General features: G+C 37.6%; 5 protein-coding genes across 13 annotated transcripts; 2 read left to right on the top strand and 3 right to left on the bottom strand.

Moving 5' to 3' along the window:
• Positions 1-14,612: 14,612 nt before the first annotated feature.
• On the bottom strand, positions 14,613-15,830 carry LOC126603112 (uncharacterized). Its single transcript, XM_050269858.1, has one exon. It carries the CDS (start codon positions 15,828-15,830, stop codon positions 14,613-14,615), a length of 1,218 nt encoding a protein of 405 aa, XP_050125815.1.
• Positions 15,831-24,095: 8,265 nt separating this feature from the next.
• LOC126604090 (glutathione S-transferase zeta class-like) lies at positions 24,096-28,126 on the top strand. Of its 5 annotated transcripts, none has more exons than XM_050271183.1 (11): positions 24,097-24,262; positions 24,359-24,491; positions 24,597-24,653; positions 24,787-24,872; positions 25,001-25,072; positions 25,904-25,957; positions 26,052-26,127; positions 26,278-26,339; positions 26,982-27,038; positions 27,549-27,671; positions 27,811-28,126. In XM_050271183.1, the coding sequence occupies exons 1-10, from the start codon at positions 24,260-24,262 to the stop codon at positions 27,648-27,650; spliced, it is 702 nt and encodes a 233-aa protein (XP_050127140.1). In that variant the 5' UTR covers positions 24,097-24,259; the 3' UTR covers positions 27,651-27,671; positions 27,811-28,126. The 5 variants fall into 5 exon arrangements, with proteins under 5 accessions (XP_050127143.1, XP_050127140.1, XP_050127138.1 ...); XM_050271181.1 differs by having other exon boundaries at positions 24,359-24,527; XM_050271182.1 differs by having other exon boundaries at positions 24,102-24,262; positions 24,371-24,527.
• Positions 27,854-40,378, bottom strand: LOC126604091 (uncharacterized). 4 transcript variants are annotated; one of them, XM_050271188.1, is made up of 5 exons: positions 39,992-40,378; positions 39,787-39,891; positions 39,446-39,512; positions 29,220-29,653; positions 27,854-29,071 (listed from the first exon to the last, which is right to left on the bottom strand). In XM_050271188.1, the coding sequence occupies exons 2-5, from the start codon at positions 39,830-39,832 to the stop codon at positions 29,025-29,027; spliced, it is 594 nt and encodes a 197-aa protein (XP_050127145.1). In that variant the 5' UTR covers positions 39,833-39,891; positions 39,992-40,378; the 3' UTR covers positions 27,854-29,024. The 4 variants fall into 4 exon arrangements, 2 of the variants coding, with proteins under 2 accessions (XP_050127145.1, XP_050127144.1); XR_007616477.1 differs by lacking the exon at positions 27,854-29,071 and adding an exon at positions 32,996-33,090 and having other exon boundaries at positions 29,101-29,653; XM_050271187.1 differs by lacking the exon at positions 27,854-29,071 and having other exon boundaries at positions 29,101-29,653.
• A 1,940-nt stretch (positions 40,379-42,318) lies between these two features.
• On the top strand, positions 42,319-49,835 carry LOC126603488 (uncharacterized). Of its 2 annotated transcripts, XM_050270342.1 has the most exons (10): positions 42,324-42,727; positions 42,863-42,937; positions 43,015-43,139; positions 43,253-43,413; positions 44,093-44,162; positions 45,229-45,283; positions 47,770-47,853; positions 48,362-48,400; positions 49,168-49,214; positions 49,416-49,835. In XM_050270342.1, exons 1-10 carry the CDS (start codon positions 42,584-42,586, stop codon positions 49,519-49,521), a joined length of 906 nt encoding a protein of 301 aa, XP_050126299.1. In that variant the 5' UTR covers positions 42,324-42,583; the 3' UTR covers positions 49,522-49,835. The 2 variants fall into 2 exon arrangements, with proteins under 2 accessions (XP_050126300.1, XP_050126299.1); XM_050270343.1 differs by lacking the exon at positions 48,362-48,400 and having other exon boundaries at positions 42,319-42,727.
• A 158-nt stretch (positions 49,836-49,993) lies between these two features.
• On the bottom strand, positions 49,994-55,931 carry LOC126603487 (small GTPase LIP1-like). The gene is made up of 7 exons (XM_050270341.1): positions 55,390-55,931; positions 54,487-54,578; positions 54,252-54,393; positions 53,548-53,852; positions 51,002-51,055; positions 50,792-50,922; positions 49,994-50,414 (listed from the first exon to the last, which is right to left on the bottom strand). Exons 1-7 carry the CDS (start codon positions 55,484-55,486, stop codon positions 50,219-50,221), a joined length of 1,017 nt encoding a protein of 338 aa, XP_050126298.1. The 5' UTR covers positions 55,487-55,931; the 3' UTR covers positions 49,994-50,218.
• Between the last annotated feature and the right edge of the window lie 15,601 nt (positions 55,932-71,532).

Raw genomic sequence — 71,532 nt, 5'->3', positions numbered from 1 at the left:
CTCAAATGACTCAAAACAAGCTAAAAACGCTCAAATCTGCTTAAAAACACAAACTGGGCAGATTTGGACTCTAACACACTTTTGGGACACCTAAAAACACAAATCAAAACAGATTTTGACTAATAAAACACTTTAAAGTAAAGGGGGTTTTGGTTTTGAAGAATTTGAAAACAAAACAAGTAAATTAAATAACTAATGAAAGCTGCACGAATTTGAGTAAATTGAATGGATGGAAGGCTAGCTAGGAGGTTCTTCTCCACACATGACATACTTGCACATAAACCAATTTTCAGTTGTTCTTTCGATCAATCATGAAACTCAATACCCCAGGTTAATTAAGTCCGCTTAAATTAACCTTTAAGTTCTCCTTAAGTTATTGAATTGGATGGGAAAACGCATACAACAATTCAAGCATTCTTCAAAAGTTCTTTACGTGAACAACACAATAAAGATACAATCAAAGATCATTAAGCATTATGAAAACTATAAGTATTGATAAGGCATTCGTTACTATGATGAGCATGAAACTCCTGCCAAGAATTTATTTAACGTGATCGTTTATAAGCGACCTCCACTACTTGTGAATATAAGTTTGTAACTATTAGGTGAAACTCCCTTATACTCTAGCATCATATTCATGCATGCAAACTAAGTGTGCACTCTTAATAAACATACATGAATAAGTTATCAATCAAGCAGTTAAACAAATTGAATTCACAACTTATGAAATCATAACTGAAGGTAATCAAATCATATTGCAAGCATGAATATGGTTTCGAATTCGCCCTAGCTAAGGGGGGTTTAGTTCCTCATACTCACAAAGCAAATATAAACAAATTTAGACATTGAAAACAAAAGAATGAAAACACCTAAAAACGCTCCAACAATCCAACTTGAATGGCAAGCACGTCCAAGGGTCCTCCTTCTTCTCTTTGTTGCGGCACAAAGTGTGGTTTGATGGATGAGTGGTAAATTATGGTGGTGGATAGATATAGGTGAGTTATGGTGAAGGGTGGATGGGTGAAATGTGTTCTCCCCGAAGGAATGAAAGTGTAAGTGTATGGAGTTGTGAGATGTGAATGTAGTGTCTTTGGATGGATTTTTTCTCCCTCTTCTCTGTTATGGTGAATGATGGATGTATTTATAGGCTAGGGAGAGGACCACCATCTAATTAAGGTGGTAGTGGTGTATGTTGTGGTAATGAGTGGATGTAATGGGTGTAGTGGGTGAGTGTTTGGTAATGAGTGGATGTAATGGTTGTAGTGGATGAGTGTTTGGTAATGAGTGGATGTAATGGGTGTAGTGGGTGAGTGTTTGGTAATGAGTGGATGTAATGGGTGTAGTGGGTGAATGTTTGGTAACGAGTGGATGTAATGGGTGTAGTGGATGGATGTTTGGAGTTGTAGGTCAACACACTTGTACACACACATGCTGATTTCTAGCATTCAAATCTTAAAAAACGTCAATCCTCAAGTCTCCATGCTTGCACTATCCAATCTTGGCCCAAAAATGCTCCAAATAGCACTTTGTTGCTAACTTTGATATTTGAACCTACAAACACATGAAAATAGCTTAAAATACATAATTGACTAAGAAATAACAACATAAATGCACAAGAACAAGCTAACTAAGTCGCATAAATATGCCCCTATCATAAACTCACATTGTACAAATGTTAAGTTTCAGCCGTTCGGTATCCTATGTAATGAAGACTATTTGGCATGAATTCAATAAAGAGGTGATTTAGACAACTTGGTCCTAATCCTCTTACATTCCTAGCAATGAAACACTCAGGTTCAAAGCTTCAACATGAATGTTTCCAACATGAAACAAAGTCTAAGTATATGTCAACAAGACTATACAAATAAACGAACAGCTTTACAATATATTTTTTCAATCATACATTCCAACACATTCATACATAAGTCAACTGTGCTTCGAAAGGGTTCAACATACTTTGTGTTATTCAACACTTGCTACAATGTGCCTCAACACCTTGCCCTTATTCTCACCAACTAGGTGATGAAATGTGAAGAAGAAACTCATCTTCATGCCACCAACCAGGTGATGAAATGTACAACCTGTACTCTAATATCATTTGGCAACTTGCCACTCTGCCACCAACCAGGTGATGAAATGTACAACCCGTACTCTCCTTCATGCCATCAACCAGGTGATGAAATGTACAACCCGTACTCTAATATCATTTGGCAACTTGCCATTCATGCCACTAACCATGTGAAGAAGGAACTCATCTTCGTGCCACCAACCAGGTGATGAAATGTGATGAAAGGTGATGAAGGAACTCACTGTTGTACCACCAACCAAGTGATGAAAGCAACTCACCATTCATTCCACCTACCAGAAGACAAGTGGTACAACTTGTACATGTGAACTCCTAGCATTCACAAATAATCAAAAACCCTCAAGCTTGACAACTCAACTAGGGGAGCACTTATGCCCAACAAGAGTTATAGTCACCAACAAAGTCTTATTGCAAGCCAACAACAACTTCAGTGCATGGCATACGAAGATCAAGCTATTCAGCCCTCTTGCATCTGCTTCATACATTTCTCCTCTGTAACAATGTAAACACTATAACTCGTAGAAAGCTTCACACACTCTTGATCAAGACAGTGTGAAACAAAACCAATTTATAGTGCCAATAAGAGCTTCATCAATGGAGGGCAACCACAATTCTCAAAAGCTTCACACACTCTTGATCAAGACAATGTGAAGCAAAACCAATTTATGATGCTAACAAGAACTTCATCAATGGAGGGCAACCACAATTCTCAAAAGCTTCACACACTCTTGATCAAGACAGTGTGAAGTAAAACCAATTTATGATGCTAACAAGAGCTTCATCAAAGGAGTTCAACCACAATTCTCAAAAGCTTCACACACTCTTGATCAAGACAGTGTGAAGCAAAACCAATTTATGTTGCCAACAAGAGCTTCATCAATGGAGGGCAACCACAATTCTCAAAAGCTTCACACACTTTTGATCAACACAGTGTGAAGCAAAACTAATTTATGATGCCAACAAGAGCTTTATCAAAAGAGTTCAATCACAATTCTTAAAAGCTTCACATACTTTTGATCAAGACAGTGTGAAACAAAACCAATTTATGGTGCCAATAAAAACTTCATCAATGAAGGGCAACTACAACTCGTAGAAAGCTTCATACACTCTTGATCAAGACTGTTCAAAGCAAATTCAATTTATATGGTTCATCCAAACCTTCGACTACTACAAGGTATGGCATGCATCACAATCTCTTGCTTAACAGTGTGGAAGCAAAATTTGTATATGTTATATCTCCCACATTTTCAAATTTCTAGTTTCCAAAAAAAAAAAAAAAAAAAGAGGGAAATTCAACAAAGCTTCATCAATGGAGGACAACTACAATTTCTCAAAAGCTTCACACTATCTTGATCAAGATAGTGTGAAACAAAATCAATTCATGGTACCCAACAAAGCTTCACCACAAAAGCTTTACCAATGGAGGACAACTACAAATTCTCAAAAGCTTCACACTATATTGATCAAGATAGTGTGAAGCAAAATCAATTCATGGTACCCAACCAAAGCTTCAACTTTAAAGTTTCACCTACAAAGCTTCAACTCCAAAGCTTCACCTACAAAAGCTTCAACACAAAAGCTTCACCTACAAAGCTTCAACTCCAAAGCTTCACCTACAAAGCTTTAACACAAAAACTTCACCTACAAAAGCTTCACCCACAAAAGCTTCACCCACAAAAGCTTCACCCATAAAAACTTTACCCACAAAAGCTTGACCCACAAAAGCTTCACCTACAAAAGCTTCACCCATAAAAGCTTCACCAACAAAAGCTTCACCCACAAAAGCTTCACCCACGACAAAAGCTTCAAAGCTTCACCCACCACAAAAGCTTCACCTACAAAAGCTTCACACTATCTTGATCAAGATAGTGTGAAGCAAAATCAATTCATGGTACCCAACAAAGCTTCACCACAAAAGCTTCACCAACAAAAACTTCATCAATGGAGGACAACTACAAATTCTCAAAAGCTTGACACTATTTTGATCAAGATAGTGTGAAACAAAATCAATTCATGGTACCCAACAAAAGCTTCAACTCTAAAGTTTCACCTACAAAGCTTCAACTCCAAAGCTTCACCTACAAAAGCTTCAACACAAAAGCTTCACCTACAAAGCTTTAACACAAAAACTTCACTTACAAAAGCTTGACCCACAAAAGCTTGACCTACAAAAGCTTCACCCATAAAAGCTTCACCAACAAAAGTTTCACCCACCACAAAAGCTTCACACTATCTTGATCAAGATAGTGTGAAGGAAAATCAATTCATGGTACCCAACAAAGCTTCAACCTCAAAGCTTCAACACCAAAGCTTCACCCACAAAGCTTAATATATATATATATATTTTTTTTTTTTTTTTTTTTTCAAAAATTCAAAAATTCAAAAATTCGAAAATTCGAAAAAAAAAATTAAAAAAAAAATTTTGAAAAAAAAAAAAATTGCCTAGGCCTCCTATTATTTGGGCCTAACAACTTTCATAACAAATATATATGAAGGAGGAGTTTTGGGCTACCATTTAGAAAGGAAATGCCTCATTCGTCAACTCCCTCAACCTGAGACTTGGGAGACTCCTACCATATGCTACTACACCTTAATATTCGGAAGTCTCACGACCACTCAGTGACTTGGATTTTTCAAGTCTCCAACCGAGAAGTTTTTCTCACTCGGGAAATTAAGGGAGCACTACCTCAACATACATGCTTCACTCACAAAGCTTCAACATACAAGCTTCAACAAAAGAAAAAAAATTCAAAGAACTTAGTGAAGAAGGTCTTGGTGTATTTAACACAATACGTTGAAATGAAGCAAAGCTTGTTTATTGATATCTCCGATAAGTTACAAATATGTACATATACATGAATCAAAATAAACAAACAAGAGGGAGCCTTCACATAGGTTGCTCAGGAGAAGTCTTAGCAGTTGGCAGAGCCCCAGAAAGAGGAGGCATCGGAGGGTGATTATTCGGAGCCTCAGTACTAGGTAGAACCCCAGAAGGATGAGGCACTGAATGTTGATCATTTAGAGCTTCATTACGCGGTACAGCCCCATAAGACGAAGGCAATAAATGCCTTTGGAACAAACCCACAAACCTCTGATGATCAAGTAAAATCTGACCATCAGATTCCTGCAGCTAGTCAAGCTTCTTCTTCATGTTTGTAGCACAGTCATGTGCGAGCCTGTGCAACTGTTTATTTTCATGCTTGAGCCCTCTGATCTCCTGTTTGAGACTTATCACTTCAGGCGCCAATGATTCAACTTGGTGGGTTCGAGCAAATAGGTGTTGGGCCATATTAGACACAGAACCTGCACACTGAACACTGAAAGCCAACTCATCAGACCATTTGGAAAAGTAGTCTGTTATCTTTGGGAATGAGAAGGTTTCTGGCCATTACCGCAGCGGTCATATCATTCTTCATCACAGAGTCCCCAATTGTAAGATGACCAGTAGGGGATAAGAAGGATTGGCGCTATATGTTGTCTTGAGAAGGCATGGCTGCCTCTTCACCAAAGTTCAAGTCAAAACGACGGTTGGATGGGTCAAACATTCTCAAAAATGATGAAGGAGAAATGAGGTGCAATAAATCTCTGAAGTAAGGGGAAAATTCCTACAAGCAATAACTCTCTGAATGTACTTCTTGCACACAATTGGTGCCCTTATAAAAGAAAGGGCAATAGGACCGTTGGTTCAAAAATCGAAGAGGCACCACTCTCCGGATTCCAAAGATGCACCACTTTCCACACGTAACATCAGCTCCTCGGATACTATAGATAACTTTGCTAAAGATCTCTAACAAAGTTTAGACACATAAATTTTGAAGGTCCAGCTACTCTACTATTACCCACAAGGGTAAAGGAACAACACCACTGCTTGATAACCAGAAAGTTCCTATGTGTGTCAACCTTCGTGCTCCGTGGCAAGGCAGACTGGCAAAAATGCCCAACCTTTACTCATATTCGAGAAAAAACTCCCAACAAGATTGTTTGCTAAAAAATCGAAAAAGCACCGCTCTCCGAATCTCGAGAGCCAGACTCCCAACAGGATTACTTGCTCAAAAATCGAATAGGCACCGCCCTCCGAATCTCGAGAGCCAAACTCCCAACAAGATTACTTTCTCAAAAATCGAAGAGGCACCGCTCTCCGAATCTTAAGAGGCAGACTCCCAACATGATTGTTTTCTTAAAAATCGAAGAGACACTGTTCTCCAAATCTCGAGAGCCAGATCCCCGACAAGATTACTTGTTCGAAAACCAAAGAGGCACTGCTCTTCGAACTTCGAGAGCCAGATTTCCTTGGATAAAACTTGTCTGCAATCTTCACACGCAAATCAGCTTTCCAGATACCACAGACCACTTTTTCAAAGTGCTTTGACAAAGTTAAAACACATGAAGCTTGCAGCTCCCACTACATTGCTATGACCAAGAAGGGTAAAGGAATAACATTACTACTTGTTAGGGAGACTCCTATATATGTTGGCCTTCATCCTTCACGGAAAGGCAGACTTGCAAAAATGCTCAACCCTTCCTCATATCTAAAAGGGCACTCCCAACGAAGCCTCTTGAAATACTCAGCTTTCTTCCCCCCCCAATAATACCTATGCAAACCAGCCACACTAGAGCCAAAGTATCTCATATCATCATGGTTAAAAGCAAAAGTATTCCATATCATGCTTTTTCCCTGTCTTTTCCTTTGGCCTTGTTCGTACCTACAAGACAAGGAGAAATAGAGCAATTAGTCAGCACTTGGAATTAAGCTTCCAGTCATAAACTGACTACCTGGAACCCCTTGCTTGATTGCTTACCTGGCATTGCTCTCGAGGACTCCTCTTCAACATCTTATGCTTCCAGATAAGATACCACATCTGCTTGAGGAACAGATAGGGCAAATGAGAAAGATACAATGAAGCATGTGGAGACAAACGTAACAGAAGACGTGCCGATACATCCACTACTTTGTTAACAGCAAAAGTATCCGATATCATTAGGGTCGAACGTACTCTAGATTTGATGGACTTGTTTTGACCCTCAAATTCTTAAGTCGGCCTTATACTCTAGAGGAAACCAGAAAACCCTCCAGCCCAGTTCAAGAATAAGCCTGTGGAAAGTTACTTCTTCAAAAGCAAAAGTATCTCATATTATCTCTTCTCCATTTGCTTCTCCTTATCCTTGTTGGTATTTACGACACAACGAGAAGGAGAACAATCAACCGGAAGTCGAAGTTGAACCTCTGATCTAGGTTATTTGCTTGGAAGTCTGATTGCTTACCTTGTCTGTTACTTCATTCGGCAAATCTCCTAGTTCGGTAACTTAGGGGACTCCTACTATAGGGTTTGTATCGCACTTGACCTAGCTCGAAACTACAAGTATGCTTCAAGTGAAATTGATACATTACCTTGTGCATCTTCATCGGTTAAAGATACCACCCCTGGATGGAGGAAAAGTACTTCCAGAGAAGATGCCACATCTATATATGAGACAGATAAGGCAAATGAAAATGATACCACACTTCGGTACTTAGAAGTTTCGTGATTACTCAATGGCTTGGATCTTGCAAGTCCCCAACCGAGGAGCTTTCCTCACTCTGGAACTTAGGGGAGCACTATTTATACCACACTTGACCAATCCTGAAACTACTGAGCACCGATCAACGTTATACCGTCAAGGACCCAGAAGAGTTTCCCTCCAACCAGGAGGCCAATCACAACACGACACGTGTCAAAGTCAGAAGCCAATCATAGCGCGACAAGTGTCAACATCAGAAGCCAATCACAACACGACACGTCTCAATATCAGAATGAAACTAGAAACTCTCTTCTATAAATAGAGATCATTCTCTCACAATATTTCCTAATGTCATTTGTACTAAATCATTCACTTGTACTCACTAAAGGAGAGCTTGAACCTATGTATTTGTGTAAACCCTTCACAATTAATGAGAGCTCATCTACTCCGTGGATGTAGCCAATCCGGATGAACCACGTACATCTTGTGTTTGCTTCCCTATCTTTATCCATTTACATACTTATCCATATTAGTGACCGGAGCAATCTAGCGAAGTTTACAAACTTAACACTTTCTGTTGTACCAAAGTCCTCACTGATCTTGTGCATCAACAAGTATCACTTTTGTTGCGCACTTGTGATAAGATTAAAAGCACACCACAAAGTTGCACACAAATGTTCTATTGACTTTCCTTATTAACACTAAGATTTGTCAATTGTAGCATGAAAATAAGGGTCTTTCCCACAGAAGATTATTTTATCTAACTACTTAAAATGTCACAAAAAATGGTTACTGTCACTACTGACCAGCCACCGAAAAATAATTATTAGACCGACTTACACTTATCTAAAGTCTACGCAATTTTATATGAACACACTAGACACACAGACACAAATGTTTAGGATTTTTGGAGTTGATTTGCTATTTAAATTAAATCGAACAAAAACAGGACAGAAACAAATTTTAAGCAATTCACAATTTAAGAAAAACGAGTTAGGGAATTGCTATCCACCACCAAATAATCGTGCAAACATGTTATGTTTCATTCAAATTCTTTTTATTTCAGGATGAAGATGCTTAAGTTGGCTCAATGTTAGAACTCAACCTATTACTCTTTCTTATGTAGTATGTTAAGAGAATGACGTTTTCAACTTAACTTAGTCCCTAGCATGCAATATAGAATGGCGTGTTCATAGATTTAACAAGTAGAAATCATTAAGAACGAAAAGAGTTTGAGTTATCACAAGACATCGTAAGTACTGGCGTTGTCTTACTTATCCTAGAAATTGGTTCACATGTTAATCGCAATTAACAAGTACTACTCTAGAGCATATGTAGGTCCTCATTCGACAAGGATAGGCACACACATATTCATAGCGTTAGAATTCTAGATATGCTTACTAAGTATGCATCCGTATAAAACACATAAAGAATTCATCAATGAGACAAGTAGTGAATCAATTTTCATCCATTCATAAAAGTAATTCAAACAAAATGTCATAACAAACTTGCAATCATATTCGGGGCTTCAAAACAGCCCCTAACTTCTAAAAATTAGTTACACAGAATCCTTAAATAAAACCAAAAGAAAGACATGAGTTCGAGAAGATAAAACCGAGAGAAGAGAATGCCAAGATTTCCTCCATCCTTTCCTTCCTTTTCGCAAATTTGCCTTGTCCTTTTTCTTTTCTATTTTTTTTCCTTCTCTTCTTTTTTTTTCAACGCTGCAACCTGTAGCCTTTCCCCTTTTTAACTTGCTGCCCCATTTTCTTCTCCTTAACTCACCCACTAATAGCCATTCAGTGATGGCAATAAGTGAGAGGAAATGGTAAAACAATTGTAACTCTTTTGGTAGCCTTTATGCCAATTACTCCCACTTAATCCTCATCTTTATTTTCATTTCCTCTTATATTTGAATAGGTGTCAGCTGGCTTGTTCTTGGTTGCATCAGTTTTGGCTGCTAGATTTGTTGGGTTTATTGCTTTCATTGCAGTTACAAACTGCTCAGTCTCTTGTGAACCTTTCAATGTTAAAATGGCTATAACTTCTTCTAAAAAAATGATATTAACAATCTGCGAAATGATCCAGAAAATAGACATCCGTAGCTTTCCAAGCATTTTTATTTGTTCACAATTTGCTTCCAAAGTCAGCTGACCTGCACAGGCAGTTTTGACGAATTTGTTACTTAAAATCCCACTTGTGCTATTTTTCTTTTCTTTGCTTGACAAATCCTACAAAACACAAAAACAAAGTAAATAGCTTAAAAATATAAGGAATTAACTAAGAAAAGAGAAGTGAATTTGATGTAAAATATATACAAATGTGAGCTTATCAAATACCCCCACACTTAGCTTTGCTAGTCCTCGAGCAAAACGAAGAAAATATGAAAATGTAGCAACATGAAAAATAATAGCTTCCCCCTATGTGACCCTCATAAAATTTCATGTAAGAAAACAAATCATCAAGAACCTTAGCTAGCACCAAACAAGCTAATCCAAGCTCATTTGCCTTATTCAAATGTTAGCATTAACCTTTTAATCATCCATGAAGTGTAGTGTGTGTAATAACCATGCTAATGCAATTTCAAGTTTTTTTTTTAAAACACCACATGCAACCTAGTGACCTTCTCACGGAACATACACTCAATCACACATATGTTTAGTTTAACGTGTTTCGCTCAAAGAATCAAATGTGAAAGATCTACCATAAGCTTGCATAAAAATTTCATCTCCACAATCATAATTGCAAAACTTAAATCAAGAGGACTTTTATTGGTTGTAATGAGGCTTAGGGAAAGGGTTATAGAAATGAAGGGATAGGTAAACACAAGTTCCAAGCTACATTGCAAGCAATTCTCTTGTTGAGATTTATAAGAACTCAAGTTCTCCAACCACTCTGCTAATACCTCCAACCACACCCCTAAATTGAAACTTAAAACAAAAACTTTATATTTGCTTTGTATACAATATTTCTTTTCTTTTTCTTCTTTTTCTTCTTTTTTTCTTTTTTTTTCTTTTTTTTCTTTTTTTTTCTTTTTGAATCAATTTGCACATAACTAAATACAAACATGAAATACTCCCACACTTATTCTTTTTCCAAACTTCTTCAAAGTACTTCACAAACATTTCTCATAAGACAATCTCACATTGCTCACTAGCTAGCTTGGAAATGGTAAGGAAAAATGTGTAAGGTATAAGGGTAGACATATCTGGTGATAAGAAATAAAAGGCTCAACATATACGGCTCAAATTGGCAATCTAATGATATCATTTTTCTTCGGGAAACATGCTCATTTGGGCCATGGTGATAAACCTAATGCCTCTATCATTTTCAAGTTCATGCAATCAAATGACAAACATTTCGAAAGATCATTACGCAAGTTCTAGAGATGTAAGTCACAGAAGTTCATCACACATGAAAGAACACACTTTCAATAGGCTCAAAAACTCACATAGGTTGTATATGGTCACTATATTCACATGCGAAGCTTTAAGTCATACTTTAGTTTCACATCAACAAGGCTATGTGGATTTGGTTTTTCAAAGATGATTAAACATGTACAAGGCTAACAAGAGAATAAGGAATTTCACATAACACATTCTTACTAAGTTCTTGATCACCGTGGTTCAAATTCAATCCAATTATATCATTGGGTCAGGAAACTAACAAAAATCTAATTCAAAACAATAAAGAAAATAAGACTATTTTTTTTTGGATTTTCACATTTTCAGATTTTTTTTTTTGGTTTTTTTAAAGTAAACAAAACTAATTAAGAAAACAAAAAGAAACAACACGGAAACAAATCAAACCAGTTCTTAGTCGAAGGTACGAAAATTTTCAATTTAGTCATGTTTTTTTTCAATCGTTACCCCCAAACTTAAACTAGACATTGTCCCCAATGTCAAAAAAACACAATAATGCATAAAATTAAAAATAAAATAAAATAGTAAGAAACAAAATAAAGCATTTGGACTGAAAACTTCCCCAATTTTCAGTAAAAGCAAGCGATGACCCCCAAACTCCAATTCTGCAATCAACTTCAAAGGTGGGCACTATAAAATTTTCCTACAAAGAAAAGAAATAATTCAGTTTAAGCATGCAAGAAAATTCAGAAAACAAAAACAAACTGAAAATTGAAAATGACATAAAAAGACAATGAATAGAAATATTGGGTTGCCTCCCAATAAACGCTTGTTTTTACATCTGTAGCCAGATGGTACCAAAAGTAATCATCCAAGGGGAGATGGTTCTTGGAGGGGTACAACCTCCACATCATGCTCCGCAAAAGACTCGTAATATGGCTTGAGTCTATGTCCATTCACTTTGAACATGTTTTCGGTCTTTGCACTTTGGGTTTCCACTGCACCATGATGAAAAATATTAGTTATAACAAATGGACCAACCCATCAAGAACGAAGCTTACCTGGAAATAACTGAAGGCAAGAATTAAATAGAAGAACTTTTTGTCCAATGGCAAAGCTCTTCCTTGATATCATCTTATCATGAAATGCCTTTGATTTCTTCTTGTATATTCAACTAGACTCGTATGCATCATTCAAGATTTCGTCTAACTCATTCAATTGAAGCTTTCTATGTTGTCCGACAACACTCATGTCCATGTTGTAGGCTTTGATCGCCCAATAAGATTTGTGTTCTAACTCTACTAGAAGACTACATGGTTTCTCATAAACTAACCGAAATGGGGACATTCCAATAGGAGTTTTATAAGCAGTCCTATAAGCCCACAATGCATCGTTCAAGCGCATGCTCCAATCCTTCCTACTAGGACTCACAATTTTCTCCAAAATTTGCTTCACCTCACAATTTGATACTTCTGCTTGACCACTAGTTTGTGGATGATAAGGTGTAGACACCTTAAGTGTGACATTGTACTTCTTAAGCAACGCTTCAAATGTTCTATTGCAAAAATGACTCCCTATATCGCTGATGATTGCTTTAGGTATTCCAAATCTTGCAAAGATGTTAGTCTTAATAAAGTCTGAAACAACTCTTGAATCATTTGTTTTGGTGGCTTTTGCTTCCACCCATTTAGAAACATAATCCACAGCCAATAAAATGTAAAGAAAACCATTAGAAGATGGAAAATGTCTCATGAAATCAATGCCCCACACATCAAAAATCACAACAATCAAAATAGGGGTTTGTAGCATTTGATTTCTTGGGCCCAAGTTACCTGTTTGTTGACAACGATCACATGTTGCACAAAACTCGTACGCATCCTTAAACAAACTAGGCCAATAAAAACCATTCTCTAACACCTTAAGAGTTGTCCTCTTTGCTCCAAAATGGCCGCCACATGCATAAGAATGACAAAAAGTTAGAATAGATTTAAACTCAGATTTGGGGACACACCTTCTAATCAATTGATCAAGACAATATTTCCACAAATAAGGATCATCCCACTCGTAGTATTTGGCAATTTTGACAAGCTTATCTTTCTGAGCACGTGTAAAATCATTCGGAATCTTTTTGGTGACCTTGTAATTGATAATATCTGCATACCAAGGGTCAGTAGCCTTTAATGAAAACAATTGCTCATCCGGAAAACTCTCATGTAAAGGGTGAGATCTTCCTCTGTGTTTGAATGCACAAGTCTGCTAAGATGATCTGCTATAACATTCTCACTCCCTTTCTTATTCTTGATCTCCAAGTCAAACTCTTGAAGTAGAAGTATCCATTGAATGAATCGCAGTTTTGCATTTTTTTTTTTGTGAGTGGATACTTCAAAGTTGCATGGTCAGAAAACACAATAACTTTAGTCCCAATCAGATAAGATCTAAATTTTTCTAAAGCAAATATAACAGCTAAAAGCTCATTCTCTGTTGTTGAATAATTCAACTGTGCATCATTGAGTGTTCGAGATGCATAATAGACGACATGTGGCACTTTGTTGACACGCTGCCCTAGAACTGCATCGACGGCATAGTCTGAAGCATCGCACATCAACTCAAAAGGTAAACTCAAATGTGGTGGTATGATCACATGAACCGTGGATAACAACTCCTTAAGCTTGTTGAATGCTACCACACACTCTTCATTCATATCAAATGTGCATCCTTTTTAAGTAAACGGCACAAGGGTCTAGAAATCATTGAGATGTCCTTCATAAACCTACGGTAGAAACTTGCATGTCCAAGAAAATAACGAACCTCCCTAACGGTAGTAAGAAGGGGTAAAGAACTAACAAGTTATACTTTAGATTTATCAACTTCAATTCCATTTTCAGATATGATATGCTCTAGAACTAATCCATGTGAAACCATGAAATGACATTTTTCCCAATTTAAGACCAAATTAGTTTCTTGACAACGTTTTAAAACTAGTGACAAATTATGTAGACATGTATCAAAAGAATCATCATAAACTGAAAAATCATCCATGAACACTTCAATTATTTTCTCAATCATATCAGAAAAGACACTTACCATACACCTTTGAAATGTGGCGGGAGCGTTGCAAAGTCCAAACGGCATCCTCCGGTATGCAAATGTGCCAAAGGGACATGTGAAAGTTGTCTTTTCTTGATCCTCCGGAGCAACTGCAATCTGATTATATCCAGAATAGCCATCAAGAAAGCAATAATAAGAATGACCAGCTAACGTTTCTAACATTTGATCAATGAATGAGACTAGAAAGTGATCCTTGCGTGTGGTACTGTTTATCTTCTGATATTCTGTACATACTCTCCAACTATTTTGCACATGTGTATGCACTAGCTCATTAGCTTCATTCTTAACAATTGTGACTTCGGATCGCTTCAGAACTACTTGAACATGGCTCACCAACTTGCTGTCCTTGATAGGATATATGATGCCAACATCAAGAAGTTTGATAACCTCTTTCTTGATAACCTCCATCATGAGTGGGTTCAAACGGCGTTGAGCTTCCTTTGTTGGTTTTACACCTTCCTCCAATAGAATCCTATGCATACATGTAGCTGGATTTATACCTTTAATATCTGCAATGCTCCAAGCTATGGCAGTTTTGTGATCCTTCAGTACCTAGATTAGTTTCTCCCTCTTTCTACTGTGAGTTGTGATGATATGATGACTGGTAATGTTTCATCCTCTCCCAAAAATGCATACTTCAATTGTTCAGGAATCGGTTTAAGCTCCAATTTGGGTGCCTGAATCATAGAATGAGGAGTTTTTTCGTTAGAAGTAGGAAGAGAAATAAAATAGGAAGAAGACTTACCACGGACTGGTGAAAGAGACTCAAGGGCTGCCACTGTCTGGATTAATTCTTCTTCACTATGCTCGGAATAATTAAGATGTCCATGTGTAATGCTATGCACTAACGCCTTCTCTAAATTATCTTGTCCCACACCTTCATTAAAACAATCCTGCACAAAATTGTCAAACACATCAATAGACAAACAATATTCAAAATCACTAGGGTACCTCATAACATTGAAGATTTTGAACTTGACGTTTTCTCCACCAATTTTCATGGTTAAGGTACCATCGTAGACATCAATCTTCATACGTGCCGTTCTAAGGAATGATCTTCCCAATATAAGAGGAAGTGTAGTAGGCATAGGGTCTTGTTCCATCTCAAGAACAAAAAAGTCAGCAGGAAAAATGAGCTCATTCACTTGCACAAGTACATCCTCCAATAGGTCTGTGGGATATCTATTTGAACGATCTACCAACTGGATTACTACATTTGTTTCCTTCAAGTATCCAATTTTCAATGATTCATACACTGAATATGGCATCAAATTGATGGATGCACCAAAATCACACAATGTTCTCCCAAACTCTTTCCCTTCGATTACACATGGAATGGTAAAGCTATCGGCATCTTTCAACTTCAGTGGCAGCTTCCTCTGTAAAACAGCTGACACTTCCTCGCTTAATGCCATATTTTCTTGATCATTGAATCTCCTCTTGTTCGTACAAAGCTCTTTAAGGAACTTTGCATACTTGGGCACTTGTTTTATGGCATCTAAAAGAGGTAAGTTCACTTGGACTTTTCGGAAAGTATCCAAAATTGCCTTATTAGTTTGCTCTTTCTTAGACTTCATAAACCTACGAGGAAAAGGAACAGGGACACCTGAGTTAAATGAATTTTGAACTTCTTTACTTACCTTATCAGAATCTTTTGTGTTCAATTCTGTAGCTTTGGAAGACTTTTTAGTTTCTGTTGAAGCCTCATCTTGCTCTAGATTCTTGGTTTGTAACTCCCCTTGCTCATTTGTATCTTTTCTAGTCCTCTTTTGCATCCTTCATTGCTCAAAAACTTCTTTTCCAGTCCTTAAAGTCACAACATTCATCTGTTTCGCATTTGGATTCACCACGGTCTAGCTAGGCAACCTTCTTGGTTGGTGTTGTTGCCCCATCAAACTTGCTAACTGACTTATTTGGTGCTCAAGGTTTTCAATTGCTTTGTGTGTTTTCTGTTGATGAGATTGAGTAGAGTTAGCTAAAGAAGCAATTAAATCCTCAAGAGACTTACTTGGAGCTTGTTGTTGTTGAGGCTGAAATGGTGCATACGGTCTTGCTTGAAAGAAGCCAGGTGGACGTTTATAGTTATTAGGAACATATCGTTGTCTGTTGTCTTGATTGTTCCACTTTAAGTGTGGATGATCGCGCCACCCCGCGTTATAGTTGTTGGGGTATGGATCATACTTTTGCCTTTGTTGCCCCTGAAACCTTCCTAATGCATTAGCTTGCTCAAGACCACCTTGATCCATCAATGAAGGGCACATGTCCGTGGCATGTCTCATCATTGAACATACACCGCACACCTATTTTGGAGCCACCATAACATGTTGCACAAGATTAGTCAAGTTAGCTAATTGTAATTCAATACTAGAATTAGCACTTACCTCATTAACTTTCTTAAAAGGTAGCTCATCTCTCCCTCCAAATTGTCGTGTATTGCCAGCAATGTTCTTTAATAATGCCTTAGCATTTGTTGGTGTCTTGTCCATGAATGCTCATCCACTTGCTGCATCAAGCATTACACGATCAGTACCACACAATCCTTCATAAAAATATTGTATTAAAAATGCTCTGAAATTTGATGATTAGGACAAGATGCAACTAAATGTGTGAATCGCTCATAGTAATCTCCATAGGGTTCTCCATGTTGTTGTCGGATTGCACATATGTCTTTCCTTATGCTTGCAGCTTTTGTGGCCAGAAAATATTGCTCCAAGAATGCTTGCTTCACCTAGTTCTATGTGTTCATTGATCCCGAAGGTAAATTGTAAAGCCACTCCTTTGCCTTAGCTTCTAATGTAAATGGGAATGCCCTCAACTTAAATTGCTCCTCATCCGCATTTGATGGTCTCATTCCCGAGTATACCACGTGAAAATCCTTGAGATGCTTGTTGGCATCCTCTGTTGAGAAGCCATGGAACTTAGGCAAGTAGTGAATCATGTCGGACTTGAGCTCAAATCCTCCTTCTGCATTTGGATATGTGAAGCACAATGGTTGTTGATTTGTATATGGTGTTGCCAACTCCCTCAAAGTACGGTTATCAGCCATGCCTTCTTGTGGTTCTTCCTCCTCTTCTGAACTCAAATGTGGTGGAGAAAATGGTGGTAAAGACACTGATGCACGCTTCTACTTGATTTTTCTTTGAAGCTTTCGAAGTGTTCGTTCAAGCTAAGGATCGTAGGAAGCAAGATCAATGCTCTTGGACCTTTGAGTATGCATATACTACGAAGAGTACCTGAAATAAAAACAAAAACAAAAACACTAATTAGGCAAGAAAAGAAAACAATAGAAAAATAAGTAATTAGAAATAACAATCCCCGGCGACATGGCGCCAAAATTTGATAAGATTAAAAGCACACCACAAAGTAGCACACAAATGTCCTATTGATTTTCCTTATTAACACTAAGATTTGTCAATTGTAGCATATGAAAATAAGGGTCTTTCCTGCAGAAGATTGTTTTATCATGTCGAACAAAAATAGGACAGAAACAAATTTTAAGTAGTTCACAATTTAAGAAAAACAAATTAGGGGAATTGTTATCCACCACCAAATATGCAAACATGTTATGTTTCATTCAAATTCCTTTTATTTCAGGATGAAGATGCTCAAGTTGGCTCAACGTTAGAATTCAACCTATTACTCTTTCTTATGTAGTATGTTAAGAGAATGGCGTTTTCAACTTAACTTAGTCCCTAGCATGCAATCTAGAATGGCGTGTTCATAGATTTAACAAGTAGAAATCATTAAGAACGAAAAGAGTTTGAGTCATCACAAGGCATCGTAAGTACTGGCGTTGTCTTACTTATCCTAGAAATTGGTTCACATGTTAATCGCAATTAACAAGTACTACTTTAGAGCATATGTAGGTCCTCATTTGACAAGGGCAGGCACACACATATTCATAGCATTAGAATCCTAGATATGCTTACTTAGTATGCATTCGTAGAAAACACATAAAGAATTCATCAATGAGACAAGTAGTGAATCAATTTTCATCCATTCATAAAAGTAATTCAAACAAAATGTCATAACAAACTTGCAATCATATTCGAAACTTCAAACCAGCCCCTAACTTCTAAAAATTAGTTACACATAATCCTTAAATAAAAAAAATAAAAAAAAAAGACATGAGTTTGAGAAGATAAAACCGAGAGAAGAGAATGCCAAGATTTCCTCATTCCTTTCCTTCCTTTTCACAAAGCTGCCTTGTCCTTTTTCTTTTCTATTTTTTTTCCTTTTTTTCTTTTTTTTTTCAACGCTGCAACCTGCAGCCTTTCCCCTTTTTAACTTGCTGCCCCATTTTCTTCTCCTTAACTCACCCACTAACAGTCATTTAGTCATGGCAATAAGTGAGAGGAAATGGTAAAACAATTGTAACTCTTTGGGTAGCCTTTATGCCAATTACTCCCACTTAATCCTCATCCTTATTTCCATTTCCTCTTATATTTGAATAGGTGTCAGCTGACTTGTTCTTGGCTGCATCAGTTTTGGCTGCTAGATTTATTGGGTTTATTGCTTTCATTGCAGTTACAAACTGCTTAGTCTCTTGTGAACCTTTCAGTGTTAAAACGGCCATAAATGCTTCTACAAAATGATATTAACAATCCCCGAAATGCTCCAGAAAATAGACATCCGTAGCTTTCCAATCATATAAGGCTCATTCTCTAATTCATTTTGAGCCGTTCACAACTTGCTTCCAAAGTCAGCTGACCTGCACAGGCAGTTTTGACGAATTTGTTACTTGAAATCCCACTTGTGCTATTTTTCTTTTCTTTGCTTGACAAATCCTACAAAACACAAAAACAAAGTAAATAGCTCAAAAATATAAGGAACTAACTAAGAAAAGAGAAGTGAATTTGATGTAAAATATATATAAATGTGAGCTTATAAACTTGGCTACGTCACTCTCACGTGACGGCCAACACGTCTCGACTCCAGTCGGGGTGTGTCAATATGATCAAGGGACAAACATTTTCACAAATATTTTTACACTTTTTTTAAAACCTTTAGATTACAAAACATCCAAAGGTTCATATTCATTCATTAAATGACATGGATGCTTAAGTGGATTTTAACTAATATTAAACATAAAAATAAAATTTAAAAAGCATAAAATATGGAAGGTAATTAAAAATAAAATTAAAAAGGAAGAAACCTTTGTTTTAAGTGTGCAAACAAGAAAGGAGGTAGAACTCCATTGATTTGAAGTATTGTAACCTCCATCTCCCTCTTTGCCGATAAGGTCTGCAACTTTCATAGGATTGATATGAAATTTTGATGCCTACTACAACGAATCAAGCTATTACTCTCTTGAATCTTCATTACATAAGAAAAACGTACGAAACCCTAAACCGTATATTATTGTTCATATATGTAGGGTGATTAATTACGTTTTGCAAAATCTTTTTAGTTTTGTCGATTTAGGTCATTGATTCTGCTTTTTTAAGCTTTTCGAATCAAACAAACAACTTGATTTCATTCGTCTATGCTTTCAATTTTATTTTATTTTATTATTATAGCAGTTTCGTTTCCGTTGAGTATTAATCTTATCCCTAGTATCACTTTTTTTTTTAAATCATTCTTTTTTTGTTATTTATTAGGGTTCATTTTTTATAAAATGAAGGAGGAGATTTCATCCAAGGCATGGCAGGGAGGGAGATGGAGGTTACAGTATTTTCATGTTTTTGTTTTTCTTATTTTTTTTTATTTTTACGCTAGGTTCAAAGTTTGATTATTGGTTTTTTCAATTTTATCCTATTAGATATTAATTTTTAATTTAGATTAGTGTTTTCTTTATTAGTTATAATCTGCATCATCATCCAAGTCATTTAATGTTTAAAACTCTCCACATCACTCTTAATTTAGACCGTTGAATGTTATAAAATCTAAAGGCTACAAGGAAGTGTAACAATATTTGTCGAAATATTTGTTCCTTAATTCTATCCCTATATATATATATATATGTTCTTCTTTTAAAAAATATATTACTCAACAATTATATATTAAATATTAAATTTAATTAATCTACAATATGTAATAAATTTATTAAATCCGCCTAGTCTGCCTAGACCTTGCATAGCCGCCTAAGCGCTAGGCCCCAGTTGGCCGCCCGACTAGCGCCTAGCGTCTTTTAGAACTATGTAATTAATATATTAAATAATTTAATATATATCGGCTTGGTTTTTAGACCACCAAAATTGAAACTGAACCAACCAATTTCGGTTTAGTTCGATTTTCTTAGTTCAGTTCATTCCCTTGGTTTAAAGAAAACAATGTGAGGAAGAAGGGTATTTGATTGGTGGAATAGTAGAATTGTTGTGTTTAGTTGGTGGAATTGATGTGAAGAAGAAGGGTGTTTGGTTGGTGGAATGGTAGATTTGTTGTGTTTGGTTGATGGAATTGGTTTGAAGAAAAGCTCCTGGATAATGTGAGTAAGAAGGGTGTTTGGTTGGTGGAATATTGGTTGTGTTTGGTAGAGAGTTATGAGATAGTTAAAGAAAAGCTCCTTGACAATGTGAGGAAGAAGGGTGTTAGGTTGGTGGAATATTAGTTGTGTTTGGTAGAGAGTTATGAAATAGTTAAATAATGATAGACATTATTATATTATTGGACCACTTAACATAGTAAGTACTAGTATATGCCACACACAAAATGCGTGTTAAATATTTTATTTTTTAATTTTTTAAAATTAGAGATGTTAAAATCACTTACCATTTATTGTATTATCCTTTTATTATAGATGAAACACATTTCACGTGGTTATAAATAAATAGAAAAAAAAAGATTAAGTACGTAAAACTCCCAAACCTTTTAGTGTCATTCCAAATTAGTCTCCACATTTTTAAACATTTCAAACAAGTACTAGACCTGACATTCATGTTGTGTTTTCCGTGTTCGTGTCGTTTTCGTGATATACCCGATATCTTAACAGATCGTGTCGTGTAATACTCGTTAAAGTAAATGGGTAATATGACTTGACCCAAAATCGACCCGTTAATATTATCAGGTAATATGACCCGACCCGTTACCTATTAAAGAAAATATATTTTAAATCAATAAATAATGGAAATGAAAAACATAATTTAACCCAAATAAATAGAAAACATAATACTAAATTAGTATATGCATACTACATTGTCAAATAAATATTACTTCAAAACATATAAAAAAAATATTTGTCTTTCAAGTATTACATACCCCAAAATAAGAGCCTAATGAAAAAACATTAGTATATCACTACAAAATACCAAATGCTCAAGGATTTGCAAAATGAAGGGAGTTGCGTGTCAAGGTTGCGGAACCTTACACGTTTTTTACAATAAAACCCTTCAATTTCAATCAATGAGAAATTGTATTGAACTTTGACTTGATATATTGTCTTCAAGAGTTATATTAACGATGTTTTTATTAAGGATTTTCCACCTTAACATTCTCTTCCACATAAACTAAGCATAAAAAACTAAACATTATAAACCATTCAAATATTTTTGGTATTTTTAAATTACTTGATATTTTTATTTTTAATGTGTTTTATAATTTTTTTAATCTCACTCTTTGCCCATAGTATACGATAAAAATAAATAAATAAATAAAACTTAATTTTTTTTAAAATTTATATGTAATAATAATGCAGCAACACATATTTAATATGCAATATATACATATACACTATGTCTACTGTATTTTATAGTAAGTTTTTGAGTAGTTTAAAAAATTAAAATCATCAAAATCATCAAAATAACTTTTTTCTTAACGTGTCGAAATGGGTTACTCGCGTGTCACCCTCGTATAAACCTGTTAAGGACCCGTTATTAGCGGGTTCTTATTGTTTGACCCAACAACGACCCAATTAGTTATTGTGTTGACTCGAATCCTGTTATTTTCGTGTCGTTTCCTTGTCGTGTTAACAGGTCGTGTAAGAAATTGTCAGGTATAACAAACACTAAACCTACTGAAAATTGGCTTTTTAGCCAAAATGGTCCCTGAGATTTGCATAACTCCTCATTTGGTCCCGGAGATTTCAAATCAATAGAAGTGGTCCCTGAGATTGTCCCTCATCCATCATTTTGGTCCTTCTGTTAAAAACTCCGTTAAGTGTCCCGGAGCTCTTTACCGGAAGTTTGGGCAATTTTCAAAGCTTCGTAACTCAATCGTTTCTTAACCAAATTTGACCCATAATATATCAAAATGAAGATAGGAAAGTGTAGAATAAGATTATACCTATTTGGAAGCCCAATGGTTGCCAAAGATGGTCAGAAAATAGCTTCAAAGTTGACTGATCCGAGGGAAAACTGAAAAACTTGCCTGAAATTAGGTAAACTTTAAACGTTCATAACTTCTTTAATACTCAATGAAATTAATTAATTCAAAAACAAAAACTATACTTCTTAATGAGATGAAAAGAATGGTACCTTTTCAGCTACTAACTCGTCGTGGTTTGGCCGAAAAACAGCTCAAAAGTGGTTGTCTTGGTATCGAGTTAGCCACTTTCGAGCCGTTTGTAGGCCAAACCACAAATATTTAGTCGTAAAAAAAGTACCATTCTCTTCGTCTCGTTGAGAAGTATGATTTTTGTTTTTGAATCACTTGATTTCGCTGAGTATTGAAGAAGTTATAAACGTTTAAATTTTACCCTGTTTTTGGTCAATTTTCCAGTTTTCCCTCGGACCAGTCAACTTTGAGTCTATTTTCTGATCATCTCTGGCAGCCATTGGGCTTCAAAATAGGTATAATCTTATTCTACACTTTCCTATCTTCATTTTGATATATTATGGGTCGAATTTGGTTAAGAAACGATTGAATTACGAAGCTTTGAAAATTGCCCAAACTTCGGGCCAATAGCTCCGGGACACTTAACGAAGTTTTTAACGGAATGACCAAAATGATGGGTGGTGGACAATCTTAGGGACCACTTATATTGATTTGAAATCTCAGGAATCAAAGTGAGGAGTTATGCAAATCTCATAGACCATTTTGGCTAAAAAGCCTTGAAAATTTCACACTTGTTAATCCCCCCAGTTAAACATTTATTAAATTAGCTAGGATTACTTGGTCTTCAAAATTAATAGAAGGTCATGGAAGCATAGCCTCCACCAACTAATGGTTACCACCAACCCTATCATGCCATCACCTCCAAACCCAACACAAAACCACCAACTCCACCTTACAACTCAAGCCGCTAACATAAAAAATAAGGTCATGGAGGTTGATAAAATGATGGACTGCCATAATGTGGCCACCACCATTTTCATTACCCATAAAGAACTGGAAGCTTTACACGATGAAAGATAAAATCACATGAACATAAACAAACTTGTTGAAACCTTATCTGAATTCTTAACCCTCTTTTTTGTTAAGAGATTGCCCTCCTAATTTAATTTCAATTTTGGTCTATTTTTTATTCAATTCAATACATGTTCGATCATTAGATTCCATATTATATCATTTATATTCGAAATTTATATTTTGAGGCAACTAATATTAATAATGTCCATGATACACCCTGTTGATGTGTTTTGAATAGGCTTTTTAGCTAAAATGGTCCATGAGATTTGCATAACTTGTCACTTTGTTCCCTGAAATTTGAAATAGATAAGAGTTTGTCCTTGAGTTTGTCCACAATCAATCATTTTGATCATTCCATGAAAAATCTCCATAAAATAAAAATAAAATGATAAAAAATACCCTCAATTTTGGTTAAATCATTTTGGCCTATTGTTTATTAAATTGAGGGTAATTTTTGCATTTTGATCCTTATTTAACATAATTTATTACCCAAGCACCAAAATGATTGATGGTGGACAATTTCAATGACCACTTCTATTGATTTCAAATCTTAGGAATCAAAATGATGAGTTATGCAAATCTCAGGAACCATTTTAACTAAAAAGTTATTTTGAATATAATCTAAGTTTGAAAAATTAACGGATATGACATTTGTAATATATTAGACACTTATTTAGAATATTTAAAAAGATCGAACCAATTTGAATCAACACTAAAAATTTTGAGGTTTTAAGTAATTAATCCATAAAGTAAGTCAAACAACGTAATAGAATAAACTGAGGTTCAACTCAATCCTCGCCTTGGTATCTCTCTGTCAAAATTCAAAACGTAATAGAATAATCTGTCTGTCAAACCTCAAAAGCTGAAAACTCAGGGCGTGCCGAGGCTGATGCTGCTCTGCTGCGTTTAATTTATCAAAATGGTGAGTGAATTTCTTTTCTGCGTTTAATTAATATTCGGTTGATTGATTTGATTTGATACATAACAATAACCCTAACAAATGATAACGAATGATAAGATGGAAGCACAGGAGGTGGAGGTGGAGGTGGAGGCGCAGGCGGCGACTGAAAGTGGCGATCAACAAATCAAGCTTTATTCCTACTGGAGAAGCTCTTGCTCCTACCGTGTCCGAATTGCTCTCAACTTGAAAGGTCAAAATTTTCCCCTTTTTTCTAAAAGAAAAAAAAGTAAGTATTCATTCAATTGTTGGTTCATTCATGCAATAATTTATTATGTACTGAATTAATAATAATTAGGGTTGAAATACGAGTACAAAGCTGTAAACCTGCTGAAGGGAGAGCAATTCAGTCCCGGTTAGTTTAGTTTAGTCCCTCCCTCTCCCTCCTATGACAATTGACGAACACCTAACTCAATTGTTGTAATTCTGTTTAAATTATTTACTATAATTTGGTTGTTTGCAAATTGCAAATTGTTGCAATTAAGCAGAGTTCAGAAAGCTGAATCCGGTCGGGTATGTGCCTGTGCTTGTGGATGGGGACACCCTTGTTGCTGACTCATTTGCCATCCTAATGGTAATTGGTACCTCTTGTTTCTACTTTCTCCTCTATCTTCTTATTACACTTGTTGATTGCTTCTCCTCCATCCAAAATCCAAATACCCAATATTCCATTGCATTGCATTAATCTTCTTCTTTATCTAGCATTTAGAAGAAAAGTACCCGCAACATCCATTGTTACCGCCCGATCTTCAGAAAAGGGCTATCAATTACCAGGTCAGGCCTAACAGCTTCTTTCTCTTCTCTTTTTAATTGTTTATACCTTTTCTCAACTATTAGTATTACCAATACAAAGGAGAAAGAAACCAAACAAAAATAGATGTATGCATATAGTCCTTGAAAACTACCCTTCCGTTATACTATGTTTTGCCATTTAGAACTAATTGGGCGCATCATGCACTTAATGCCTTTAAAATAGGCGGAGTGACTTAATTTCTTGGTGCAATACAAGTAATTGTGCTAATGTTACAGTGAGAACATAAATGCTTAACAAGTTGCAGCCACGGCATAGCCAATTGGTAACCATACATCTCCTCCGATCATGAGGACCCCAGCTCAATTAATCTCTCTGCCAAATGTTGTAACTGATGAAGATATGGTCTTCAGTGTGCCTGCGACAACCCTCAGTATCATTGGCTGAGTTCATTAGTTATATTATGGTTTCCAATTTTTTCCTTTTGACTTGGCAAAACATTTGCAACTTTCCCAGAACTGCACTGATGAGTATGCTATGGCCTACACAGCTACACACATATGTGGATCAGTTGCTTTTATTGTGATTTTGAGGAATGGAAAATTAGTTTCACCTGTATTGGTGCTTAGTACTATATTGTGTTTAGCACACTGAGTGATGCTAATTCAACTAAGGAAAAAGTACCATGCCCTGCCCCTGGGATATATTACTAGTAATTTAAGTTTCCAATTATAACTGTGGAATGTTTATTATTCTGACCAAATAACTTATCTAAAATATGTTATAGTAAGATTCTTAAATGTATGTTCAAAATTTTAATGCTATTAGCATGTCCCTTATCACCTGATATGCAGGCTGCAAATATTGTTTCCTCAAGCATACAACCTCTACAGAATCTGGCTGTACTGGTAATTAGCTGGATCAAATATTGAGTTCACTTCTCATGATACTATTATAACCTAAATGATATGGATCTTGTTTTGCTGCTTTTCCAACTTACAGAAGTACCTTGAAGAAAAAGTTAGTCCCGATGAGAAAATTGAATGGGTTAAATTTCATATTGGAAAAGGCTTTTCAGGTATGATTTTACAAGGCTATCGATTCATCCCTCCCCTAGAATAGATATAATGATATTTCCACCTCAAACTTGCTTCTCTATTCCCCAACTCACCCCAACTGTGCGAGATTTATCAAACCACAAGATATGTGATACTTTCATGTCTTTCAGCACTTGAAGAACTGCTGAACAACCATGCAGGAAAATATGCCACTGGAGATGAAGTTTACATGGTCTGTTTGCTCATTTTGTCCTTTTTCTTTTATTCTCGCTTTTCAGAAAAAGACTCGCAATCGTTTTCTATGTTGGAAAATAAGAAAACTGAGAGAAACATTTTGAAATAATTTGTCTCAAAAACTAGAGTAACCACAAAAAAACCATTTTTGAGGCAGGTCTGAGGTTACTGGTATTTTTTTATTATGGTAGGCTTTAGATTGATGGAAGTTTGGGTTTGGGTAACCAGAAGAGTTTATGGGGAATGAATGTTTTGGGGTTTCTGTGATTCTAGAGAAATAAAGAATAAGAGGAGGTGAAGAGAGAAGAAAGGACATACCAAGGCACCAAAAGATATACATATTTATGGGCTTATAATAGGACTTCCAAATACTCCTATAAGTACTAAGAGTCCCATTAAGTATGAGAGCATATGGAAATTGATGGGTTTTACAAAAAAGTTGGTGGAGTAAAGATGTTTAGGTGTATATGATGTAGACTTTTGAAGAGTCCATAGCAGTTTTGTGATTTTCAAAAAGTCGTTGCATGAACCCTAAAACTTGAGTAGCATGTTTGCATGGCAATGTCACTTTCTAATGTTCCACAGAACAAATGTTAGTGTGAAATTACTTTATCTCTAACATATTGACAAATATTTGCAGGCAGATTTGTTTCTGGCACCCCAGGTTTATACAGCCATTAGGTTCCAGCTAGACATGGTACTTACCATTCGATTCTTATGCAAGTTACAACTGTTGCAAATGAACATTTATTCACTTGATTCGCATGATGATGGAAACTATCCAGTTTTGTGGTGTTGTAATGTTTCCATCACATGATCAAGTTGTTGTCGTTTGGGTCAGAAATCAAGTTCCTATCTGATCCAACTTTCAGGAGCAACCTGTCTTTCTTCTATTTTTAGCTATATTATTTTTCATAAGAAACAGTAAGAGATCGTTTTTGACATTCATATCTGTTCTTATGATATGAATGGTAGCTTTTCACATTGACGTGGAAATTGTAGTGTTAATTAATTAGGGGTTTATATCAAGGTAGGTTTACCACAACTAAGGTACTTAAAGGGACTTGGTTAAGAAAAGGTACATGCAGAGAGTGCACCAAACGTCTCTTTCCTTCAGAATAATACAAACAGCTTATCATTCATATTTCTTTAGCCCTTGATATGTAAATTTAGAATAACCATATCTCTCTCTCTCCCTGTTGTGCAGACTCAGTTCCCCCTTTTGGCCAGGTTGCATGAGGCATACAAAAAGATACCGGCATTCCTAGATGCTATACCAGAAAAGCAGCCGGATGCTCCTTCTCCATAGTTAAAAAATTGGGTTGAAGAGGTTTGAATTAACATTTATTAAGTTACTCTCTTGGTTAGAGTATAGCATATATCTAATGTTCTGGTAGCATTTGACGTATATGTGAGGCACCATATGAACGAAATGCTTATTGTTGCTTTTGTGTTGATTGGTGCTTCAGGGACCCTGTTTGAAATTGTCGGTTCCATTCTTCTGAAACTTCCTTTTTAAAATCAGATGAAGCTTGTCCATCCCTAAGTGCAGCATAAAGGGTCGACAATTAAGGTCTGAGTTGAGGCATTTGAAATGTAGTATATCACTCAGGTGTTGGTCCTGTCTAAATAAGGATTATCCCATGATGGAACAATGATGAAACTGTAGAATGTTGTGTTTGAAACGTTGAGTGATGTAATGGTTTGGAATGTCTGTCAAAGTAGTCTTTTGAAGTACACATCAAATGTACTTGGACGATACAGCGTCCTGTATTCTCGATACAATGACTTGTCAGTTGTTTAGCAATTGGGTGTGTATATATATATACACACATACATTGGCTAAATGATTTAATGACGTGTCAGTTGTTTAGCAATCGGGTGTGTGATTTAAATGATTTTGAATGCGTACTCTTAACAAGGGAAGAATTCCCAATGCAGGCTGAGATATTGAAGATAATCATCTCAAATTTAATAGAGGAGAAGAGAGAGTGATGGGAATACCCTAAAATAATGCAGGCAGGCAGCACGTTAGATTAATCTTCATAAAAGTTTAGGTAAAACTAAAATTCAAATTATTATTTAACGGAAACAACGTGGAACACGCGGAATTGAAGCTCTAGAGAGAAGGAACCCTGATGACGGGGAAGAAAGGAAGGAGGGAATAAGGTGGGCCGGCGGAAGCCATGGAACAATGGAAAGGGTCAAACGTAAGACAGTGACCACTGTATTTCTTTGAACGGTGCCGCAACTATCACTTCCGGCAAGAAGAGAGAAGATGGGTTGGGTAGGAGTAGAGGGATTATGCAAGGCATCAGTGTGATACCAGCCGAGAAACCTTGGATGCCTGAGCTTGCTAACCAAGTATGGAGGCTTAATGGTTGAGCGAACATTCATTCTCTTAAGAGTAAAGAAACAAGAGACAAAAAGCAGGGAGGTCGACTGTTTTCTCTGTTCCTTTTCCCCTTCAAATGAAGCTCTAATTTCTTTAAGAGAGAGAGAGAGAGAGAGAGAGAGAGAATTGGGATCGTCATACTTACTAATTGAGGGAGACTAGAGTTTCTCCTCCACCTTGTAGTTTGTACAATGTAAGTAGTAATGATCTCATGATGTTTGGGCATCAATAGGAATAGAGGCTTGTGCCAGTTTCTTTAGATTTTCAATGATCATAACGAGTCTGTTGTTAAGTCGATTGACAAAACACCTCGGCATTCATCCGGCAGGATCCAACTGCATATTCATTCGACAACAAAAAACTGTTTGAGTTGTATGACAATTGATCAAAGTTTCTTAACATTAATTCATACTCTGTAAACTGCAAATTCAAAAGGAAATAAGGAGGCGGCCTGAACAATATAGGCGACCATGCATGAATGACCTTGAAGCTTCTCGACTACCCATCCTGATTGCAGCAACAGCCCCCTGATGGCGTCATTTTGCTGTGGTTCCAATCCGGCAGCTATCTCCTTTGGAAGTGAAACAACTGCTACCACCAGGGTACCATCTTCCATATTTTCACATCGCTCGTAGACTACAAATTCTCTGTTTCGAAAGGGAGGCTTTGAATGATCTCTAAACATGAGACAGATGATGCTGATGTTATCTCCAAGATCTTTGATGTACCTTGCTTCTACGAGATGAGGATCCCATTGCTTGGCAGCATCGATGGTGTTGGGAATGATAATGAATTGATAGGGTGACAGAGAAGTGAGGAGGAAGCGGCTGCGGAAGGTGTGAAAGGATCCAGACGTGCGTTTGGAGATCTCAACTCCATTGCCGAGAGTAAGGATGGGTTTCCAGCCGTCGTTCACTCTGAACCAAGAAGTTTAAGATTACTAAGAAATTTTAAAATGACGGAAATTGAAATGGTGGGATCTTATTTTCTAGAATTTGTGATTTTTTTTTGTTTGGGAAATGACACATATTTTACATAAAATTTAAACTTGGGGAATTGGAGGTCCCAAATTCCAAGTTTTTTTTTCCATGCAGAAATTCTAAATTTCTATGCGTTTAAATCCAAACAAGGGAATTAGTGTATGTCAATTTTTAAATTTGGACTTTTATCTCAATTCCAAGTTTATTTCCCTATTCCACCTAGAACTTTAACTCACGCCAACACTCCCCCTCAAGTTGGAGCATAGATATCCTCTAGGCTCAACTTGTCAAGTGACTCCTGAAACCTGCACGACATGAGTTAGAATATCTGACAACTGTTCTTTTGTCTTTGCGAACGGAATGTCAACCAACTTAACATCCAACTTTTCTTTTATGAAATGTCTATCCACCTCAACATGCTTGGTCCTATCATACTACACCGAATTGTTAGCTATCTCTCATTGTGTTTGATTATCACAATACAACAGCATAGATCTTTTTTTGTTTAAACCCTATCTCAGTGAGTAAAATCCGAAGCCATAGAAGCTCACAAATACCATGTGCCATTCCTTTGTACTCAACCTCGGCCGAAGATCTTACCACCACATTTTGCTTCTTACTTCTCCAAGTCACAAGATTACCCACTACAAACATAACATATCACAATGTTGACCGCCGATCAATAACATTTTCAGCCCAATCTACATTGGTATACCCTGTCACCTCCATATACCCATGCCTTATGTACATTAACCCTTTTTCTGGAGCTCATTTTAAGTAACTTAGAATACTCATTGTTGCCATGTGATCTTCATTAAGAGCATGCATAAACTGACTCACCACTCACTGTGTAAGCAATATCTGGCCTTGTAAATGACAAATAAATCAATCGCCTTACCAACCTTTGATACCTCTCCCTATTTGCCGAGACTTGATCCTGATAGATCGCCAGATGATGGTTCTGCACAATAGGTGTATCTACTGGTTTACACCTTAGCATACCAGTTTCAAACAGAAGATCCAACACATACTTCCACTGTGACAAGTATATTCCTTCCCAAGACCTTGAAACCTCAATCCCTAGGAAGTATTTAAGTCCACCAAGGTCTTTCATCTCAAACTCAGAAGACAAGTATCCCTACAATCGTTCAATTTCCATTGTATCATCACCAGTGACAATCATATCATCCACATATATAAACATGGTTACGTTGCTATCCTTGCGTTTGATGAACAAAGTATAATCTGAGTTACCATGTCTATACCTGTACTTCTTCATTACATGGGTGAATCGTCCGAACCATGCTCTGGGTGACTGTTTAAGACCATACAGTGCCTTCTAAAGTCAACACACTTTCCCGCTAGAGTTAGCAGTGCCATATCTTAGTGGAAAATCCATGTACACCTCTTCCTTTAAATCTCCATGCAGAAATGCATTTTTTACATCAAACTATCTCAAAGGCCAATCAAGATTAGCATCAAGAGACAATAAAACTATAATGGTATTCATTTTTGCAACAGGAGCAAACATTTCTTGATAATCAACCCCAAAAGTCTAGATAAACCCTTTGGCCACTTGTAACAGGAGCAAACGTTTCCATTCACCTTATGTTTGATAGTGAAGACCCACTTGCAACCCACTTATTTCTTTCCCTTAGGAAGTGGAACCACACTCTATGTATTATTCTTTTGTAATGCTTTCATCTCAACTTGCATGGCCTCTGTTCATTTCGGATCTTTCAATGCTTCTTCCATTCTAGGGGTATTTTGATAGTTTCCATCTGCTGAAGAAAATCACATATTTCGTTGGAAGTCGATGAGTGGAGACATAGTTTGTAGTAAAATATTGCACATTCTCTTTTGGAAAGTATCTGTCTGGTGGTTTTCGTTGATTTTGTCAAAGAGGTAACACATAAGATGGTGTAATAATACCTGAATGGGTACTTACCTCATGGATGTCCATTTGATCATGGTTGTGTACTTCATGTTCTACTTCTGCTTCACTGAAATTGTTCCGAGGCCTACTACTCGGGCCTGAACCATCAATCCCCAACCTAGGCCCCTCGGATCACCACTATTTCTGTCCTGATTTTGTGCACTTAGGCTGGCAACAAAAACAACATTACGCCTACTTGGGCCATTATCATTACACCCATTTGGGAAAACATATGGCCCATTTTTTCCCGCATTATCATGGCAAACATGCAGCCCATTCTTTTTCGCAACATCATGGCAAACATGTGGCCCACTTTTTCTAGCATATCTTGCGTCATCATCTGGGTTGTCTCCATGTTCAGTCAGCCCACTTAGGCCAATGTGTTCAATCACCTCACGGTCAGTCAGCCCACTCAACCTACTTGGGCTATCACGTTCTATAAATGGTTCAGAATCCGCAAGTGGTGTTATCTCAACGACATCGAACCTGCCATAATCTTCAATTACGGTTGTCTCCCCCTGAAGAGTACGACAGGAAGAAAAAAATATTTCGTCTTCGAAGAAGGTAACATCCATGGTGATGTATGTATGTTAGCTAGATGGATGATAACATTGATATCCCTCTTGTTAAGGACTAAAGCCAAGGCACACACGCCGCATCGTATATGGATTAAGTTTGCTTCGTTGAATTTTGTGGAGATGGACATATGCCCGACAACCAAAAACCTGGGGTTCAAGATGAAGGGTGCAGAAGAGCAAAACATGATCGGCAAGCACGGCCAAGGGTGTTATAAAAGAGAGAACACACGATAGCATTCAGTTCATGAGACAAATAACATAAGTTACGGCGTCAGCCTAATATGTCTTAGGTGCACAACTACTAATGAGAAGAGTGCGAGTAATCTCTAGTATGTGTCGGTTTTGTGTTCGGCGACTCCATTTTGCTGAGGGGTCTGAGGATAAGTAGTTTCATGGAGAATGCCTTTTTCCTTGAAAAATTGAGAAAGATCTTGATTAAGATACTCACCTCCGTTGTCGGACCGAAGCACCTTAATAAGAAGTGAGTATTGAGTGTAGACCATTTAATAAAAGATTTTGAAGATTCCACCCACATTGCTTTTAGTTTTCATGAGGTACAACCAAGTCATTCTGGTGCAGTCATCAACAAATGTTACAAACCAACACAAACCATGCTAAGTAGTAACCAAAGATGGGCCTCATATACCAAAATGAATTAACTTAAAAGAAGCGGTTCTTTTATTCAAACTCATAGATAACCAAAAGAGGCATGACCTAATTGACATTGCCATAACTGAACAGTCTTCAAATTTCCATTGTCACAACCTTGAACTTGATGAACACGGCCATGTGCAACATCATCAACATAGTACAACCCCTCCTCTTAATACCACGCTCAATGATCACCTGAGTCCGGATATCTTAAAGTAGACAGAAAATCAGAAACATTAGCACAATACAATTTAATTGCTAAGTGACCTGCCCCACTGATAATAAATGACTAGAGAATATGGGAACAAGTAAGCAGTTGTGTAAGGAGAAAGTAGGAGTGAGTGCTATTGAACTTGCCCCTGTGATTGGGGCAACACCTCTATTTATAGTGACAATACTATCATGTGGAGGTCTTGTTGTTGAATTAAAAATAGTATGGTCAAAAGTCATGTGATCGGTAGCATTAGAGTCAATGATCCAACCTCTATCAAGATTAACGGATGCACTTAATGCTATGCCCATGTTACCTGGATCGTCGGTTTGTGCTTGGGAAGCAATAAAATTTAATAATGAAAGCTGCTTGTCCAAACTGTTTGGTTCCAGATCACTCGCACGCCCAAAAAACTGACAGTTGGCTACTGGTGGGCTCAGTAGGCCTACTATCCCCTTGCTGCTAATGCCAGAGATTGGCCCAACACTTGTGTCAGTGTGCCCTGCTTGCTACCTCACTTGGATTTGGGCTTTTGGATCAACTAGCCCAACTTGCTGGGATAAAATCTGGCAGTGCGCGCTAGAAGTCAGGTTGGAAGAGTCTGGATCATCACCGGATCCTTTTTGTGAAGATCCTGAGGATCCATGAATCATGTCCGTTCATCGTACATCGTGCGATCAGAAATCATTTTAAATTTTTTTATTTAAAAATAAACATAAACAGTACTTGACAAAAACTGACCGCATAATGTACGATGAACGGACACAATTCACGGATCCCCAGGATCCTCACCAAAAGGATCCGGAGAATATCCTGTTAGAGGTTGGAGAACTCATTCAAGGCTTGCGCTGAACCTAAGATTGGAATCACAGATTGGTTGTCGGCTATGGGAGTAATCTTTGCTTTAGATTTCTAATATTTTTTTCAATATATGGTGTCTCTTGCTTTGAGACACAAGATTTGGTAGTTTAGGTTTATATGTTCTGGCTAAGTCCATATCTTCCTGTTAACAGAGGAAGTAAAGTTCTACTTTATATATATAGACACACACACACACACACACACACACACACACACATATATACCCTAATCTTGTTCACTGCCATCTTCGGTGCTTCTCTTTGTTGGCTGCATAACCACCATTGGAACTGAGCTCAGAAGTCTAGAAACAAGAGACCCTTGTTAAAACCCCAAACCCAGGTCTTGAAATAAAAGACCTGATCCCGTTACAACCCAAACCCAGAAAAGCAAAACAAATGTGGGGCCCACTCTACATTGAACTTCAACGATCCGAACCGTCTATTTTTTAAATCCCGATTCATAGATCATCCTTGCAAAAATATAATTCAATCCAAAACTATTTGCCTATTTAATGATCAAAATAAAATTTCATTGTTTCTTATATAACAAAGTATTCATTAATTTCTTTGAACTTAATTAGATGCCTTAAACATTTCTGATTTGGCTAGATCATCCTTGTAAAATATTAGCCAAATCGAAAATGTTTAAGACATCTAATTGGGTTCAAAGAAATGAACGAATACTTTGTTATATAAGAAACAATGAAATTTGATCTTGATAATTAAATAGGCAAATGGTTTCGGATAGAATTGAATTTTTGTAAGGATGATCTATGAATCGAGACTTACAAAATGAATGGTTCAGATCGTTGAAATTTGATGTGGAGTTATAAAATCTAGAGGTTACAATGGTTCGGATTGTTGAATCGAGACTTACAAAGTGGGCCTCACACCTATATATATATATAGAGATAGGATCAAGGACAAACATTTGGACAAATATTTTTACACTTGTTTGTAACCTTTAGATTTTATAACATTTAACGATCTTGATTAAGAGAGATGTGGAAACTTTTATACATTAAATGACTTGGATGATGATGTGGAATAGAACTAACAATAAATAAAAATAAAACTAAGCCCAGATCCGTAGGGATAGAACAAGCTTAGATCCGTAGTACCCTTAAGGTAGCGGAAAATGTCTTTAACACCAGTCCAGTGTCTACATGTTGGTGCATTACTGTATCTTGCCAAAAGATTAACAGCGAATGAGATGCTGGGTCTAGTACAATGAGCTAAGTACAATAAAGCGCATATCACACTTAGATAAGGAACTTCAGGCTCCAAAATCTCTTCATCATCCTCATTCGGATGGAAGGGATCTCATTTTGCATCTAGCGATCAAACAACCGTATGAGTACTCAAAGGCTTTGCTTTATCCTCGTTAAAGAGGCAAAACACCTTCTGGGTGTAGTTCGATTAATGTACTAAGATTCCATATGAACAGTACTCTATCTCGAGATCGAGATAGTATTGAGTCTTTCCTAGATCTTTCATCTCAAATTTCAACTTCAAGTGCACGGTAGTTCTTGTGAGCTCTTCAAGAGTTCCAATGAGGTTCATGTCGTTGACATAAACTGCAACAATAAAAAAACTAGAATGTGACTTCTTAATGAACATGCAAGGACATAGTTCGTTGTTCAGATATCCCTGACTAGTCAAATACTTACTCAAACGGTTATACCACATTATTTCGGATTGCTTCAAACCATAGAGTAAACGCCTTAGCCGAATTGAGAGCATGTTTCGGGGTTTGGAAATATTTGATCCAGTCAATGTAAGTCCTTTGGGAACTTTCATATATATTTTCGTATCAAAATCCTCATAAAGATACGCATTTACTACGTCTATCAGCTGTATACTTAGTTTTTTTTAGAAACTACCAAACTGATAAGGTAGTGAAAAGTAATCACATCCATAACGGGTGAATAAGTTTCGTTATAGTCAATCCCGGAGCGTTGTGAGAAGCCTTGCGCAACAAGACGAGCTTTGTAATGCACAATTTCGTTCTTTTCATTACGCTTTCGAACGAAAACCCATTTGTAGCCAACGGGCTTCACATGTGGAGGAGTAGGAGCTATAGGTCCAAACACCTTACGTTTCGCAAGCAAATTGAGTTTGACTTGGATTGCTTGTTTCTCGTTTGACCAATCAGTTCTACATCGACATTCATCAACGGAATGAGGTTCAATGTCATCGCTCAACATGATCAGCTAAAGTGGTGTCTCGGGCCTCCAGGAAGGAAGTCTGTCCTACATTTGGTACATCCATCTTTGTAAGCACATTCGCAACTGGAATATGTGATCTTGTCACTCGCGCTAGATCGGTGAAATTATTTAGCATGCTTTGAGCTATGCTCTGAAGATCTAATATGCGCTGCATTTCAATCTCTCAGATTAAGCGGTGCGGGGATCTAAATGAGACAAAGTAGGAGTTGTCCACGATAGTTCGCATCGTTCATCAGGAATGTTGACATTCTTGTCTCCCCCTAACGATGGGAACATTGTCTTATAGAAGTGACAATTCGTGAAACGATCGGTAAACAGATCACATGTCAAAGGTTCTAAGTAATAAATAATCGAAGGAGAATCATATTCGACATAAATTCCCATCTTTTGATGAGGCCCCATTTTTGTACGTAAGGATAGCGAAATCAGCACATAAATCACAAAACCAAAAATGTGTAGGAGTTTTCCCAATGATTTAGGAGCTTGGTACATATGACCAACGATTTAGGAGCTTGGTACGTATGACCAACGATTGAGCAATCATTTGTAAGTGCTTAATGAATGCTTTTGCCGGGCCGTTCTGGGTGTGAACATAGGGTACATGATGTTCAATTCAACCCCAACCAACATGCAATAGTCATCAAAAGTTTTAGATGTGAATTCTCCAGCATTATTCAATCAAATAGATTTGATCGAATAATTAAGGTGGTAAACCCAAACCTTGTTAATCTGAGCCACCAGTGTGGAGAAGGCAATGTTCCTTATGGACAACAAGCACACGTGTGACCAACATGTGCAAGCGTCAACCAATACCATAAAATAACTAAATGGTCCACAAGGAGGGTGAATTGGTCCACAAATGTCCCCCCTGAATCCTTTGTAGGAAAAAATAGAAGGATTCGAACGAATCTTGTCATAAGAAGGCTTAATAATAAGTTTTCCATAGAACATATTTAACATGCGATTCCTTGAATTGAACCTAAACTTCGGGTTAATGGATGCCCATGTGATGATTTGAGGATACAGTGTATCGCTGTTCATCCAGGGTGTCCACGATCATACTAAAGCGTAATTTCATGCGTGGTCCCTGAGGTAGGGCCGGCCATATAATGGCTTTCTATAGGGCGTATGGTTGTAGTATACAGACCACTCGTGATACATTCCATCTTCTTTAGAATATGATTCTGGCCATATTCGTAAGAAGTGATGCATAGAAATTCAACTCTATTTTCTCCATAGGTTTCAGTGTGGTAGTTATTGTCTAATTATTGTCTCGAATATCTTTAAAGCTCAAGAATGTTCCTTCGGAACATGGAGAATAAAGTGCCTCTTGAATTGTCAAAATAATGTCATTGAACAACATTATACAGGCATTTCTGTATCCTTCGATCAGGTTGGATGCCTGAGAAGGTTGTCAGAGGTGCATTGTTAGGTACAAAGTTAGTGAAATAAATGCGTTCACGTAAAACGGTGTGTGTGGTTGCACTATCAGCAAGACAACTAACTTTCCTACTAGTCGTACCTAGAAATAAAATTAATTGAACCAGTCACATGCATAAAAGTTTGAAAACTTAAAACCATTCAATTAATTTTTTTCGAGAAAAGTTTATGAACTTTTGGTTCATAGTACCTGCAAACAAATGCATGTATATACAAAAATATGTAACAAATATATACAAGTAGGTCTTCAGGGCCTATAATTATAATTGAATTAATTAGTTAGACTTCAGGCCAAAATTAAAGTTTGGGCGAAAAAATTAAAACCCAGAAGGCCTAAAAAAAATAGGCAATATAATTGGTGGTCCAAAGCATTGGACCAAAGTCCTAATGGGCTTTTAAAAATCGTGAAAAAGAATGGGATCCAAGCCCAAAAATGGGCTGGAATGTCATGGGCCAAGAGTCAGGAAGTAGGCCTAAAACTGGGTAAGATCTCGTAGCCTAACGAGGGCAACAATCATGTGCTTTGCAGGCATGGATGGACCAGTGTGTGGCTGTGATCTGGTGCGACACTTTGCAATGGAGTGCCACAGCCTTTTGGGCTGTGATCGTGTGCTTCGCAGTGCATTGAGACACCATAGCCCCATGGGCAATGTCATACGGGCCGAGCCAAAGCAATGGGCCATTGTAGGCGAGCCCAACGGAAGAAAATTTATTTATTTATTGAAGCCATGAAGAAGGCCCAACTAGTCTCGGGTTTTAGCCCAAGAAGATCCCAGCTTTGCTGGGTATGGTCACCTAGGAAGAAGGTCGGTGACACACCCCGACCTAGGAAGGTCGAAGCATGCTGGCCATCACCGTGAGTTGACGTAACCATAAGGGTAAGTGATGTAAAAAGTGAATAATTTCAAGACTAATTGAAACTAATTATACTAAATAGTGAAAGAGTGTGCAATCGTGGGAAGAACCCACTACAATTATTCAGAGCGTAATAGTCAGTGAGATTACAGAAGAGTAGTCAAAGTAACTAAAGTACACTTATTACTTAACAGTGATAAGTTCGTACGTCTAAACAGAAGAAAATGTTAGAATTTCTGAGATTCCTCGAGTGCCATAAAGAGTACAGCTATCTAGGTCTTGGAGGGGCGAAAAAAACAAAGTTGAGTGGGTTAGCAAACAATGCTTATATGAAAACCTTTATTTTCGAATATACTAACCCCTCGCCGTAAAACAAGTATAGTTTCCTTAAAACATACTACGTAGGTATGTAAACAATAAATCAACAGCATTATAATGGTATTATAACCAGAAATATGCTAAGTCATGATGTATCAAATGCCACAATAATATAATCATGTGATAATCAAGTATAGCTAAGTGCTCATCCATCTAGGCTGACACACGAGTTTGAACAGATAATTTCTGACACGAACAAGACTGGGTGTAATCAATATGCTCTAGTACTACGATAACGTGAATGCTGGTGCAGAAGCACGGTCACATACAAGTCGGATTGCATAATGCAATCTACTCGATATGGCTGTCACCTAACTTGGATCCAAGGCGAGCGAACGGTGGGATGTGAACATACACGTGAAGGACTAGCCCTGGCCTTGGCCCTGGGCTGAGTACTAACATCGGTGAAGCAAGATGAGCATGTACAAATATGTATGAATGTCATGACAGTAATATCTCAACCATATAGCAGCATTTATCACAATTATATTGCAGTTATCAATTATTTGGCAATATATACGTAAAGTGATGTATTTATGCAATTCTGGAAACTATAAATACGTATAGATATAAAAATAAACTGCCCACTCACAAGTACGTTACTGGGTCGTAACCTCTGAGCCTAGCTTGGCCTCGAACGTCCTTGGGATACGTTTCCCCTATATGTGAAATAACTAATTTTGAATTAATTAAAGCACATATACGTAAACCTAAATAAAACCCCCATAGTTTGCTCAAACTTAGGGTTTAAATATACCATCGTGACCTACTCAATGTCACGAACATCCCTAAATTTTTAAAATAATTTTTGGACAGCTCACGTGCCCCCACGTGTCGGCAATGGCAAGGCCAAACGCGCCCCCACGTGCCGTCAGCGTGACCGACGCCGTTAGGAATATTCCGTTAAACGCTAACAGAGATTAACAACGTTACCTGAATCCTTCAGGTATATTCTGTCAACTCTGACGGAATATTCCATCACCTTCTCCGATTGTCCACGCCGTCGCCGCCGTCTACAACTAAATTTTCGTCGGATTTCTGGGAAAATTTCAAATTAACATAACTTCTTCATTTCTCATCCATTTTTAACCCACTTTATATGGATTTGAAGCTAATGAAGTGTAGAATGGCGTTATACCTGTTTGGAGTCCAAAAAGTGGACGGAGGTTGTCGGAAAATGCCTCGAAAGTTCCGGCCAAAAGTGAACTCCTTGAAACTCGGTCGTTTCACGTTGACCTTCTTCCAAAACAAGCCTAGGACCCTTAGAATGTTGTGTAGAAGCCTTCCCAAGCTTTAAAACATCCTAACTTGTTTGAAAACACGTTGATCTCAGTTCAGCCGAGTTCGGACCTTCCGAGTTAACGAATCAAAACTCGTTTAAATCAGGTTCAAGGACATGGTTGTGATCGTGGGATTGAGATTAGTACAATGGGGTAGTTTTTAGGTTCGTTCTGAGAAGTTTAAGGTTCGTTCAAGGGGTTTGCAGAGAGGGAGAGTATACGGGAAAGAGAGAGAAGGAAGAGAAAGAGAGAGTCCCTTTTTCTCTTTTTCTGATTGGTGGACAAAAATGAGGGGGATATGTGATTGGTTGGTTTGAGAGTGAATTGAGGAGATTGATTGGTGAGTATAATAAAGGGGGATAGGGCGCATGAGTAGGCTTAGGGAATCTAAGGATAGGGTTTTGGATTTTCTCCAGTAAAAGGAAATCGAAGTATATCCGAAATAGGTATTTCTACATTGGTAAAATCTACACAGTCTCGTAATAACGTGCACAATTTATTTACGAAGACGATAAAATAAATAAGGAGGAAATAAACACGTCCACGTCGTTCGCCACTAAGGGCAAAACCGTCAATACACATACTCAGGGAGAAATTACATAGGAAAATTAGGGACGGGTCGTCAAAACCTGCGCTGCCATTTTCGACAGTCGTGTTCTGGTCAAAGAACTCTAAGCGAGTCACGAGTTTGACGTGGAACCTCGATGGTGTGATGGAGAAAGAAAAATCTTGAAGTCAATAAACCAAAAACCCTCAAATTCTAATTTGGGTTTTTCGAAATTCATGGAGATTCATATGAATCTTGGCCAAAATCATGGTCGGTGACGACTGCAGGTCATCGGAGATGGCTACCGTGGTGGCTGGGCATGGCTGCGGGCCATGCCTGTGACGTCGTGAACATCATTGGGATTTTGGACAGGTGGACGGCGTCCAAACGACATCGTGGGTTTGGGTTCTAAAGGCTTGGAGCTTCTGGCTCCGGCTTGGGCTCGGCGACGTGACTCGAGGCTGCTGCACAGTGTGGGTTCCAAAACCCTAATTTTCAAATTTTTTGTTTTTTTGTTTTTTTGTTCAATTCAATTCAATTGAATTCATGCATAATCAAACTATACAATTAATGCATGAGCAGATATTCAGTATGATTCATAGCAATATCAATTCACATAATTCAACAATTATGAATATAATGCATACACAATTTATGTAGAATCTAAAATTCGAAAAATGTAAAGTTGGGTCATGCATTATAGTGAATGTTCAGGCTATCAGAGCTATAAAAATATCGAGATAAAAATTGTTGTTTTGTAAGAACCTGATTGCATGATGATATTGATGAACTAGTTTGATGCATAAATTTTTTCTTCAATTTCGACTTTTCATCTCCAAAGCTTGAATCATGTTCAAACAAAAAATTTAAATTGAATCAATAAAAGTATATGAATCAATAAAATCAAAATTTAAAAATAATTGAAACATAATACTCCCCTGATTGAAGACGAATAATTTTCATGTCAGATTCCTAAACGTAGCGATAGGAGCGTGCTGATAACGTGTTGTGACTTATTTTATCTGACAAGGAGAGAGAGGGTCGGCGGCATAGAGAGAGAATAGAGAGAGATGCGTTTGTAGGGCTGTGTAGATGATGTGTTATTCCCCTAGGCATAGCCTTTATTTATAGTAATAAGGGATGGAAGAATCCTTCTCTTCCAAGAAATACAAGTCATAATATGGAAGAATAATTAGTATCAAATCTAATTTAGAATTTACACAATCACACTTAAATATAAAGTTTATAACATAAAGTATTTTTTGAACTAAATTTCAAAAATTATATCTTAAAAAAAGTACTTCAAGTGTTTTTAATATTCAAACATTTTCACCAATGCACTTCTAGTCGTTTAAAAAAGGGAGATGGATTGTCTACCCTCCCCTCTCCATACCCTCCTCATACTCTCTTGTTTTGTGCGATCACGGTTAAGCCACGTCAACATTTGTTTTTTGTCTTATTATTTTTATAAAAAAATTAATATAAAATATTGACATGGTTTAAACGTAATCGCACAAAACAGAAAGGCATGGAGATGGTATAGGAAGGGGAGGGCAGACAATCCATCTCCCTAAAAAAGTGTTTATCCGTGAAAGAAAAAAAACTAACAACTTCCGAGCAAGCTAATCGGTGAAAATGATTTAACAAATTATGGGCGGAGGAAGGGAAAAACAAAAATAGAAAAGAGAAAAAGAAAAGAAAAGGAAGATGCCAAGTGGATAAAGATTGGTGGCGGCAAAGGGGTCTGGATGTTGTGGGAGGTTCGGATGAAGGTGGGGAGTCTGTCTGCGTCTGGGCAGTAAAGGAAGGAAGCGAGAGAGAGATTGAAAGAGAGAGAGAGAGAGAGAGAGAGAGTAGTGAAGAAGAAGAAGACGGAGGAGCCGGGAGATTGAGAGTCCATGAAATGAAATCGGCGCCATGGTCGTCTTTAGTGTTTCAGTTGCCACGCCCACGAGGTTGCTATGGCTGTTCTTGTGCCCAGTTTCAGTTTGTTGTAATGGCCAAGGGCAAGAACAAGTCTCAACAATCATCGCCTCCTCCTCCTTTGGTATTCTATCTCTCTCTGCATGTTTACTTGTTTCTTTGTCAAATTTTCAAAAAAATGTTGTGTAATCAATCTGGCCTGGCGAATAATAAGACTGATTGATTAGTTTGAAATTGAATATTGAATAATGATTAATAGGGGTCGGAGGCGCCAACTCCTCCGAGGATTACATCAAATGTGAGGCAGAATTTACAGCTTTTAAAGTTATGGAAGGTTTGCCTACTACTACTTCTCCATTCTCATTCATTCATTTGGTAAACGCAAACAAACTACTTGTACTTGAACTGTAGGAGTACCAAAACAGAAAGTCTAGCACACCTAAGCACTCTACTAGATACCGCCGAAAGAAGGTCCCCAAGGAACAGCTTCCCCAAGACCCTGACCTCTACCGCGATCCAACCACCACCCTCTATTAGTACTACTACTACCACCACCACCCACTCTCTGCTTTCTTCTCTCCTTCATCCCTCCTCTCCCCTTTTAAGCTTCTTCCAAAGCTCACCTATATTTTGTTTTTCCTTTTCACAGTACTAACCAGGGTTGGGACATTGCTGTGCCCGTCTTGCTTGTTGATGGATATAACCTCTGCGGTTACTGGGCCAAGCTCAAGAAGCATTTTATGAATGGGAGACTTGATGTTGCTCGCCAAAAGTTAATCGATGAACTTGTTACTTTCAGCATGCTAAGAGGTTTGCACTTTCTTTCTACCTATTCAATAAACAATCTCTGGATTTAGGAAGCTTGAGCCATTTTTCATAGACTGCTGTCAAATGATTTCTTTAAGAAATAAGGGTGGAAACAAGAACACAAAGGCCGAGCTGTGTGTTGTTTTGTCTTTATTAACTACATGGTGCTTGTGAGTACGTTTTGTAATTTAGTGGGAAAAAAGCTAAAGCTTTGTTGGATTGCTTGGTACTGGCAGATTTTCGGAACATCTGGGTGGAGGTTTGTAGAAGAGTTTTCAGGATTACAAGGATGTCCGAGAAGATGAAATCTGGGACCAAGTTAGATACTAGCATCTCTTTGGGCATCAGTTTCGGCTGAGCTTAGGGAAATCTCTCTCTTTTTTAATGATGGACTTATTAGCAACCGTGATATGAGTTTAGATTTTGAGTTGTGGTTTTTCTAACTTAGCTTCATTGAGAGGTATGGTTGTGTACTTTAGGTTCTATATTCAGGGTTTAGCTGTAATATCAAGTTTTGCTGTAATATCATATTTGTAAGAAATATTGTATGATAACATTGTGCAGGGCTCATGTTGTGTGTGCCATGTTAAATTATTTCAATAAAATGGCTTTCCTGAAGTCTTTTGTCTTTTGTATATCTGAATTTCCATAACTCACCTATTTATTTCTGGAACATGTACAGAGGTGAAAGTGGTAGCTGTATTCGATGCCATGATGTCTGGACTCCCCACACACAAGGAAGATTTTAATGGGTACAGTTTATGAACTCGGAAAATGACATATTGTGATTTACTACCTAATGAAAAGCTTTTTTTTTTTTTTTTTTTGTTCAACTGTCCTTTTGTCTTTTAGTTTTTTGGGGTAAAGATGGCAGGGTAAAACTGTACCTTATCTTACTTCCCTTTTCGTGTGCATGTTCCTCATTTTGTCCATGTTCAGTATACTTGTGTTATAACTTTACAATTTCGTTGATAAGCTTGGTGTGGACGGGGTTTAATCTTCAACATCTAGACCTCAAATGACTTGAATGCTCTGGAGTCAAGCATATGCAATGCACGCAATCTAGTGACATCGGTCACATCTTGAACATCTCAAATCTTGACTAAACCTGATGCGTGACATTTAGTATAAATACAATTAAGAGTTTTAACATGGTTTTGCAGCTGAGTTTTCAATGCGAGTTCAAAGAATCACTGCTTGAAATGGTTTTCTTGAGGGAAGAATTTCCTTTTTGTTTTCTTTGTATCCAACAAATCATTTTTGGTGGCATTGTTCTTACAAACAAGGTCAGATTATATTGAAGATCGAAAATAATTTTTTTTTCCAAATAACTCTTGTGCCTCTTTAACAGTTTTCATTTTATGGGCCCCGTCTAAAGACATTTTGAATCAGATAACAGGAGATTCAGGAACACATTCACAAACCAAATTCACAAACATTCTTTTATGCTGCCACTCTACACCTTAAGAGATTAACCTTTTTTTTTTGGTGAACTTTTGCTGATAGGTGAAATAGCTAACCTTTTTTTTTTGGTGAACTTTTGCTGATAGGTGAAATAGCTTTCTGTTTTCTGATTCTCCAGAGACGTTTCCCTCTTATATTTATTATTTGGTGGGAGAATAGGCGTATTAGTTACTATATTGTTCTATAATTGGCCAAGGTCATACTAAATGGGAAGTTTGACTTCTTGAAACATCGTTGTTTAACTTAAACAGAAATGTTACACTCAGCTGTAAGTTTATATATTTGTTTAAATCCCCTTGGCACTATATAAATTTATATAAGGAATTGTGATCCTAAGAATTCATAATGTTGCAGTGTTGATGTAGTATACTCTGGTGAAACCTGTGCTGATGCGTGGATTGAGAAAGAGGTGAGGAATAACTTGAAGCTGAAACCAACTTTACAATTTTTCTCACTTTGAAGGTAAAAGAAAAATGTTTGTTTGCTTAACTGATTTGAGTTTGCGGTTCCTATTTTGTGGTAACACAAAATCCTATGCTTGCTTATTTTTCATTTGAACTAGGGCACCCATCTTTTATCAAGAGGTAAAATATGTGATACAGGACAGAGAGATGTTGTAGGCTCGAATATCAAAGCTAATAAGGATCTTTCAGCATGGTATATAACTATATATTAGAGTTACATGACTAGCTAGGTATTTTTTTGCAAGTTGTTTATGGCAGTAAGGATTGCGGTGAAAGATTTAAAGTGAAGGGTCAAAGGTCAGGAATTAATGTTTTCAAAGGCTCGCATCAGGGCGCACCTAGGCGCCCTCTGAGGCTGGGCGTGAGGGTTGCCGCCTCTGTTTTGAGGGAGTGGGTGGAAGGCGTCGTCGGAGCTGCCTAGGCAGCGGAGGCGTGCCTCAGGGCGTCCAGGCGTATGTTTGGCTGCTTTTTATTTTTTTTAACCGCCTCATACCTCTTCCTTGCACTATCGTCTCTCTGCCTTTTTTTTCCTGATTTTTATTTTTTTATATAATGGATGTGTGTGTTGTCTGCATGCATTGTTATATGTGTGCTCGTTGTGCTTTTCATCCTCTATTATATATATATATATATAATATAATATATGTGTATATATGTGTGTATATATATTTATAATATATGTGTGTGCTCATGGTGATTATTGATTAATAATCTTCTTTTTTTTAAATATAATATATGTGTACGCTCAGTGTATATATTAAAAAATTTAGGTCCCGTGAGGCTTCACCTCATGCCTCACGCCTAGGCCAGGCTATCCCCTGGATGCCTTGCCCACGCCTCACACTTTAATTACAAAGAAAAAAAGGAACCCAGGTAAAGGGTGCTGTCTCTGGCTCCCCAAACAACAGTAATTTTGTTGTTTTAGAAGCAAGAAGTCACTGTTAAGGGAAATGTGGTTAGGTTTTGGTGTTTAGGGAAATTGCGGCTTAGTATATTAAACACATCTATTACACAAAGCTTGGTGGCAAAAACAAAAGTAAAATGGAAAAGAAAGACTGCTCAACGATTCCATCATTTTCTTTTGTTTGATTAATACATGAGAGTGCTAAAGAGAACAAAATCTGTGAAATATTTTATATTGCGACGATTGTTATCAACATCGCTATGAGCAGTTATTAGAAATTTAGCTTAATGATTGATTATTGGCTTATAATAGCTTAAAATTAGGTCTAGTTTGTAGAGTTGGTTACCATAGGAACTTATGTCCTAGGTTTTTATGTAAATTGTGTTTAATCATTTCATTTCAGTATGCAACTCGATGTTCTTCATCTCCCCTTCTAAAGTTCTTTTTCAAAATGGTATGCAAGAATCTGCTCCTAGGACCTAAACCAACTGTTATGGGGCATATTATAGATGATTATACTGGCTGCAAGCTTAGATGGTTGGTTAACAGTCTGTGGAGTTGATTACCAAATTCAGGTCTAATTTCTAGAGTTGTTACAAGTGCAATTTTATGTAAATTTTTGTGCTCCTTTCATTTGAATATGAAGTATAATGATTTTCTTCCCCTTTTCTAAAGTTCTTCTCAACAACCAGGAATAACCAGAATACCCTATATTTGATTAATTCCCTCCTCAATGGAGGACAACTATCATATGCAAAATATTTATCTAGGAAAGCAAGAGGTTTTTTTTTCTAATGTAGTTGGCAGTATAGTTCTCAAGTCAATGGCATTAAGAGGACTGGGTTCTTCTTAGGAAGTTGAGAAAGGTGTACGAAGAGTGCAGAATTTGGTACAAAGTATGAGTCAGGGATTAACTCTTGAGTAGATTACTCATAGTTGTTTCACTCTCTCTTACAGTGAAGTCATATACTCTTCTTGGACGTAGGCAGGATTTTCCCAAGTCACATAAAATTTTGTGCATTTTTGTGATTCTTTATGTTGGCTCTATTATTTTTATCATGACTAGGGTCATCATGAACATTTTTGTTATAGTAAGACTGTAGCACAAAAATATAATATTTGAAGGGCTTGATGGAGAAATATAAGGGCATCAGTTTTAAGGAGAAGGTTTTTCTTATATATAAAAGGGTTATTACCATGTATAGCATCAGTGACAGGAACATGACCTTACATGTTGTGGCCCCAATTTCTCTTCTAATCTAAGAGTCTCATATTTCTTAAATATAACTTGGTAATCGGTAAACAAAGAGTTACATCATATATGCAGTACAAAATATTGAAATAATTTGATCTCCTGAATATCACTTCTAGTACGCCACTGCATTTGTGCACGGCTTTAGGCCTGGAATGGGTTAGCTTCGCCATACCGTTTTGAATTGCACCCCAGAATTTGTTTATCTGTAGTTTCTTTTCTTTTCTTTACTCTTTTTCTTGATCTGTAACTTGTGATGTTTCTGTACGCAACAGGTTGCAGCCTTAAGGGAGGATGGGTGCCCTAAAGTTTGGGTTGTGACCTCTGATCATATTCAGCAGCATGCAGCACATGGAGCAGTATGTGTTCTCATAACCCTACATACCTGTTTAGTAAATTTGGACTTTTATCTTTGTTAAACTATTATAGTAATCAAGGAGGTTGGATTTTAGTGCAGAAAATATAAGCATATAATATATTTGTATTTCCCTGTAAGTCCCGTTCTAGCTGCGACAAGTTTTTCTGCTTGTGCAGCATACTATTTGCAGTCAGAATCTTGAGTTTCTGGCGGGTCTAAGTTGTGATTTACTAATCTTTTTTAAGTATACCCCTTCATAATTCCATCATTTGCATGTTTTCTTATACTAGTAATATTGTTCCATGATTGAGTACAGCACTCTTGCAACCTCATTCTTTTTATTTTTATCTTCAAAACAAAAAAAGAAAAAAAAGAAAAGAATTATTATTTCATGCCTCAATGTGTATTATCTGATCTTTCTCCTATGTTTCTTGGTCACTCATAAGAACTAGTCGTGAATAAGAATCTATGTGATCATTTATACAGCCTTATGTTTTATTATCTTTTAGGGGGCTTTCATTTGGAGTTGCAAGGCATTGATTTCAGAGGTGATTATTTTTAATCCAATGATGTCCAATAGTCTTCTAAACTATTGTCCTAATATCCACATGTTAGTAACTGTTAGATTTATTCAGAACACGCCTTAGTGTGTAATTGTCAGAGTGGAACGATTTATGAGTTTCTTTAGATTTGTAATCCCTATTATCAGGTTATGCATTTGTACTGTCTCATTGTTTTATGTGTTTGGTTGTTCAACTTCAATTCATGTGTTTAGTCAAAATATATCATCTGCAAGACTGCAATGCATGTGAGCCATTTTTAAGGGTTTTTGCCACTTAAACACCCCTTTAGATGACTTAGGGTAGGAATTCAGTTTACTAAAGCTATTGGGACTTGTCTTCCGTATGCTTGAATAACAAAATTCTTGCCCCAAGTTGTCTAGGGGTCTGAGAGTGGGGAGAACATACATGAAACAGTGCTCAAATGCCCAATATACGATAAGTTTATGATGGAATTTTTAGCAGAAATTGATAGAGGTGGTGCATCTACACTAGAATTTGGGTTGGTAAACGGGCAAGATTTTTTAGTTTGGGTGGTATTTGCGCACACCCCTAATACTCTAGGAGGTGTTTGTGCAAATTTTCCTTGAAAAATAAATGAGATACACAAAATATTTTTAAATCTTAATGTCGTATGAACTATGTTAAACGGGATGAGAGAATGCGTAGGGCTAGAGTGCCCATAATATGACGTATGAATCTCCCTATTGATGTACCACTGTTTATGTTGATGCAAATTCATTTCTTTTGTATAGATTAAAGCATCACAGAAGGAGTTTGAAAGAATGCTTGAAGAACATAGGTAAGTTGTATTTCAGATGAAACTTGGCATGTTAATGAAACTTTTCTGAGGATTCAAGGAAGTTACTGAGTGTCGTGTTCGTGGCTTTTTTTATTTTTATTTTTATTTTTTTAACGAAATGTCCTACTGTTTGCTGGTCAGCAAAGAGCAAATGTCAGTTTCATTCCAATGATAAATGATTTCTCATTTACCTTAAAACAGGTCTACATCTTTTCAAGGGAGATTATTAAAACACAATCTTGATTCAGAAGTTGTTGACGCTCTGAAGGATCTTAGGAGGAAGTTGTCTGAAACTGAATCGAAGTAGTTGATCAGGTTTTGTTTCAGTTCAAGCTCTCCAGTATCTACGAAAGATGTTCCGTGATGCTTATGCTGTACACAAGTATAGGATGATGTGCCGGTGTCATACATCAAATTGTGGTACAAATCAAGAGTACCTGGCCATAGAAGATTTATGTAGGTTGTGCCAGTGGAAGGGGAGGGCTTCCGTATGTTTTCAATTACTACCATGTAATATAAAGACTCGAAAATTGTTTGGATGGTTTGCCGTTGTACCTTACAAAAATTTGAGTTCTCTCATATCAATGAAATAATAATAAGTTCAAGTTAAAGAAAACAAAAGGTATGTTTTGCGCTTTAATTTCTAGAATTGGGTGACGTGTAAGTGATGTGTGCAAAATATATGTGATATGTTTCATCGTATCTTACCAGCCAGTTCAAGAGAATTTCGAAAAGAAAGGATGACAAAGATGTCTTCAACACTACATAATTGACAAGAATTTGCAAAGAAAGAGAACTTGATGAAAAGAATTGCCTGTACTTCTCAGGTCGATGAATCAATCAATATGTACTAAACCATAAACAAAAGCCACTCCCAATGAAAACCTATAGAGTAAAAGAATCAATGGAGGAGTTACAAGTGAAACAAATGGGACGAACTTTGACCGCATGCACAAGAGTACATTCATGCAAACAATAATCACATTAACCAGAGGCAATGACAATTACACATTAATATCGGAGCGCTTTGATCTGGCTGCACTGCTGATTTCTGAGTAACTAGTATGGGAAAACCTGGGAAGGCTGTAGTTTTCAGAAACCAAAACTGGTTGCTGAGGATAAAGCGTGGGAGGTGGCGTCAGATTGCGTTGCGCTGGAAGAGGAGGGAGCATGTTGTACTTGTAAGGGTCAGCACGCAAGCTGCCAACAGAGAACACTTGGTAAGAAACATCACTCGTCCAGACAGTAAAAAAAAGTCTATTGTGAGGAGAGATGATGGTGAATAAACCGTTACAGATTAGTATTCAAAACATCATGACTTGTGTTGGCATGTAACTGGCATGCCCATGGTTATAGATTAGTATTCTAAACAGTTATAGATGAAATGATGAAGAAACAGTTATATATTAGGACCCACAACACTTACGCATCTGAACACCAAAACGCAATCAATCGCCGTTTACATTTTATAACATGAAAACCATCTCACTTGTGATCCAGCATACCCGCCATAAATTATTTAGCGATGATGATAAATGAAGCAAGTTGGGGAGAACAATGTAACTGGCTGAACCTACCTGGCATTCCTGTACGAATGATCCTCGTCACTCCAATTTTCATCTACAGTCTGTGAAGGTCCTTGTACTGGTGAACCAGACCATGGATTCTGTGCAGGTAAATCATCGGAAAAATATCTTCTTCTGATCAACTGAAACAACCGAGACAAAAGTTGGATATCTTTCGTAAGGCAAAAGGAAAAAGCTAACAGCAAGAGCATGAATACAGACCGTACGGAAAAATTTCATCACAGCTTCCTTGTCATATCTTGCTTCTTTGGCAGCCTGTCAATGTTTAATAGACCAACATATATTAGAATGTAGAATAACTACAGCTGTAATAAATGGATTAATAACCATTTGTAATTCTACATTACCAACGATTCCTCAATGTGACAATCATATTCCCCATCGAGAATTAAACCTTTTCTTTTGTGGACAGAAAACAATGACTTTGTTGATCAAAGTAAAAAAGTTTTGCCTGGTCATTCATGAGAACAGATCCACAATCTAGTCAAAATAATAAGTTTGGCCTATTACATCCAAGAATTGACCTTCTCTCTAACCACAGATCACCAAACTTAAGACCAATTTATAGATAGATGCGTTTATAAATGCAAAGATTTTCTGCAGGATTTTGGCACCAATTTAGAATAACATAAGCAACCTCATTCCCAAGTAAATGACATGTAAATGGGACAGAAATAAGAATCCTATTCTGACCTTGCAACCCAAGCATCTAAACAAAGAGTTACAGTTGAAGAAAAACCTATTCAAGTACAAGTACCCACCCATTTCCATATGTTATCTCCTCTTCTCTTGCTTAAAAAAAAAAAGAAAAAAAAAAGTGATCTAATAACATCTACTAAATGTCATGGATACAACAACTAACAACCAAAAATGAATTCTTACACGTGCAGAAAATGAATTCTTAGTGATCATAAACATCTACCAAATGTCATGGCTGAACCTACGGTGTTCTCTCTTATATGGTGAATTTGGACCACGCATGCAGGAAAGTATCAACTTGAGCAATGACCCAGATTCACAATCTATAAACATAATCAGCCAGCCTAATTGATAACATTTTTCCCATATATATACACAACAACAACAACAACAACAACAAAGCCTTTTCCCACTAAGTGGGGTCGGCTAACCCATATATATACACGAATAAAAGAAAAAAACAAAGTGGCAGGCAGAAGCCTTAAAGAGTACAAAAATAAGGCCATCCCAAGCACAATAAGACTTGGGGTGTGCTATCTGCACAAGCCCTTGTACTTCTCACACACCCCTTGTTAATTTCTGTCATTTGATCTTCTTTAATTCACTCAATCCGACGGCTACAAATTAAAAGGATGTGTAGGAAGTAAAAAGGAGTGTGAATATCACAGCCCTTAAGATTTAAGACTTAAGTACCTTACATTTTTTTTGTAGCATAAATGCAATTCATACATGTATTCTATGTGTTATATTAATGATCTTGGATTATCCCTATGTTACATGATCACGTTTACGATTTAACAGTGGTTAAATGTCTTTCACATGTATTTGCAGCAGTGATGTTTGCTTCAAAATTTCCTGCGACCCTCAAAGTCGAAGGCTGGGCTGGTTCTGTGTTGTGCTGCAGTGGCATCTTCAGGAAGAAGAAGATAAGAGTTTTTTTTAAATGACTTGGCCCAATACAACGTCGTTTTGGCCAAGTCTTTCATTTTTTTTAAGTGACTTTTTTTTTTTAAACCCCCCGGCAAGTCCCCCCTCTTCATCTCCATCCTAATACCTGATTTTCCCATTGATAATTCACCCAATTCCCCAATCCTCAATTTGCCAACTCCTCAAACCCTAAATTCTCCTCAATCCCATATTTCAATTTACCTCAATCTCATACCTCAATTTGTTTCAAAATTATCCACACCACCACAATTTGTTTCAAAATTCAAGTAAGTTTTTTAGTTTTCCGTTTACAATTTTGTTACTGGTTGGTTTGATTGCTTATTTGATTGTTGATTAATTTGTTTTAAAAAGTATTATATTATATACATATAATTATAATACAATATATATCAAAAAATTTAGGTCCCATGAGGCTTCGCCTCACGCCTCAAGGCTTTCACCTAGATAGGGCTATCCAAGAAACGCCAATGCCTTCGCCTTTAAAGCATTGATTTTCAGTGATTCACGTACACATGGTGCTATAAAAAGAAATTTAAATGGCTATTTCAAGATTTTAACGTTAATAGTGACAGGAATCAGAGTTCTTGTGATTTCCCGCTTATGTGTGTAGCATGAGTTGACTCTGCGTGTATGCTAGACACTTTCTTGTGATAATGAAGGCCGGTGCACCAAAATATATCTAGCTTCTATGGAGTTTTTTCAAGAAACCTCTGTGATACCAAAATCCGGAATGAGTTGGAATCTCTTCTCTTTTATTTTACTTTTGTACCATAGAACTTAATTAAAGTTCTGTCTACTTAGGATACAACAGCTTTTTGAAGTACATGTAAAGTTTTCACTTTCTACGTCATTTGGATTATTAATGCAAAGCCTCATACTACAAATCTAATGCCATGTACCCAATGAGACAGCAAAATAAGGTCAGTTGCCTACAAGCATGTCTCATACGACCACAACTATATTCATTGAATGCTAAGTTACCATATACTAATTTCATTTTCATTAGAATAATGTGTACAGCGTCAATCAATGAACAAGGAAAAAAAGGTAGGAAGGAAAACAAGAGGAAGGAAAACAAGAACAAAAAACCTGCTGCTTACCGCAATAAGGCCTCCAGCACCAGGGAAGCTCTCAGTCAGTGGAAGTTCCTCACTGGATGGAAGCAAACCTTGTTTCTCAACCCACTGCCGAGCTACATCAACAAGATTTCCACTGCTCCCCCTTGTACCCTCTTTTGCAGCAATATCAGCTTTGTTACCTATAACAATATACGGGACAGGAAGGCCACCAGGACCTCCAGATCCTAGTGGAGCTGAAAATGTCCCAGTTGCAGCAATCTCAGCTGCCCACTTCTGTAAGCCAGTTTTTGTCCTTCTCTGGGAGAGATCATGAACAAAGATTACACCTGCATATGAATGTCAAGTGTATCATGAGCTGAAAAATCTAAATCTGGCTGCAACATGCTGGTTCCTTTGCTTTTGATAGGAAATAAATTGTGGATGATCATATTGATCGTAACTGTATGCCACCATGACTTACCACTAAAACTTTGTCAACACCTATCAAGCTTGTTTCATCATTATGCATATAGAACATGGATGCAACAAGAGATGAAAAAATGGTTAAATTTATGCAATTACAAGCCTAAGAAAGGCTGATGGTTTCTAAATTAAAGATAAATACTCAATTAAATTGTCCCTTAGACTTTTTTTACTTCACGGCCTTTTCTTTTACATATATTAACATGCATAGTATTTGCCAGGAGACTAAAATGTTTACAGAGGGAGAGAGGTCTCAAACTTGCCATTAATTTGGGAATAAAAAAGAGACCGGCATTCTTTGTATCTATCATGTCCAGACACATCCCAGAGTTCAATAAAGAAATCTCTCTCAGCGTCACCCTTAATGCTGCTTGACGAGCTACCCGAGTTTCCGTACGTAGTATGCTGGACGGAAAAATGGTAAACAATTATTTAGACTTCAAGTTCAGCAAAAGTTCTCAATATCCCATCAGAATCAACGAAACGATAAATTCTCACCTTTACACCTACTGTACACCCTACTGTCTGAGGAGGACGTGCGATGGAAGAACCCTTGACAATCAGATGAACAAGAGAAGTTTTTCCAACACCTGCCAATACACCACCAATATAAAGACAAAGTTTGATATTTATAACTGAAATTATGAGATGTAGTGTACAACCAAGCAGAGATTGGATAAAGAAAATCGTCCTTGATGCACTATAAAATTGTTTTTTTTTACACACATTAGTGGGTGTTAAATTACAGGTTTATAGGGCTCCAATTCTGCCTACCAAATACTAATTTGAGCAATGCATTATCATAAACATTTAAGCAATTACTCTTCTAGTAAGCTAAGATTGGGAGCAGCCTCTCCATAAATGGGGGTAAGGCTAGCCGACATTCACCTCTCCCAGACCCTGCGTAAAGCGGGAGCCTTGTGCACTGGGTACGACCTTTTTACTCTTCTAGTAAGCTAAGATGATATAAATTTAACAATCGTCGTACCCAGTGCACAAGGTCCAAAGACGTAAACGGAACTTTCTCAATCCACAAATGAAATGTGTAGATATCGATTAATCAAGTTCCAAAAGTTCCATGACAAGCGACTCTCGTGTGTCAGTTAAGCCTTCGAGTTCAATTGCTTCGGCTAACTTAGCACGGTTGTACTTGTTAATCCAATTATTCTTTAATCGAACTAGTTCAGAGAGCAGCAACCACTGTGGTCAGAACTGTCCTGTCCCCAAACTCATCTACAACAATTTGGCACCAAAGTTGTAATGAAACTTTATTCTCACTATCCATATTCTTCATCAAATTACATAGAGCAGGATCAAGAAGAAAGTAATCAATCAAAATTGGGAAAACCGACGCACAAAGAAATTAAAAGAAAATCAAAAGTTAGAAAAAGAAAGAAATACCAGAGTCGCCAACAACGAGCACTCGAACCTGGCCACAAGGCGGACCGCCGCCACCGTTTTGGTTTTTGTTGTCCCTCGCACGGTCCCTCCAGAACATGTTGTCCTCCGACTCGAAGACCTTTCGAACAAATATAGTCACCTAACCTAACCTCAGAATGAAATCTCAAGTCCCATCAAAATCAAACACGCACAAAATCCAACATTTTCTCCAAATCTCTACTTTAAATCTAAATTCCATCTTTCTTGCATCACCACCAACCCACCAAGACCATCTCTGAACATGTCCCCAAGCCAAAACCTAGTTTCAAGTTTCACCCACAGATCCAAGTCTCTATGAAATCAAAGTAGCAACTGGATTTGGCGTAGAGTTCAAGCACCGAATGATACAAGAAGGATCTGAATTTCTGAAAAATGTGAGGTGACTGAGAGGGTTAATAATTGAACGTAATCATCCGTTTCTTTTCTTTTGCTTGTATATCGTGTCTCTCTCTGTGGATTGATTCAAAAAACAATTTAATCAAAACAAGGTGGGGCAATTTAGTACCAATATAGTACCCTCGTTTGAAGATTTTGCACCGAAATACCGTCATCTAGTGAGATCTTATTTCAGGTGCAATTTAGTATTTTCAACTTCAGCTTCGGTTAGAATTTGTTTTCCTACGAAAGATATATTAACATTAATCGGATGGGGAATAAGCTGATTACGAGCTAGCACCAAAAAAAATAAAAAAAATCATCATTTATGAGTTTTAAATTGGCTAAAATAGTCAAAATGGTTCCCCAGATTTCCATAACTCATCAATTTGGTCCTTAACATTTCAAATCGATAAAAGTGGTCCCTAAGATTGTCTACCATCCATCATTTTGGTCATTCCGGTAAAAACTCCGTCAAGTTTTCCGAAGCTATTGATCGAAAGTTTGGACAATTTTTAAAGTTTCGTAACTCAATCGTTTATTAATCAAATTTGACCCATAATATATCAAAATGAAGATAGGAAAGTGTAGAATAAGATTATCTCTATTTGGAATCCCAATGGCTGCTGGAGATAGCCGGAAAATAGTCTCAAAGTTGATTGGTCCGAGGGAGAATTGGAAAACTCGCCGGAAACTGGGTAAAATTTAAACGTTCATAACTTCTTCAATACTCAACAAAATCAAGTGATTAAAAATCAAAAATCATACTTCTCGACGAGACGAAGAAAATGGTACATTTTTAGATGGCTAAATTTCCGTGGTTTGGCCGAAAAACGGCTCGAAAGTGGCTAACTCGAGACCAAGACAGCCACTTTTGAGCCGTTTTTCGGCCAAATCAGGTCAATTTAGCCATCTAAAAATTGACCAGTTTATTCGTCTCATCGAGAAGTATGATTTTCATTTTTGAATCACTTGATTTCGTTGCGTATTGAAGAAGTTATGAACGTTTAAAGTTTACCCAGTTTCTAGCGAGTTTTCTAGTTTTCCCTCGGACCAGTCAACTTTGAGGCTATTTTCCAGCTATCTCCGACAGCCACTGGGCTTCCAAATAATTGATATATATTTTGATATATTATGGGTCGAATTTGGTTAAGAAACAATTGAGTTACGAAGTTTTGAAAATTGCCCAAACTTCCAGCCAAGAGCTCCGGGACACTTAACAGAGTTTTTAACGGAATGACCAAAATGATGGATAGTGGACAATCTCAGGGACCACTTTTATCGATTTGAAATGTTAGGGACCAAAGTGATGTGTTATGCAAATCTCAGAAACCATTTTGACTATTTAGCCTTTTAAATTTAAAACTTCTCATAAGAGTGATATCACTATAGACTGTAGTACTAAAAACATCTCTATTAAAAATACGAATTGCCTTCAAATGGGCATTTTACTAAAAAAATGTATATCTATATCTTAGGATGTGGTTTTGCCGGTGAACTAGAGTAAAATAAATAAGATTTCAAATTTGCATCTTTTCTATTAAAGAATAAATTTTATTTACAATTTTCGGAGATGTAAAGTAAGATGCAAATACGGTGTTTATAACTCAAATTTGCATCTTTCCATTGTTGATGCTCTAAGTAGTGGCTAAAATAATTAGTTGGCCTATAAAAAGAACATACACTATTTTTTTTCTCTTACAAACTTATGTTTAATTATGTCGTTATTTATGTTGATTTATATAACCCAATAATCATAAATAGAGAAGAGTGATTGAGACTAATAAGTAAGAATAGAGGAAAATTTTGTTTAGACCCAACTTAAGAACAAACATGTTACAATAGGCTCTCTACAAAGTTAGACATTCAGCCCAAGGCAAATTGGATATGGCGGAATTTGCACGTTCAAACTAAAGACAATAATTAAGAGAAAAAAATGCTAAACTACTAGCCGGGGTGAAAATTGTCACAGTAAAAAATTTAAGGAAAACTAATTAAAAGGGTTTGAAAACTTTGAGTTTTAATGATAAGGACAAAATAAAGGGTAAAATGAATAGTACCAGGATTGACATTTTAGTATAAAAATATGATTTTTTGTTAAAGTGAATTCGTTAAAGTTCTAAAAAATTTATAGCCTCTGATTTGGTCGAGGTGGTTTTCATTTACTAGCGCGCAGGTGGTCACTCTATAGAGAAAGCCGGGAGCAAGTTTGGTGCTTTGTGTCGCTGAATGCTTCCTGAACTCCGACACCGTTTCTTCCTAAGTCAGGATCAACAACTAATCTCCATCAATAAAAAGCAGCCCCCTACTCTCAATTGTCGCACATCTTTCGCTAGTGACCATCGGAGTAGCTGCCATGTAGAAAGCAAATCGAAAGTAGAACCGCGGAACGCATCAGAACACAAACAAATCAATCCAAAATAAAAAAGAACACATGAACCAAAAGACAAACTATGGAGTGCCGGGACTAATTAAGTCGCCTAAATTAATTGCACCAAGAAAGTGAACACTAAAATAGCACAACAACAAAAACCTTAACAAATTTTCTCCAGTCGCGATCCCTTGTTAGGGCTTGGGGTCGGCTTCAGCCCTCCTTCCTCTCCCTTACTCTTCATTCTTCTTTACATTTCAAGCCTTAACTGCGCCTCACCCTTCCTCATCTTTCTACCCACGAATTAGTGAGCAACTTTCCATGTTTTATGCAGTGTCATTCCCAAATTCCTCTTTTCGCACTTTTTTTGGGATAGATCAGTGAGTTTAGTTTGGTCTTTGTGGTTGGGGTGGATTGAAAGCGCCCTTTATCGCTTGATTTCATGTTGTTAATGCATTCCTTGGCCGTTTTGGTGGCTGAGCGGTCTTCCACACCCATATTTGTGCTAAATCTACCATGCTTGGTGACACGCCCCGATTCCGGTGTCCGAAGGACAACGGGATGGCCATGTGCTGGTTGATACCGAGGGTGACACAAGCAATTTCATGAATGCATATGCCGAGAACATGTGAAACATGCATATAAATTTCGCGCATAACTACACAATGAAATATTTAAATACCAACCTTACAAAATAATATAATAATATTCAACTGCCAACAAAATAATAGTGATAATGGATGACATGTTCAAAGCATACTACTAATTCAGAATACAAGCGGAAGGTATAATAGAAGGTGCTATTACAAGAGATGTCCAAAGCGGACATGAGGACACAAGTTCACTAATATAGGAATGACTCGTAACTCGGATCATATGCCTTGTTCCTAAGTCCTGAGCGGTTGCAAAACAAAACATGAGTGGTCCAAGTTTTTATATATAGAAATACTAACACAGTTATACATCAACGTACTAACCCCTAGTTTAGAAAACTCATATAGCATAATAAGTAATAGGTTTTCCGAAAACCCTAGCATGCCATAAAACCTTTGACACGCCCTGATCCCGATGTTCGGGGGACAGCGGGATGGCCATGTGTTGGTTGACATCAGAGGGTGACGCAAGCCATTTAATGAATGCATATGTCGAGAACATGTGAAACATGCATAAAATTTTTGCTGCGCGCTACATAATGTAATATTCAAATACAAATCTTACCAAAATAATATAATAATATTCAGTCGTCAATAAAATGATAGTGATAATGCATCATATGTTCAGAGCATACATCTAATTCAGAATACAAGAGGAAGGTGTGACAGAAAGTGGTATTACAAGTGATGTCAAAAGCAGAGAGGATGACATGATATCATTGGTAGGGAAATGCCTCGTAGCTCGGATCGTACGCCTCATTCCTATGTCTTGAGGGGGCACAAAACACACATGAGTGGACCAAGTTGATATATAAGTAGTACTAACATATTTATTCAACAACATACTAACCCCTAAAGTTTATGGAAACTCATATAGCATAATAAGTAATAGATTTTCCGAAAACCCTAGCATGCCATAAAACCTTTCATAAAACATATATCATATAATGTGCTTAATAGTGGCATCGTATATCAATATCTCATGGCCGAAGCCACCAACCTACTCCTAGTAGAAGCCGATATAAGTATTTCTCGACCGAAGCCACCAATCTACACTTAGCTGAAGCCAATATAAGTATCATCTCGGCTGAAGCCACCAACTTACGCCCGACCGAAGCCAATATAAGTATCATTGCCTGTAGGCAGAACAGTGACCACTAGATAAGCACAAAAATCATTGAACATAATATTTCCAAACATAATATATATATCTTATCGAAGCTTAGTAGCTCAAACATCATATCTCAAAACATCTTTGTAGTATATAGTCATCGATCATATATACTACAAAGAACATGAAAATCGATAAAGTATGGTATTCCAAAATATTCTCAGTAAAGCATGATATCTCATAAAGTGTAAATCTAACTTACTCATAAACGTTTCATAAAACGTAACCATTAATGCTTTTCAAGAATGCATTTCTAATAGTAAAATATGCATTTTTGAAGGGATCCACTCACAGTTACTCTGTCGTCGAAGAGCCATGCAAAATAAGAAGAACGCAATCGCCGCTAATAAACACACTTAAGCACATAAGGGGTCCAATTAATAAACCTCTATCATAACGATTGAATTTCGGAAAACGGACGTTATAAATGGATTCAGGACTTCAAAAAACATAAAGGGGAACCTTGGGTACCCCCATGCGCCAAGATGGGTCACTGGAAAGTTGGCGGAAAAGTCACCAATATCACCGTGGACGGCGGCGGAGCACAATACCTCTGACAGAGGTGTGTGTGCTCCACATGCTAGCACATGCGGCCCTTCATGTGCACCCACGCGCCACTCACGCATGGCCTAGGTTCTGGGCTCTGACTGGGTTTGGGCTTGGGCCTGGGGTTCTGGACTTAGGCTTGGGATCCTAGGGTTCAATGGGCCGAAGGCCCAAGTTTGCAAGGCCCAAAGGCCTCGATTAAAATGGGGTTTTGGGCTTGAAAGCCCGACCCAAAGCTTTGGGCTAGAAAACCTAGGTTTTCAGGTTTGGGTCGAGTTGACCCGGTTTCATTAAGGAAAAAGGCCAAAGCCTCCTGAGCTCCAGTCAACGTCGATTCACAACCCTACCCTACAATCTACCTACCACAATGAAGATAAAGATGAGAGGAATAGATTCGTACCTTCGTGGTCCCTTGCCGTGGCCAGGAAGTGGCCATAAAATGAGCTTGAAGTCGTCAGACTCACTAAGAGGGTTAGGTGTGTTGGGTTCCGATGGGTGTGCTCTGAGCTTCACGGAGAATGGGAGAGAGAGAGCACATAGTGAGGATGATGGTGGAAGGTGGCGTCGTAAGTGTGGTGTGGGTGGGTGTGTCCTCAGGGAAAGAGAGAGACTTGAGAGAGAAATCTGCGAGAGGGAGAGAGAGTGTGAGCTAAAAGAGTGTACTCGGGGGGAGGGGAAAGAAAAGAGAAGGATAGAAAGAAAAGAGATAAAGAGAAAGAAAAAGGGGAAGGGGTAGTTGCCACATGGCAGCCAATGAGGAATGAGAGTTAGGAGGAAATCCAAAAGGGGATCCGGATTGGGTAGGGGACAGGGGACAAAAATCCTATGTGGGTCCCATGGTTCACAAAATAATAATCGTAAAAGACAACCAAATGTCTGAAAATGTTCGACATTAAAAAGATACAATAAAAGTGGGACGAGGTTTCACAATCTACATTCTTAAAAGAATTTTATCCTTGAAATTACAATCTCAAATAAATAAGTACAGATACTGACTCCTTATTAGTTCCTCAATTTCCCAAGTTGCTTCTTTGACTGCATGATTTATCCACAACACTTTTACTAATGGAATGACTTTGTTCCTTAGAGTTTTATCCTGCCGGTCGATGATTGCCATTGGTGCCTCAACGTAACTCGCGTGCTGACTTACCTCTAATGGTTCCAGCTAAATAACGTGAGAAGGTCTGGTACATACTTCCAAAGCATGGAAACATGAAATACGTTGTGAATCTGCGACAACTTTGGTTGTAACTCTAATCTATAAGCAACCGCACCAATTCTTTCTACGATTCAGTAGAGGTCAACATATCGAGGACTCAACTTTCCTCGCTTACCAAAATGAACCACACCCTTCTAGGGTGACAACTTCAGAAAGACAAAGTCACTAATCTCATACTCCCGATCCCTAGAATATCGGTCCCCAATGCTATTTTGTCGATCTTGTGCCACATTCAGGTTCCTCTTTATCAACTAGATGTTAGTATTAGTGGTGTCGACAATTTTTGGCCCCATTAACACCTGCTCATTAACCTCAGTCCAACACAACGGCGTCCAACATGCCTTCCCATACAATGCCTCAAATGGTGCCATGCTGATACTAGAGTGGTAGTCGTTTTTGTAGGCAAACTCGATCAATGGCAAATAGCCATCCCAACTACCCTTCCACTGGAGAACAGATACTCTCAACATGTCTTCCAAAGTCTGAATCGCCCTCTCAGATTGATCGTTAGTCTGTGGATGATAGGCAGTGTGATAGGAGCATATTTATGTGATCGAGTTAGCTTGTTCTCATGCATTTATGTTGTTATTTCTTAGTTAATTATGTATTTTAAGCTATTTTCGTGTGTTTGTAGGTCCATAGGCCTTATAAAGTAATAAGATGCATTTTGGTGCATTTTAGAGCAATTTTGGGCTTGGAATGAATAGCACATGCATGGAACAAGGTGGATGGACGAAATTGAAGACTAAAGAGGCTAGGAATGTGTTAAAGAGAAAGAAGAATTAATGTAAAAAGGACAAAGAGCTCAGCCACAAAAGGGTGTCACTCCACCATTCACATTTCCATCATTGTCGTGCACCACTATTGCACTTCATTTGGATTCCTATGCCGTGCATCATCATCCATGTTCCCTCAATTGACTTATTTGTTGCATCATTCCACTTCCTTTCCTTTGTCTACCATGTGCACAATATCCTTTCACCTCTTTGCACTCATTGATTCACCACTTACTCACCTTTCCACCCATGCCATGCATAATCATCCTTGTTCCCTCCATCATTTCATATTTCATGCATCATTACATTGAATCATTGCACTCAATTGCTACACCATTCCTTCTTCCCTCCATCATTTCAGATTTCATGCATCATTGCACTCAATTGCTACACCACTCCATGTTCCCCTCCATTGCCATGCACTTCCTTTATAAAAGGAAGTGTGTGTAACATAAATTTAGTTCATACTTGGTTAGATCATTCACTCCCATTTCAACACAACCTTCATCCAAACACATCCATTCATCTTCACATCCATTCCTCCATACAAACAAACCTTCAAACACTCACCAACACCTTGTGCTGTAGCAAAGGAAGGGAAAGAAAGTGCTTGGACGTGCTTGCTGTCCAACTTGGATCGTTTGAGCGTTTAGGTATTTTCTTTCTTTTGTTTCTAATGTTTAAATTCATTTCCTTTCGTTTTGTTGTAAATATGAGTGGCTAAACCTCTCTTGGCTAGGGGTGATTTCAAAGCCATGATTATGTGTGCAATATAATTTGATAAATTCCAGTTATGAACTCTTGAATCGTGAATGCAATTGGCTTAACTATTTGATTGATAACTTATTTGTATTTGTTAATTAAGGGTCGACACTTAATTGGCATGCATAAATCCGTTGGTAGAATATAAGGAAGTTTCACATAATCGTTACAAACTTATATTCACATGTAGTGAATGTTGCTTATAAACGATCGCGTTAAGTTCAATTCCTAGCATAAGTGACATGATGTCATAGTTGCAAGTGCTTTGTCAATGCTTATGATTTTCATTAAACGTAATGATCTTTGATTGTATCTCTATTATGATGTCATGTAGGGAACTTTTGAAGAATGTTTTGGGTTGTCAAATGATGTCATCCAATCCAATAAAACAAGGAAAATCTGAGAGTTAACTAGTGATGTCACGGTTAATTTTGAGCATTGTCGTTCATAATTTAATGAAGTAGTAATTGGAAATCAAGTTATTTGCATACATGTCATGTGTGGAGAAAAAGCCTCCAGCTATCCCATCCATCATCTTATTTCTCACATTCGTTTTACAATCTGTCTAGTTTTTCATACTTGTTGTTTGTTACAACTTCATCCAAATCAAAACCCCCCTTTTAGTTTCTTGTTTCAAAGTGTTTCAAATCTATTTTAGTTTTTGTTTTTAAGTGTTTTGATTAAAGTAAAAATCAATTTTCGTCCAAAGTCATTCCTAGTGTCTAGTTTAAGTTTATTAGGTTGTTTTAAGCTGTTTTAAGTATTTTAAGTTTTCTTTGAGTCTTGTGAGTCTTGTTAAGTGTTTTTAAGTTTAATTTTATGTTTTTGAGTCAGTTTAGAGGTTATTAGCAAGCCCTCCTAATCCCCGGTCCAGAACGATCCCTACTTATACTTATATTACAGTTGTCAAAAGAGGGTTAAATTGTGTGTTAAGTTAATTTTTGCATCAAGTTTTTGGCGCCATTGCCAGGGATTAGCAATGCTAATCCCTTGTTATTTCTTTTTGTGTATTTTCATGTGTTTTTGTTCCTAGTTGCTGATTTTACTTGTTTTCTTATTTTAGGTGGTTTATGACTCGAAGTTCTCAACCTGTTCATAAACACATCTTTGACTTTGACGACGATTTTGAATGAACTTTGAGACGAGCGAGGAATCAACAAGATCCCTAACCATCTCAACCTGCACCAGATCTTGAAAAAAACAAAGTAGAAGAGCAAGAGGAAGCCATGACAAGGACTTTTGAAGAAGTCCAAGATTTGGCAGTAGACAATCGAACAATCAAGGAGCTTTCCGCTTCGGTATTGGACAATACTCTGCCTTTATGCATTCAATATCCAAGGGCGGCCCAAAACAAGATCGACGAGTTCGAATTAAAGTCTAGTTTATTGCATCATATTCCTAAGTTCCATGGGTTGTCCATGGAAGATCCTAATAAACATTTGAAGGAGTTCGAGGTTGTTTGTTCGAGCATGACCCCTGTGAATGTTGATGGGAGCATTCTGAAAATGAAGGCTTTTCCCTTTTCTCTCTTGAAAAAGGCTAAAGATTGGTTGTATGAGCTAGCCCCTAGAACTGTCACATTATGGGAGAGTATGAAACGGGCATTTTTGGAAAAGTTTTTCCCAGCTTCTCGAGTCATTCTACTACGCAAAAGGATTAGTGGCATTCAGCAAAACCAAGGTGAATCATTTCCCACTTACTATGAGCGTTTTAAAACCCTTGTTGCTTCATGTCCACCGCACTAGATGAAGGAGGAGCTTCTTCTTCAATATTTCTACGAAGGGCTTCTACCAATTGAACGCCAGATGCTAGACGCCTCAGCGGGAGGAGCTTTGGTGGACAAAACACCCATGGCTGCCAAGACCTTAATTGCTAACCGAGCATTGAATGCTCAACAATATGAAGGCGTTGGTCAAAGAGATAACCCACGGCAACAACAAGTTAATGAGGTAAGTGCTATTTCCGAACTTCAAAATCAAATGGCTAATCTTACTACTCTTCTTTCACAGGTGGTTGAAAAACCAAAAGAACAAAGTGTAGCTGCTTGTGGCGTGTGCTCAATGAATGGACATTTCACAGATAAGTGCCCTCAATTGATCGAGAACGGAGGGTGGGAATCTGCCAACGCCGTGGGTTTTGGGAGTCAAAACCAACCAAGGAATGATCCGTTCTCGAATACATACAATCCAGGTTGGAGAGATCATCCAAATTTCAAATGGAGGGAGCCTCAACAAACCCAACAACAAAGTGCATTCAGACATCAACCTCTGGGATTCTATCAAAGACCGTATGCACCCGCACAACCTCAAACACAACCTCCCCAAAATAACTCAGGTTCGTCTTTTGATAATGCTCAAGTTATTCAGTTACTAACTACATTGGTGAAGGGTCAGGAAAATCAAGCCAAAGATATGCACAATTACGCCAAGGAAGTGCAAAATCAAGCTCGAGAGGTGACTAAATTGAAGAGACAAATGGGACAAATGGCTGAGTTCATGGGGCAATTTAGTAGAGAACCAGGTAAGTTACCTAGTTCGACGGATGTGAATCCAAAGGGAGGCTTCGAATCTGCCAAAGCCATCACCTTGCGAAGTGGAAAAGAAGCTGGATCTGATCCCAGCCCATCTAAATCCAATAAAAAAGAGGACAAAAAGATGCAATCTGAGGAGAATGAACAAGGCCTGCCCTCGGCAAAGATTGAGCAATCTTTGCCGCAGCCATCTACACACCCTAATTCGAACACCAAAGGTAAGTTGGGTTCAAATTCCGTGACTTCTAATTCCGTTCTAACCAATGCACCATTTCCTCGCAGGTTTATGCAATCAAAGAAGGATGAGAGTGACAAAGACATCCTTGACACATTCAGAAAGGTGCAAGTCAACATTCCACTTCTAGATGCAATTAAACAAGTCCCCAAGGAGCTGTGCACTACAAGGAAGAGGGCTTCAAACAAAGAGGTGGTAAGGGTGAGTGAGAATGTCTCAGTTGTGTGGCAACAAAAATTACCTCCTAAGTGCAAAGATCCAGGCAGTTTTACAATTCCTTGTGTTATAGGAAATACTTTCTTTGAATCTGCCATGTTAGATCTAGGTGCATCAATAAATGTCATGCCTTATTCAATATATGCATCTATGAACTTGGGAGAATTAAGAAAATGATGGAGTGATCATTCAACTGGTCGATAGATCTAATGTGTATCCAAAAGGTGTTTTGGAGGATGCTTTAGTGCAGGTGAATCACCTAGTCTTTCCGGCGGACTTCTACGTGCTTGAAATGGAAGACTCGAACCATTCCCCTACATTACCAATATTACTTGGCCGACCATTCATGAAGACTGCCCGTACAAAGATAGATGTATTCAAGGTAACATTGACCATGGAATTTGATGGGGAAGTTATTGATTTCAATATTTCTGATGCTATGAGATATCCTCATGATGGTCACTCTTGTTTCTCTATTGATGTGATTGACTCTTGGGCGCAGGAATTCCTTGATGATTTGAGTGAGGATGCACTTGAAAAGACTCTCACGCAAAGCATTGAACTAAAAAATGAAGGGTTAGCACTTAGGCATGCACATGGCAACAACAAGGAACATCTTGCTGTGCCTATTCAAGAAGAATTGGTGGAGATGGTTGCTACCCTAGAGTCAAATCCAAGGCATATTGGTAAGTCTCCTAACCTAATTTCAATTCCCAATTCGACTAACAAGTTGCTTCCTTCTGTAATCCAGCCCCCCTCCCTAAAGCTTAAACCATTGCCGAGCCATTTGAAATATGTGTTTTTGGGAGAACAAGATATGCTGCCCGTCATCATCTCTTCTTCACTCACTGCACAAGAAGAGGACAAGTTGGTGAGGGTGCTTCGGGAATACAAAACTGCCATTGGGTGGACATTGGCCGATATCAAGGGAATTAGCCCTACCACTTGCATGCATCGAATACTCTTGGAAAAAGGAGCCAAACCATCTAGAGAAGCACAACGCCGGCTCAATCCACCCATGATGGACGTTGTGAAGAAGGAAATCATCAAGCTACTAGATTGTGGAGTGATTTACCCAATTTCTGATAGCCATTGGGTCTCGCCGATCCAAGTTGTTCCTAAGAAGTCTGGAGTCACTGTGGTAAAAAATGAAGATAATGAGCTTGTGCCCACCCGAATCTAAACCGAATGGAGAGTTTGTATTGACTATTGGAAGCTCAACGCTACGACAAGAAAAGATCACTTCCCGCTGCCCTTTATTGATCAAATGCTGGAAAGGTTAGCCGGTCATTCATTTTATTGTTTTCTTGATGGCTATTCAGGGTATAATCAGATTGTGATAGCTCCTGATGACCAAGAAAAGACTACCTTCACATGTCCCTTTGGTACCTTTGCTTATCGACGCATGCCATTTGGGCTATGCAACACACCAGCCACATTCCAAAGGTGTATGGTAAGTATTTTCTCAAAATTTGTGGAAAAGATCATTGAAGTGTTTATGGATGACTTTAGTGTTTTTGGTGACTCATTTGATGCATGCTTGAATAATCTTACTTTGATCTTACAACGTTGCATCAAAACTAATTTGTCTTAAATTGGGAAAAATGCCATTTTATGGTAAAACAAGGTATAGTTTTGGGGCATATCATATTAGAAAAAGGGATTGAGGTTGATAAATCTAAAATAGATCTTGTACGTCACTTACCCTCTCCCACTTCGGTAAGGGAGGTTCGTTCTTTTCTTGGCCATGCAGGATTTTATAAGAGATTCATCAAGGATTTCTCAAAAATCGCTCAACCCCTTTGCCGTTTACTCCAAAAGGAAGTAGCCTTCTAGTTCAACAAGGAGTGTGAGACCGTTTTCAAAACCCTCAAGGACATGTTGACTTCGGCCCCCATCATCATGCCACCAGATTGGAGCCTTCCATTTGAGCTAATGTGTGATGCATCCGATTATGCCATTGGTGCTGTTTTAGGCTAAAGGAGGAACAAACAGCCCCACGTCATCCACTACGCTTCCCGGACACTAAATGATGCTCAATTGAATTATTCTACCACTGAGAAAGAACTTCTTGCAGTTGTATTTGCCTTAGATAAATTTTGTTCATACTTACTTGGCACTAAAGTGATTGTATATTCTCACAATGCAGCGTTGAAGTATCTTCTCACCAAGAAGGAGGTCAAACTAAGGCTGATTCGTTGGATGCTCCTACTTCAAGAGTTCAACATTGAAATAAGAGACAAAAAGGGGAGTGAAAACATGGTGGCTGACCACCTCAGCCTTTTGGTGCACGAGGAGGACTCCTTACCCATTCTAGAGACCTTCCCTGACGAGCAATTGCTGTCCCTAGAGGTAAGTGATCCCTGGTATGCTGATTTGGTCAATTATTTGGTCACAAAACAAGTTCCTAGCACTCTAGATAAATACAAGCATGATAAAATCAGAAATGATGCAGGATTTTATGTGTGGGATGATCCATATTTGTGGAAGTATTGTCTTGACCAGATTATTCGTAGATATGTGCACAATTCCGAGTTTAATTCAATTTTTGCATTTTGCCATAGTTGTGCATGTGGGGGTCATTTTGGCACCCAAAGGACAGCCCTTAAGGTTTTAGAGAGTGGTTTCTATTGGCCTACATTGTTTAAGGATGCTAGAACATTTTGTATAACTTGTGATAGATGCCAAAGAACAGGTACAATAGGTGTCAAGGATCAAATGCCGCAAACCCCCATCTTCAATGTGGAGATCTTTGATGTATGGGGTATGGATTTCATGGGACCCTTTTTGCCCTTATGGTTTTACTTATATTTTGCTAGCCGTTGATTATGTGTCGAAATGGGTGGAAGCCAAAGCCACCCGTACTAACGATTCTAGAGTGGTGGCAGATTTTATCAAGGCTAACAACTTTTCCAGATTTGGCATGCCGAGGGTGTTCATAAGCGATGAAGGCTCTCACTTTTGCAATCGCACTATTGAGGCGTTGTTTAAAAAGTACAAAGTGAAGCATCGAGTTTCCACGCCATACCACCCTCAAACAAGTGGCCAAGCCGAAGTCTCGAATAGAGAAATCAAGCAAATCTTGGAGAAGACTATTGGGCCAAACTGGAAGGATTGGAGCTTGCGTTTAGAAGATACAATGTGGGCATATCGCACTACCTACAAAACACCTCTAGGGATGTCTCCATTTCGACTAATCTACGGCAAGCCGTGTCACCTACATGTGGAACTGGAGCACAAAGCGCATTGGGCTGTGAAAACATTCAATTTGGACTTAAATGCTGTTGGAATGAATAGAAAGCTCCAACTGAATGAACTTGAGGAGATATGGAACGAAGCCTATGAGAACGCGCGAATTTACAAGGAGAAAACAAAGGCGTTTCATGACAAAATGATTCGGGGAAAAACATTCTCAATTGGACAGAAAATGCTACTATTCAATTCCCGTCTATGATTGTTCCCTGGTAAGTTACGATCTAAGTTGATTGGGCCATTTGTTGTCACTAATGTTTTTCCCCATGGTGCAGTCCAAGTTAAAAGCGTAAGGAACGGCGACGAATTCAAAGTGAACGGGCAACGCCTGAAGCTATACTATGAGAGTGATGTGGGGCAGATTGTGGAAGAAATCCCATTCGGTGCCGAGGGCCTTATCCAAGCTTAGAAGGAAGTTTCGTCCAGGTGCAAGACGTTAAAGCAAGCGCTTCTTGGGAGGCAACCCATGTTTTGCGTTCCTAAAAACCTTCCCTTTTCTGCAATTTTATTTTGCCATGATTGTCATTTTTAATTGTTACTTGTTTAATTGTTTTTGGTGTGGGTTTATTTTTTTGAAACATTGATGCGATGAAAGTTAAGCACTCAAATTAAACCCTCTTGTTGTCAAATTGTAGTAATAATGCAAGTAGGGATCGTTCTAAACCGGGGATTAGGAGGGCTTGCTAAAACCTCTAAACTAACTTAAAAACATAAAAACAAAGTTAAAAACACAAACTAGGCAGTTTCTGACTCTAACACAACTTTGGACGAAATTTGGGTTTTGTCTTGACTCAAAACACTTTAAAACACAAACAAAACAGATTTTAAACACTTTGAAACAAGAAAGTAAAATGGGGATTTTAGTTTTGATGAATTTGAAACAAACAAACAAGTTATAAAACTAGGCAGATTGTAAAACGAATTTAAGAAATAAGATGATGGATGGATTAGTTAGAGGTCCGTTCTTCACACATGACACACTTGTATATGAATTGATTTCCAATTGCTTTTCAATAAACTATGATGCACAACACCCCAGATTAACCGTGATGCACAAATTAACCCTTAGATTTTCCTTTACTCATTGAATTGGATGAATGCATGCGACAACCCAAATCATTCTCTAAAAGTCCCCTACATGAATGCATAATAGAGATACAATCAGAGATCATTACGTTCAATGAAAATCATAAGTGTTGACGAGGCAATTATAACTATGAATGCATGATACAATTGCCAAGAATTCAATTAGCGCGATAGTGATAAACAACCTTCACTACTCATGAATATAAACTTGTAACGATTACGTAAAACTCATTTATATTCTAGCATCTAATTCATGCATGAAAACTAAGTATGCATCCTTAATAAACATACAAGAATCAGTTATGAATAAAATAGATAATTGAATTGCAATCACAACTTATCAAATCACAATTGGAAGAAATCAATTCAAATCTCAAGCATGTTCATGGCTTCAAACTTCCCTCTAACTAAATAGGGGTTTAGCCACTCATAATTGCAACAAAATTAGAAAATAACAAAGTAGACATTGAAAGCAAGAACGAAGTACACCTAAAACGCTCCAAAGTTCCAAGCTTGAAACGCCAAGGACCTTTGTTTTCACCACCTTGTTGTAGCACAAGTGTCTAGGATGTGTATGAATATATGGATGGAATGGATTTGCACGGCTAAGAGATGAAAGTGTATGGATTTGTGAGATGTAGTATGGTTAGATGAATGGATGGAATGGATTTGCACGGCTAAGAGATGAAAGTGTATGGATTGGTGAGATGTAGTATGGCTAGATGAATGGATGGAGGTCACAACAAGGAAATTGTGTTTGTGAATGAAGCTCTTTTGATGGATCCAGATTGTACTCCTTTGGAAGGGGGTGGTGGATGTATTTATAGGCTAGGGAGAGGACCACTCCATTTCCTTTGCATGTGCAGATTGCATGGGTGTGTGCTGTCCAGGTTTCTCCTTTTCTTTTGCACA

This window comes from Malus sylvestris, chromosome 15 (assembly GCF_916048215.2).
Source record: "Malus sylvestris chromosome 15, drMalSylv7.2, whole genome shotgun sequence".
NCBI lineage: Eukaryota > Viridiplantae > Streptophyta > Magnoliopsida > Rosales > Rosaceae > Malus > Malus sylvestris.
Note: the sequence above shows the minus strand (reverse complement) of the source record. Positions and strands in the feature narration are given on the sequence as shown.

Excerpts from the sequence above, each read along its gene's own strand:
- LOC126603112 (XM_050269858.1), bottom strand. The coding sequence starts at position 15,830 with ATGCAAAAGAGGACTAGAAAAGATACAAATGAGCAAGGGGAGTTACAA.
- LOC126604090 (XM_050271181.1), top strand. Across the intron at positions 24,654-24,786 it reads GGGAGAGCAATTCAGTCCCG|AGTTCAGAAAGCTGAATCCG; the intron begins GTTAGTTTAGTT and ends GCAATTAAGCAG. Across the intron at positions 26,340-26,981 it reads CTGGAGATGAAGTTTACATG|GCAGATTTGTTTCTGGCACC; the intron begins GTCTGTTTGCTC and ends AAATATTTGCAG.
- LOC126604091 (XM_050271187.1), bottom strand. The coding sequence starts at position 39,832 with ATGGAATATTCCGTCAGAGTTGACAGAATATACCTGAAGGATTCAG. Across the intron at positions 39,513-39,786 it reads AATATACCTGAAGGATTCAG|GGGAAACGTATCCCAAGGAC; the intron begins GTAACGTTGTTA and ends TTTCACATATAG. Across the intron at positions 29,654-39,445 it reads TACGACCCAGTAACGTACTT|AGTGAACGACGGCTGGAAAC; the intron begins GTGAGTGGGCAG and ends TTCTTGGTTCAG.
- LOC126603488 (XM_050270342.1), top strand. The coding sequence starts at position 42,584 with ATGAAATCGGCGCCATGGTCGTCTTTAGTGTTTCAGTTGCCACGCCCA. Across the intron at positions 42,938-43,014 it reads AGCTTTTAAAGTTATGGAAG|GAGTACCAAAACAGAAAGTC; the intron begins GTTTGCCTACTA and ends CTTGAACTGTAG. Across the intron at positions 44,163-45,228 it reads CACAAGGAAGATTTTAATGG|TGTTGATGTAGTATACTCTG; the intron begins GTACAGTTTATG and ends ATAATGTTGCAG.
- LOC126603487 (XM_050270341.1), bottom strand. The coding sequence starts at position 55,486 with ATGTTCTGGAGGGACCGTGCGAGGGACAACAAAAACCAAAACGGTGGC. Across the intron at positions 53,853-54,251 it reads TTTTTATTCCCAAATTAATG|GTGTAATCTTTGTTCATGAT; the intron begins GCAAGTTTGAGA and ends ATTCATATGCAG. Across the intron at positions 50,415-50,791 it reads CATTCGTACAGGAATGCCAG|CTTGCGTGCTGACCCTTACA; the intron begins GTAGGTTCAGCC and ends CTCTGTTGGCAG.